Source organism: Euprymna scolopes, chromosome 13 (assembly GCF_053919585.1).
Source record: "Euprymna scolopes isolate OS-2025 chromosome 13, ASM5391958v1, whole genome shotgun sequence".
NCBI lineage: Eukaryota > Metazoa > Mollusca > Cephalopoda > Sepiida > Sepiolidae > Euprymna > Euprymna scolopes.
The window spans coordinates 115,100,099-115,172,187 of NC_136494.1; the positions used below are offsets into that span (position 1 = coordinate 115,100,099).

Sequence of the window (72,089 nt, forward strand, 5' to 3'; positions counted from 1 at the left end):
AGACACACGACAGTCCTTATCCATAAAATTTTTTATTTGGCCAATCAATTCTTGTGTTCTGACTTCCTTACTTCTCCCACACATCTCGTCATCCCTCACAGACTTCCTGTCTTCCTTGAATCTTTTATTCCACTCCAAATCAGATGCTCGATTCATGCAAGATGGTCCAAAAATAGTCTAAAGAATCTCATATGTTTCTGTGGCATTTTTTCTAAGTTTAAAACAGAACTTTATTGCATATCATTCTTCTAAATTGTCCTTGCATCCAGATTGCATTTTTAACATTCACCAGTTGTGACAATCAGGCTTTAGTAGGATGTATTTCAATTCCTGCTGTAGCTGTTCATTTAAACCTGAAATCATAAAAATTAGTCAATCATCTCATAAGATGTATAGCAATAACTTACTGAATTTTCAAGAGTCTACAACAATTTTAAATGCCTGCACAAAAACATCTAGAAACTTATTTAAGGCACTCCATACTTTAGATGCAAGAAAAAAACATGACCGTCAGTGCTTAAAATATCATATTAAAGTTCGATTTTCAACATTTTTAAAGTAAAAATTAGAATTCAGACAACATGATGCGATTTATAAAAATGGTTACACGATAAAAATGTTTTTTGTTATTTTTTAATATTGTTATTATTAACCGATGAACGTTTTTGGGTTGAACTCAATGTATTATTGCATAGTAATCAGGGAGAATAATAAGTTTTAATACTTTTTCGTTAAAAACAATTTATTTACAAATTTTTTTCACAGTGTATGTTATCTCAAAAAGGTAAAATAAAATAAAGTATGTATAAAAATATTTCTTTCAATTTTTTGGAATAACGAAAATACTTGTTTCATTTAACTCCACTGCATTTTTAAATAGAGCAATACTCCCGACCTGTAAAACTCGATTTTTTAAACGCTCAATTCTTGTAGTAAATTTACAGATTCCAAACATGGTTTTTTTTTTTTTTTGGATTACTTGCATTATAATAGATTTTTACTAAAAATGGTTCCTAATTTAATAACAAAAAAAATGTTACCTAATTTTTTTCAATGCATTATGTTGTCTGGCGTCGGTCTATATATATATATATATATATATATATATATATATATATAAGTGAATTTAGTATACAAACAAATGGATGTCCTTGGCCTGACGAAACGATTCCCTTACTGGGTTTTCGCTGAAACATGTGTGCTTATGTGTAGCCATTTGTTTGTATACTAAATTCACTTATTTTGGCTCTGTCTAAACATTGATCACTCTTTTGGTAGACACACTTAATAATTACTACCAATGCAATATATATATATATATATATATATATATACATGTTTGCCATTTTATTGTAGAGTAAAAATATACATTTGAAGATCAAGTTTTGAACAAAAATCGGTTCTTATGTAGAATTGCACCTAATTTTTTAAAAATACAGGAAAATCTTTATAATGTTCATGAAATAAACTTATCATATTCCAAAAATTGTGCAAAGTGGTCAAGTAGTTTTATTTTTAAAATTTTATAAGTATCTGAGAAGTAACTGTCTTGCCCGCAATTATGAAAAAAAAGTCAAGAACCAAAGAGAGATAACTCAACAATAATTCATAGTTACAAAGTTTATGTTATAAAAAAAACTACTTGATCAATTTTGAAATATGACATTTCCATTCCATGATCAGGTTCGTACATCGTAAGGATTTTACTGTACTTTTAATTAGATTGAATTCCAAATAAGAATCAAAGGCTTTAGTTAAGTATCGCACCTTTATTTACAAATGGCGGAAGTGACGTCAGACAAAGCTTTAGGGACAGATAACCAAAACTGTACATCATGTATTTTTTTTTAATGCAACTATAAAAATAGAAGTTTTATTCAAGCAGTCTTTATTTGAACTTTTATAACAAAATTATAATCTTTATAATAAATATATGTTTATGAACTGTTTTTTTTTCTAATGAGATTTTGTTTAAAAAATATTCATCAACTTTTTATATATATATATATATATATATATATATTATATATATATGTATATAAACTGTTTTTTTCCAATAGTAAAATGAAATAAGATATTTTTTCATATATCTATACTTCTTTAAATTTTTTTTTATTGTGTGTGTGTGTATTGATATTCATATTAAACCCCCTTTTTCTTATTTCTTTAAAAAGAAAATACAACTTTGTTATATATGGGTTGTGGAATTGTATGCATTTGCAAAAGATCTAGCTAATTTGCATATTCTTTTAAACATTCATTTTAATTAATTCCCTATTAGGTTTTGTCGGTTTTCTGATGGGATGATCATCTTTAGTTAACTATTACATGCAATTATATTCATGCAGATATTATACATGATCTATACTTGCGTAATATTTGCATAAAAAGGTTATAATACACACAAACCTCTTTCTATATGCATATTTATGTATGTATATATATATATATTTGTTTAAAAAAATTTGCCTACCAAACTCCTCTGTCAGTTTTTGATTTACAGACATGAAATTTATTATATAGGGTATTCGAACTCATGCAAAACTTTATATTTGGGTTTTAGCCAGAGGAAATCAGTGCAAAAGTGTGAAAATTAAACAAATGGAATTTGCCAGATAATGGTCGAACGACGGCATTACAAATATGCATGTGTAACGTAATAGCTATTGGTTCATGATTTCATTTTTAGTATTGCAGCAAACATGTTTTCATAGCTCAGGCATTAATGTCAAAGGAAAAAGTAAATTGTAAGCTAAACGTTTTGGTTTCAATTCTCAGTGGTGGCGCACTGGCGCACAAGTCATTTTTTTTTTTTTTAACTTTTTAAACCATTACTATATATTGGGTCCAATACAATGTAATAATAAATATGAAATCTGCATTAATCAAAATATCATATTTAAGCGTATTTTACGACTGGGCAATGCCAGGCGGCCTACTAGAATATATATAACTTTTAATGCGAGTTCCAACTAAAGACAATTATTTTGAAAATATTCTTTATTGGATACATTTGTTTTACGGTATCTGATTTAAAAACAAATTTCACAAATATACTTTCATTATAAAAGTTCTATTTTTATATTTTATTTATAAAAATTACCATCACTTAATGTTTGAAAAACAGTTCATAATATATATTTTATTATACAAGTTCTATTTTTATGTTTGATTTTTAAAAAAAAAAAAAACTCAGTTAAAAAACATATTATTGGAAAAAAAAACAGTTCATAAATATTTTGTTCATAGCAGTTCTATTTTTATGTTTGATGTAAAAAAAAAAAAAAAATACCAACACTTCTGATGTTTGAAAAAACAGTCCATAATATATTTTTATTAAAAAAGTAAAAAACAGTTTATAAATATTAAAAAAAAAAACACTGCATAAAGATATTTTGGTAATCGTGAAGAAAGAGGGAGCCTGTTTCCTCCGTTTGACTATAGGTGGCGTTACTGTCTGTCCACCCAGTTACGGAAGCACAAAATGTATATAATGGCACCCTTTCTTTTTCAATAAAAATAAATGTTTTTGTTATATTTTAATTTTAAACATGTTTTTTTTTGGTTTTTTGCAAACATATTTAAGTTTTATTTTTTTTTCAAACATATTTACGTTTTTTTTTTTGTTTTTGCAAATATATTTTAGTTTTATTTTTCCAAACATTTACGTTTTTTTTTGTTTTTTTTTGGGGGGGGGAGGGGTTGCAAGCATAAACTAAATGATTTTGCTATATTTTTCTTTTAAACATATTTATGGGTACAACCGTTACGCTCTTATAATAAAAAAAATCAACGTTTTTACTTTTATCTTTTTTTTATGGACCCCCCCCCTTTTTTTTCTTAATTTTTTTGCACTTATTTTACCTTTTCCGCGAGTATTTATATATATATTTGTTGTGTAGATGTATGACGAAATGAGACTGAAGATTTATATAGCTTTTATAAAGCTTTATTCAGCTAAAAAGACAAGGGGAAAGAAAGATGGCCGATCGCTGCTACTACTGTCTCCCAGAAGGAGAGAGAAACAGGGGAGGTAATTCGGGGTAGGGAAGAAAAAGAAGAGTTCTTTTATTTTCAGGTCATTCTCCGCCGCCTAAGAAAGTCCAGTATCACAAGGTTCTTCCAGGACATATTTTCAGACAGCTTCTGCTCAAACTGAAAATAGAGAAAAGGAACAAATTCAAAGCTGGTAATTTTCAGCTAAATATGGAGGTTTGCGACGAACTCAGCATCTTCAAGGGAAGTTCTTTACAAATCATCCAAATGTGAGCAGCGAGGAGATGTAGGAGTGCCAGTTTCAGGGGCATAATTTTCAATGTCTGCCAGAGTATTAATAGCAGAGTCTTTAGTGATGCTTGGTGGAGGAGGATGATCAAGGCTAGACTTGATAGGGTCCTCCGTAGCAGCAAGTTCAGGCAGTGAATAGTTGTTTTCATCACCAAGTGGTGCAATATGGCGTAGTGACATTGTCGTTTCTCACCCATTATTAAGACGCACATACGCATAGTTCGGATTGACATCCAGAATTTCCACTGTCTCAACTAAGGGTTCATATTTACTTCCGCGTACATGGCGTCTCAGGAGTGCAGATTTTGATTTGGCTAACCAAGTTGGTATAGAATTGCCAAACGCAGATTTCCTTTGGAAATTAAACAGACGTTCATGAGGGGTACAGTTGGAGGCGGTAGTGAGCAATGAGCGTATGCAGTGTAGTGCTACATCTAGCACCTTTTCCCAGCTAGTTATGGGGAGATTGTTCGATCGTAGAGCGAGGCTAACTGTTTGCCAGATGATTCCGTTATATCTCTCCACTTGGCCGTTGCCTTGTGGATTAAATGCAGTTGTTCGACTGGTAGCAATGCGCCGAGAGAGAAGGAATTCCTTGAGTTCGTCGGACATGAAAGCAGTGCCTCAATCTGAATGTATGTATGAAGGATTTCTGAAAATAGAAAATAGACTGGTAAGGTGTTTCTTGACAGTTGCTGCCGAGACATCTGCACAAGGGTAAGCAAAAAGGAAATGGGAGTATTCGTCTACTACAGTTAGCAAAAATCGATTTCGAGAATTTGTTGGCAAAGCTCCCTTAAAGTCTATACTTAACCTCTCAAAGGGTTGACTTGCCTTAATGAGCGTTTGAGGGGGAGTTTTAACAAATCTAGGCTTTATCTCAGAACAGATCTGCCATGATCTGGTTACCGCTCTTACATCATCTACGGAGTATGGCATATTCTTGCTTCTAACAAAGTGCACCATTCGGGTTACTCCAGGGTGACACAAATCCCTGTGCAGAGCGTATAGTTTCTCGATAGAAATTGTGGCTGAGCAAATTCGAGATAGAGCGTCCGCAACTGCAGTTTGTTTTCCTGGACGATAAGTTATGTCGTAGCTGAAGCAGGCGAGTTCTAGCTTCCATCTTGTGATCTTCTCATTTTTTATTTTGCTCTTGCTTTTGGGGTTGAACATAAAAGAAACAGATTTTTGATCCGTGACAAGTTTAAAATGCTTTTCAAGTAGTAGGTGTCGCCATTTTCGAATGGCTTCTACGATAGCGTAGGCCTCTTTTTCAACTGAAGAGTGTTTTTGTTCAGCAGACGTTAAAGTCCTAGAAAAGAAAGCCACAGGACGACCATTTTGGGTGAGTGAGGTGGCGATGGCATGTTCTGAAGCATCTGTTTCGACCTCAAATGGTAGAGTTGAGTCTATGGCTACCAGGGAGGCTTTTGCAATTTCTTTCTTCAGATGCTTGAAGGCATCCATTTGTTCCTCGTTGAGGGGAAAGTGGGTGACACTAGTTAAAGGATGTAGTTTTTCTGAAATCCACTTGAGATCCACTTGGAGTAGTGGGAAATCCACTGAGATCCACTTGGAGTAGTGGGAAAACATCCCCATAGCTCGCTGAAGAGAAGTATGGTCTAGAGGTAGAGGGAGGTCCACCAATCCCTTGAGTCTGTCGGGGTCGGGTCTTACTGAACCACTGCTTATTGTATATCCGAGCAGATTCACAGAGCTAAGCGAATAATGGCATTTGTTTTTAATCAGTGTCAAACCGTACTTATCCACGCTATTCATGAACTGCTTCAGATGGTTATTATGTTCTGCCTGGTTTTGGCCACAGATAGTGACATTGTCAATGTAGGCATAAGTTTCTTTGAGGTCTTCTTGCTTGATTATGTCATCCATAACTCGCTGGAAGCTAGCTACCCCATTGGTCACTCCAAAAGGTATCCGACAAAATTGATAGAGGCTCCCTGCAGCTTCGAATGCAGTATATTTTCTTTCTTCTGGTCTGATGGCAACCTGGTGAGACGCACTGGTTAAATCCAGATTGCTAAATACTTTATAACCAGCAATCTCGTTTACCATGTCCTCTATCCGAGGTAGGGGATAAGCGTCTAGAAGAGTAAATCTGTTTATTGTCTGGAAATAATCTACTACGAGTCTCTTCTTGTGATTATCAGGGGATATCACAAGCGTTTGCTCGCCATGGAGACTGAGAGGGTTCGATAATCCCTTCCTTCAGCATGCGCGATATTTCAGATTTGATGAATTTAGCATCTGGTAGGCTGTGCCTCCTTAATTTTACTGCTATTGGACGACAGTCGGGGGTTAGGTTCGTAAACAGAGGATAAGGGATATTATTAATTGGTGTCAATCCACAAATCATAAGAGGGGAGAGAACAGTCCTCCAAAAGGTATTTTCACAGAAGAGTGTTGACGTAGGAAATTATGTCCGAGGATGACGTCACAGCATAAGTCGGCCATAACAGCTAGTTTGACATCATCATATTTTCTTCCGCCCAGATTGAGGGATACTATGCAATGCCCAAGAGTAGAGGACGAATGTGAACTGCCAGCCATAAAAATTTTTCTCGAAATTGCCATGGTCGACAGTCCCAGATTTTTCACCTTATCAGGATGAAAGAAGTTTTCCGAGCTTCCCGTATCAATGAGTATATTAACAGACTTGCCCTTAATTTTACCACACAACGATGAGTGAGATAGACTCTCTGTAAAATTGTAAGATGGAATAGAAGCAAGAATCGACTCACCGTGATTTATAGCGGCTGCTGTAAGGGATCGGCAGACACGAGCAAAATGTCCTTTCTTGTTGCAATTCTTGCAAACGGAGCTTCAGGCAGGGCACCTAAATCTATCGTGTCTCGGGTTCCCACAGAAGAAGTATTTTTGTCCCAAGGCAGCAGCTATAATGCGTCCCTCATCACACTCAGACTGGTCATCTCTGTAACTTCGGTCCGGACAGTGGAGGCAGATGCATTCAGAGAGTTCTGTAAGGAGTAAGAGGCTAATTGCTTTTGTGCCATTTCGAGGGTTAAAGCCTGGTCATACGCCGTGTTTAAATCCAGCTTCTTGTTCTCCAGGAGTCTCTGTCGTATATGATTGGAAGAAATTCCATTGATGAAGGCGTCTCTGACGTAGTTATCCCTCGCCTGAGTAGCTGTGACGGCCTGGAACTCGCAGTCCTTGGCGAGTTTATTAAGGGCCTGTAAATATTGGTCTACACTTTCGTCCGTTTGTTGACGACGAGTAGCCAGTAAATGTCTGCAGAATATAGTATTTTTAGGCTGCATGAACACAGCTTCGAGAGTATCCATAGCAGTGTTGTAATCGTCCATGTCCGATATATATTTTAATATAGTTGTGGAGACAAGGTTAATTAGTAAACATAGTTTTTGTCTGTCTGTTAGAGGAGTCTGCTGCGTTTCGCCGACCGCGTCAAGAAAGATGTGAAAAGATTTTTTCCAGTGACGCCATGTGTCTGCCGCGTCCGATTTACTGGCGTCCACAGCTAGTTGGTCTAGTTTCAGATATTTTTCCATCTTTTACTTTTTAGCTGAATATTTGAAAAAGGATATTGTAAAACCTAAATCTTACTTGAAACTACTATTAAAAAATCCCCCGATACAATAAGTGCATAAGCAAACTTTTCAAACAGAAAAATATTTCAAAAATATTTAGTTTATGCTTGCAAAAAAAAACAAAAAAAAACGTAAAAACAAAAAAAAAGGTAAATGTTTGAAAATAAACAAGCAACAAAACGTAAATGTTTGGAAAAATAAAACTTAAATATGTTTGAAAAAAAAAAAAACATGTTTAAAATTAAAATATAACAAAAACATTTATTTTTATTTCAAGGGTGCCATTATATACATTTTCTGCTTCCGTAACTGGGTGGACAGACAGTAACGCATCCTATAGTCAAACAGAGGAAACGGGCTCTCTCTTTCTTCGCGATTACCCTTATTATAAAGGTTATAATTTTGTCATAAAAGTTCAAATAAGACTGTTTGAATAAAACTATTTTTTAGTTGCCTTTCAAAAGAAAATACATTATATACAGTTTTTGTCATCCTACCTAAAAATTCGTCTGGCGTCACTTCCGCTAAATGACTTTGTAGATAAAGGGGGTGCGATACTAAACTAAAGCTATACCAGAAAATTAATCGAAAATGCTCTAAAATAAAAAATAAAAAAACAAGATCAAAGTGTAGTATCTGTTCTTCGGACGCTACACTTCAATTTCTTGTTCTGTCAGTGGAGGAGATATCCTTTACGACTGAGACAATTTTTATTTTTCTTCCTTTTCTCTACGTTAAAATACAACCCTGGTGTCTACTGTCTAACTATCCCGTAGGGAGGCATTGTAAATAGGAACTTTAGCAAAGAGAAGTAATTTTGTAAATATTTAGAGTAATCTCCCTTTCTGTGATTTTTTTTTTTTTTTTTTTCTTACAAAAATTCTGTGTGAGACGATTTACAATGCTTCAGCAAAAATACCAATTGATTCGAAATAGAAAGTTGGTTTCTTTGTATCGCAGACACCAGAAAGAGTATTAAGATCGGTCGCCCCGGACAGAACCAATCCAGAATCGATTCCAACATTCTGGGCAAAAGTAATGTCCGATTTTAAACTGTCTCCTATCATAATAGTCCGCGCTTTCTCGATGTTAGGGAATCTGCTGCGTATACAGTCGTATAAAAAAGGGCTCGGTTTACCGATTATCCCCGGCTCTTGACCACACGCCGCAGTGACACAGCTTACAATGACGCCTGTGGTCGGACGATAGAGACCGCCTCCGATCCATGTACCCATTTCAACGTTGCTCGTGGCCAGATAATGGCACCGGTTAACACCGCTACCCCGAGGTGGTTGTCTTTTTATGTAGCTGGCTGCCTTATATAACTTGTTGTAGTTTAAGTGTTCGTCGAAACCAACCAAGACGGCTTCGACGTCGTCTGCGAAGCTAGCCTTGCGCATTTCAGCAATGTCGCGAGTTACAAGGTCGGGGTCTGCTCCTACACCGAAACAATCGACCCCAGCTGAGCGGAGTTCCGTTTCCATCGCACGGGTGCCGATTATATAAACGCGACCTGTTATTTTAAGCACTTCTTTTAAGTAAAGAGCGGATGCCGTACTGACGCAAAACAGTTCGTCTTCGCGCACATCTTTGTAGCCGAAGGAAATGAATTTGTCCAAGAATGTTTCCGGGGAATAAAGACTGTTGTTGGTTACAAACAAAAGTTTTTTGCCATAAAGGTCCCTCAGCTTCGTCAGGGCTTTGCTGACGTTTCCGATTCTCGTGGTGTAGTCCGTACCCCAAATTACCCCATCGCAGTCTAAAAGTATTGTGTCGTAGTTATCCAGGTATTCCTTCGCATTTGAAGTTGTTAGATGCGTGCATCTGCACCGATTTGTTGCTGTGGAATACGCACAAGTTGGGACAGAAATCCGGAATTTATTATTTGAAGAACAAACTGTTTTCTCATGCGTAACAAAAGAAAAAAGGTTCTGTTGTCCAAATGTTATTCTAGAAGTGTTGAAAAACTCGCCATCTAATTTTCTGCTTAAGATTTTTAGACTGATCGAGAGCTTAAAAAGTTTAGAGTACCTGTTTATCGAATACATACTGGAACTGAATTGTTTTGTGATTTCGAATTCGCGTGGAGTTTTTCCCCTTTTCTTGTCAGTTGAATTTACGACTGTTTCGCTCTGCTGCGCGTGTTTGTTTTTCAAATCTTTAGGGTAACATACTATACTTGCTAAATTTAGAAAATGTTCTGATAAAAACGAAATTCTAATTTTAAGCGGTTAGTGGCGTGACCCACTAACTTAGTGGGTCACGCATATTGTCTTTCTGCTAATGGCCTTGTCTTGTGTCGATAATATTTTCGGTACTTCTACAGTTTATCGCCGAAAATGGAGACGCTATTTTTTTTTCGCACACCTGTCGTTAAAATCGGAGGGAGAAATCAGTATTTTGAAACTATGACCGAAGCAGGAAATAAATAACAAAAATTAAACTAGATAATGATTTTTCGGTTTCATTTAAATTAATTTGTTGTTGACCCTTCAAAGTTGCTTTAATTCAAAAAAATGTTTCATTAAAATTATTTGTTCGAAAAAAAAAAAAAAAAAACTTTTATAAAGATCCACTGTTGCTGCTTTCATTACAAAATTGTTTTATGGAAATTATATTTCTTACAGACTTTTCAATAAATGTTTTTTACAATTATATTTTGATACATTTTTATACAATAAATGTTTCGGTTTTCAAATGGCGCTCGCCCAGTTTAGACAATTATGAATGTCATTTTCATTTTCTGTTTTGTTTTGCTTTTTGTCTAACTTCGGCCATATTTTAAAATACTGATTTCTCCCTCCGATTTTAACGACAGGTGCGCAAAAAAAAAAATGGCGCCTGCATTTTCGGCGATAAACTCTAGAAGTACTATATTTTTATACAAAAACAGAAAAAATAGTTTTAGGCATAATATTTTGGAGCTCCTTGACATCCTCGCTGTAAAATGCAAACAATATTGTGATGTTTTGGGGAGTTAAGTGCAAATCCATAATTCTACCTAATTTCAAAAAAAAAAAAAAAATCTATGGTAATGTCACTAAATAGGGTTTGCGGGTGATATCAGAAAAATAAAGCATTAAAAATGTTTCTTATCTGAAACATTATCATATGAGTCATTTCGTGTAAAAAAAAAATTAAATTATTTTACCCATTTAAACTCGAGAAATGCACAGTTGAAGTACGTAAATATTCAATGAATAAAACGAATCAATATGGCTGTCCAGTTGCCATTTTGTTGACTAAAAAGCAGCCTTGACCTTGCGATCAAAAACTAAGACTGAGTCAAACGGAACGAATCAACTGGACTTCAGTGAATCTGTTTAGTACACATCTTTAAGAATTTATGTGGAGAGGCCGAGTAGCACAAATAAATTTAGCGGAATCCTTTGTATCATATTCTACATAAATTATTTTTCATTTTAAATTAAAACTAAATTTTACTTTAAAAATAAAAGTTGTTGAAAAGTTGCTTGAATTATTTGTCATTCTAAAGTATAGAAGAAAAAAATTTAATTTAAAATAAAAATTGTTTTAAAGTTATTTAACTTTATTTTTCATTGATTTATTTTACACTAAAAAAAAAGTTGTCTTAATTGTCATGAAGCATAGATAGCAATATTATTTTTTTTATTCATTGAATGTGTACGTACTTCAACCGTGCATTTATCGAGTTTCAATGGGTAAAAATAAATTAATTTTTTTACACGAAATGACTCTTCATGTGATAATGTTTCAGATAAGAAATGCCTTATTTTTCTCATGAAAGCATTTTTATATTATAATTTTTTTTTCACATGTAAAAATATTTTTTCTTTTTAGAGATTAATTTTAGGTTTTAATCGTTCAAATACAATCAAAAAATAATTGGAAACCTACAAACATTTTTTGATAAGCCGACTTTCAAAACCATGCCTACCTATCAGTTTCTGCCATTAAATTGCATATACTTTTCCTTATGTTATCAATGAATGCCATTTTGTACGCACAAGCATGCATGCATGTAAACGAAACCGCAGAAAAAAAAATAGAATGACAGAGCAACCAAATTTTCCAACTGAACAAGTACTTTGGAGTATGTTTTACAATCCATAGCGATTCAAAAAAGTGGTAAAAAAAATCAAATAAATGTTACCATAGTCAATAAAAGTTACTTTGCAACCTACCTGAATTATTTTTTGGTGTTTTTTTTTTTTAAGTAGTTTAAAATGCTTTTTATTTAATCTCAAATATTAACTCCCTTTATGGCTATTAAATTTCCAACCAAAATGTAGTTCCGTCCGTGGAGAGGGGGGGGGTATTAAAAAAAAAATCTGGCTTTTTAAAGAGTTGAAGTGGCTCCTAGAAAGACCATTTCGAATAAATTCAGAAAATGGTTGGTCCAAAATATATTTATTTCAGGCCTGTGTGAATTCAATTGCGCAAAAACAAGTTTACACATTTTAATTCGGAGTGCTGAAGTGTGAACATCGGCCGCTACAGAGACCATCCCCTAAATGTGTAATAAAATTGAAACATATTTTAAATAATTTTATTATACATAATTTTTTTGTCGTGTTTGTTTTTTATTATTATTATTCTTAACAAAAACGTCATAATGATTTAAAGCAATAATAAAGTAAATTTGTAGATGAGCACAACATTAAAAAGCGAGATTCTATTTTTTTAGGCAATTACGTGCAAGCACTAAAAACATGACGGAAAGAAAAACTGAAAATAGAAAATGAGACATTTACAAAAGAACATTAAAAAAACTTAACCCTAGATCTGTATGATAGGCAGCTCCTATAAAAAAAAATCTTGATTACCACTAATCCTAAGTTCGAGTGACAAAATCTGTCCTCCTCAAAAACACTCACTTAACCTTCCCAGTAATCCTAAACCCGAACGGAACCCTCCCCCCTTAAAAAAACTTCCTTAACCCTACCACTAGCCTTCTCTCCAAAGACCATCATGAAACCATAAAAACCTAAAAAAAGGTAACAACCCATTAAAATAAAATGCATAGAATTTATCTTATACGGCAAAAGAACATTTTTCGTTAACTGCCCTAAATTGAATATAGGCTTAATTTATGAAGCAAAAAAATTATAATTAAAAAAAATAACCTTTACATAATAAATTGAGTTACACATGCAATATTGATGAAAGTAAAACACTGAACCATTGAGCCTGTGATAACGCACAATCTCACAACAATTACCAACAATTAGCGAACTTAACTGAATTTAATAAAACAATCCAAAAACTCATCTCAATAAATTAAATAAAACGATTGCCAAACACAGGTAATCATAATAGACATAATTGTTGATAAGTTCCCCACTTCACGAAAACAGACAACGTATCTCTACTTATATATAAAAGGCACTTTATCTGTGTATGAGAGGGAGAGAGTTTACTATGGACTCCAAAACAGCTGGGCTGATATTTTTTAAGATTTCACACAGATCTACTTGACTTGTCTGGGAGTGTTCTTAGATAGGTTTTGTATCGAAATACCTTTAATAAGTATCAAAAATCGATAATCAACTTCCAATAAGTTTTGAAAATCGATAATCAGAAGTATTCCATTAAAGAAGGCACAGTCCAATTTTGACCAAATCTAGCAACCTTATAAAGTCTAACATAAGTGCATTTGAGAAATTTATCACCGCACAAACAGAAGGGCTCACCATATAAAATCGATAAGTTATTTGATAAGACGGAGCGCATTCAAAATGAATGCTTCTGTTTAGGACACAACTGATACATAACTTTTGAATTTTAAACTTTAATTCAAGAAGCCATTATATAAAAATATGCAATTTAAACAACAATGTCTTGTTGACTAAGACACTGCGGAGAGACATATAAAGCATCCTCCAGGTGCATTGTAGTGTTTCCCCAATTAAATCAGGCAATTAATCAATTTGATTGAAAAATGGGCAATTTCACTGATTTCGATGACAATAAAAGCATGGTGTGAAACGTTTGTTGATCATCATTCAATCCCAGGCAACGTCAAGTCTCTTTGCTAGTATATATATATCACATTGACACACCGATTTTATATATATATATATATATATTGGTTGTATTGATTGGTTTCCGAGACGTAAATCCACTGAAACTCACGTGATTATTAAAGAGTGCTCAATGCAAGACAGTTGTTATATTGTCTGTTTATTATACAAACATCATCGGTTACATATGTGCAAACATGTTTCAGAATCCCAATTCAAGAATAACACCTCATTAGACCAAAAAAGAATGGATATCCATTCTTTTTTAATCTGATGAGGTGTTATTCTTGAATTGGGATTCCACTGAAACATGTATGCACATATGTAACCAATAATGTTTGTATAATAAACACAGACTATATATATATATATATATATATATATATATATATATATATATATATATATATATATATATATACTAGTAGCCAAATTGAATATTGAAATGCTCATATCTTTGGTTATATGGGACAAAACTACATGCAAATTTGCAGTTTTTTTTAGATTCTAATACTATTTATTCTATGGACAAAATTTTATGACAATTGGTAAAAAAGAACCTATATTTTCAAACCGATAAACTATGCTCAAATTTACCTACATTTGTATATATAGTGTCCTGCAGACCAGCTTCAGTTTTGCTGCTTGGTTGTCTCCCCTGTGGCCTTGTCAGGCCACAAATATATATGTATATGTGTGTTTATTTACAAGTAGTTGAGCAATCTGTTTTTTTTAACCGTACATTATACATATGCACAGCATATGTCATTTATATGTTTAATTTATATGTTATTAACATACCTTGGAATTTTGTGCCATTTATTTCATAAAAACTATATCGTGGAAAACCACAACACAATACTATCATTAGCAAATAAATTTGGGAATATTTATACCAAAATGTCCTGTGTAACTTGGTTGCAAACTCAGAGATTCAATATTTTATAAAAGATAATTCAATGAAGCATTCAACCACATTTTAATCTGGAGAAAGGCAAATCAATGGAAAAATCAAGTTCAAGATTTTATTTATTTACATAATTATAAACACTAAATCAAAACAATAAAAGGTTAACATGATTTTGTTTGTTTTTCTTAACAATTGAAATAATGCTGTTTTGAGAGAGAGTGGGAGGGGATAATCAATAAGAAAATAAGGTTTTTTGTTATCGGCTGAGATTTTCTCAGAAAAAAAAAAACTTTAATCGACTGTTCAGCTTTAGAAACAGTAAAATCAAAGATGAAGTGTAAAGTCATATATTCAATATCCTTGGAAGCATTTAAGGACAAGTTGAAAAATTCATGGCCATAGGCGGTTGGAGGTTATGGAAGGTTGATGTGTAGAGTCAGACAAGAGGTTAATGGCAAATATATGTCTGCAGGGTGAGAAAATGACAAGCGTGGGAAGATGCATTTTTGACTGGGGTTCACTGCTACTGATACAAGTGATGCTAGAAGATCCACAGATCGCAACATTGTGGCCAGAGACAGACGTATGACAAAAGCCCTCCACTAGGGCGAATCAAAATGCAAGGCAGCCAACTTTCAGTACCCCGTTTCATATTGCGTCTAGAGAATCCTTCTCAGTCAACTTATAACAAAGACTATGAATTGAGAAGGAACTTCATTTCAGAACATGTCTGACAGTGATTAAATAAACATATCTCTGTTATAAAGCTGTATTAAATGTGTCCTTTCTTGATGACTAGTCGTTTCTTTAACGGTAAGAATTGGGTACAGGTTTTTCAATACACTTTTCATAACACATTACAATAAGCAAACAAGTTTATAAATTTTTGCCTGCAATTTTTTAGATGAGGAGTTTTCATTCTTTGCAATTACAGTCATGAAAAATGTGGATTATTTTATTGGATAATCTAAATGTGGTATGTGTCTACACCAGTCACACATTTTAAAATATTGGTACAATTTTTAAAATAGTTTTATTTTAAATTAAATTGTACTCAGCACATGAAAGTATTGCATGTTTCATGCCATGTTCCTTATGTCCATATTAGGCTGCAGTAGCATAAAAAAATAACCATCATTTTGATGTGTTGAGCACCTCATGAATCTATTTTACAAGATTGCTCTAATTTGGGAAATGATAAAATGTTCATCAAAACAAAGAACAGTTAAAATAAGTTATCTGTATTTCAATAAATAATGGAATTTTGGAAATAAAATCTGAAAAATAAGTTTCACAAAGAAGCTTCACATCAATAGATCGTAGGAAGTTATTGGTTGAAATTGTAATCAAGCAACAATTCATCGCACAACTAAAAGAGTTGTTTCGTTTCGAGTTGTTTTTTGTTGTTTGTTTCTTTTTTTTCTGTTTTCTGAAGAGAAATTCAAAGTAATTGTGTAGTGAATATGTCATTTGATATTAAAGAGCATCTTAGTATGCAATGAAGAACCGAGATAGAAACTTTTTTTCAAAAGCTATCAGTGACACATTTTAGTTTTTGTTCCGTTCATTCTTTTTTATCAAACTTCTTTTTGCCCTTTCACAAACAGAAATGCAGGATGTAAAAGATTAAAACCCATCATTAGTTATTTTATTTAATGAGTAAAAAGGTCAAAGAAAAGAATATTAAATTGATTTTAAGTAAAAAGATGTTAACACTACCAGATGAAAACAAGACCAAGTTTGTCAAATTAGATCAAGGGAATTTTGTAAAAAAAAACAAAAAGTTTTTTCTTTTAATTCATGATACTGATGATTTTGTAGAAAAGAAATTGTAATAAACAAAATAATATATCAAATCTGAAGTAAATGAAATCTTATACTACTTAAATAGATAGATAAACTTTTTCTATGTATTTAAAAGGCAGGTCATGTGCTCTTTAGAGATGGTGTCTCAATAAAAATACTGGTTCCCCCATCACCTCACCGGGTTGGCGTCAGGAAGGACATCCCGACTATAAAAATCTTGCCTCACTTATCATTCACCACTTGGTGTCCTAGCCATTGCGGCATCGTCGGTAATGAACTGGCTGATATCCAAGCCAAAGAGGGGTTAGCTACAGACCAGATTGAGATTGACTATCAGCGAACGTGGCCATAAGAAGAACGAGTAGAGACAACCCAATGTCTCATGATAGAAACAAGTACATCTACAGTGACTGAGGAGAGAAACCTAACCATTTTAAACTTATAATTATTCATCAACAAAAATAAAAAAAAGATAATTTGGTTCTTATTCAGAATTCAACTTAATTAAAAAACAAAAATACCGAAAGATTTTTGATGTACACACCTATCACAAAATGAAAATTTCATATTCCAAAAATCATATAAATTGATCAAGTAGTTTTTTATATATAAAATAATTTTTTTAGCGATTAATAGTATATCGTAGCCATTACAAGACTGATTTTAAAATCTCAGTAGTTCAAATTCAGTTGTCTCCCTTTATTGAATTTGGCATCAAAACACATCATACTTTATCATATAATTTGATCTTTTTAGTTAGAAAAAAAAAAAAGAAAAACTACTCAATCCTTTTATGTCATCTTTGGAATATGACACTTTTATTTATGACAGGTACATACACCGTAAAGATTTTTCTGTAGTTGTGGTTTTTAATTTGATTGAATTCTGGATTTGAACCGAAAATGTTTACATTCATCCAAATCTCAACTTATTTTCCAACCTTTATTGCTCCCTCCCAACAACTTCATTTTTCATTTGATGTCAGTTTTAAATATATAAGTTTTGTAATAATTTATTTCTGTCTCAGCTTCTATTTTAGCCGCAAAATGTAGAAATTGTAAGAAATAAGCAAAGCTTTTCACAAAGTTTCATTTTTAGAAAATTCTTCATTTTGTATTGTTCATGTAATCTGCTGAGAAATTTGATTTGGTAGAAAATATTTTTTTGTTTTGTTTTTTTTAGAAAATAGATGCACACATCTTGGACGACAGCAGTTTTGCTCTAAGTCAGCAAAGAAAGCATTAAAAGTGTATCAGATAGGAAGTATTATTGTTTGACACGTGGAAGGATCTTATTTTTACTTCTCCTAGGAATTTTCATTTTCTGTGGAAATTTTCAGTTTACTAAAACACAAAAAATAAATTTTTAAATTTGCTGAGATAAATCTCCCTACATATTTGGGTTATTATTTATTTTTATAAGGTCACCTTTCACCCAAGGGAACATGTAGTTTTTGGGGGCTGTTCAAAATTCCTCCTATATTAAAAAATAAAAATACAGAAAATCTTTATGACGTATGTAGCCCTGACGGAATGAAAAGTTCATATTCCAAAAATCACATAAATTAATCAAGCATTTTTTTTCATATATAAAGAAAATAATTTTTTAATGATTTCAAACAATGTGAAATGGTAGGCATTACAAGGCTGATATCACAAGTTTGAATTATTGCGAAGTTATCTGTCCTTGTTTTTTCAAGATGGCAATGCATGAGAGTCTCTTTTTACTTATTCACAAAATGTCTATGAATCCCCATTAATCACTTAAAAATGGTTTTCTTTAGAAAAATAAAACTACTTGATCAATTTATGTGATTTTTGGAATATGACATTTTTATTCTCTCATGGGTACATACATCATACCAAATTTTTAGTTTTGTTTTTAATATGGGGTAATTCTGGACTAAAACCAAATTTTCCTTTAAAGTATATTTTTTACTTCTCATTTTAATGAGATTTAAACCAAAAGTAAACAACACAAAATAAAATTTCTTAAAAGTTTGAGCAAATTTTGATTGACAAAATTAAAACTTTCCTAACTCATAACTTCAGGTGTGTAATGTGTATTTTCAGTTTTTATATATGTATAAATAATAGCTTTTTTTTTGCATTTACATATCTGAAGAAGGTATACATTTTATTCATATGTTATATGGATCAAATAAATCCTATTTTGCATAAAAAAATTTTCCAGATACTATTTATATGAAATGGTCAGATGTTTATCCAATTTTTTTGCGCATATATATACCTATATCACAGTTTACAAGTATAGAAAAATTGGTTCTTGTCCAGAATTCCCTCTATATTAAAAATAAATATAAAATCTGTATGATGTACGTACCAGTAAAAAACAAAAATATCATTTTCCAAAAATCATGTAATTTTATCAAGTAAGTTTATTTTCAAATAAGAAAATCAAACTTTATGAATAACCAAAAAGTGATTGTCTCAACAACCATTTTGAAAACAATTACAAGAAACCAAGGAAGATAACTCGATAATAATTTATACTTGAAAGATTTATGCTGTAATGCCTATGAATTCCCATCAATCACTTAAAAATGATTTTCTTTAAAAAATAAAACTACTTGATCATTTTATGTGATTTTTGGAATATGATATATTCGTTTTGTCACATCATGCAGATTTTTCATTATTTTTGTTTTTATAATATAGGAGGAATTTTGGACATAGATCAGAAAATTAAAAAAAAATTCTTCCTAACAAAACTAGCCAACTTGTACTGTAAAATTTTTACATTATATCATTATCAGCTTTCATTATTCGGATAATACAAGCTGAAAATTGTAACAAACCAACATTATATTGATTTGCATAAGAATTAAGACAATCACAGAAATATGTGTCCAACCAAAGTTTAAGCTGCTGATTTCAGATACAATATCAGTTTTCATTTATCATACTTAATTTATTTGAAAGATGCATGTAGATATAAATCTAAAACATTTCAATGTTTCAGCATTCATTTTTTTTTTAACTCACTTTCAACATCCTGCTGTATTATCATGTTTATATATTGCATTATACAAATTATAGTACTATTCAGTTCTGTTCTGTTTTTCCTATAATCTGTCCTTTTCATTATTATCTGGAATAAACACATAGTATTATAAATATATGGAGTGTACTAAAGAACGGAATGTGTGAATGAAATTCAGCTGAATGTAATAGAGAAATTTAGAGTTTAGAAATTGGGATTCATTTAAAATTAGGGTTCTTGTCCAAACTTCCCCCTATATTAAAAAACAGAAATAAAGAAAAATCTGTATGATGCGCATACCCATGACAAAACAAAAAATATCATATTCCAAAAATTATGTAAATTAATCAATAGTTTTATTTTTATAAAGAAAATCTAATTTTTGGAATATCCAAGAAGTGACTTTCTCGTAGGTCATTTAAAATAAAATGTCAAGAAACAAAGGGAGATAACTCAAAAATAATTCATGCTTACTAGATTCATGTTGCTATGCATATGAATACCCATTAATCACTTAAAAATGATTTTCTTTATAAAAATAAAATTATTTGATCAATTTATGTTACTTTTGGAATATGATATTCTAGCTTTGTCATGGGTACGTATATAATACATACCTTATTTTTGTTTTTCAATATGAGAGAATTCTGGACAAGAACTAAAATTAATTAAACAAAAAAAACTACTCATATATTTAACGCAGACAAAAAGTTGAGTTTTTTGTTGTTGTTAAACAGTGCAATTCAAGTGTCACTCCTAATAAAAAAAGAAAAAATGTCTAGAAGATTAAAATTCCTGAGGAAAGTTTAAAAAAAAATAAAAAATTTACCAAGAGTCAAACAGTAATAGTAGTAGCAATAAACTTAGGACGTTTGCAGGGTCAGAAGTGGTGGTGGTGGTGGTGGTTGTAAAATATGTCAACAACTGTACATAACAGAAACTTTATATTGTATAAGATTGGTGGGAATAAAGAGAAAATAATCCTTTCTGTTTTTGTTGCTTTTCTTCATCTCGTTTGCATCCATTTTGTAATTTTCATGTCATTTTTAGTGTTAACCTTCATATCATCATCATCATCATCATCATCATCATCATCATCAGAGTGGTGTTACAATTTTAATTGATTACATCTCATGTCCAGTGGTCAGCAATGTCAGTGCCTTTTGGAGGTTTTCAATGGCTGTCTTGGAGTCTTCATATTGCAGAGAACTACTTGCAAACTTGCAAAATTTCATTGCCTTCTGGTAATCCTGAGTCGTAAGATGAACGCCAGCTAGAAAAATGAAAAGGAAAAGAAAGATAATTAAGTTGAATAGTTGTTCATATTTTTTAACATATAAGCCTAGGTATCCATTCATCATTTCTTACTACGGATCAATTAGGCTTTAAGGACCCCACAAAATAAGCAAAACAGAAGAGACACTTTTGGATCAACATCATGTAAATTTCGACAAACATGGCATCTGTAAGCAAATCTATATATCTATAAAAGTGAAATTGTCTGTCTGTGTCTATGTGTGTGTACATTTCCCTACAAAACTATTCTGTCAATTTTCAGTCTACAGACTCAAAATTTGATATAAGGGGATATTGAGATTTGGGAAAATCTTTTTAATCGGTTTTCAGACAGAAATTTGGCTGTCAATGATTTGACCTTTGCACACTCTACCAAACTCCTTTGCCAATTTTCGGTCTAAACACTTGAAATTTTAGATGTAGGTTACTTGGATATGGATCAAAGTTTTTAATTTGATTTGAGTCCAAAACAATAAATGTTAAGGGGTCAAAATTGGGGTCAAACCTAAAAAAGAAATTGACCACTGCGATCTCTACCAAATTACTCAGGCAATTTTTGGTCTAAACATTTGAAATTTTACATAAAGTGTATTCAGACATAGGGCAAGCTTTTTAATTGGTTTTTGGCCGAAAATTTGACTGCCAAGGGGTCAAAGTTCAAAAGATTTTACCTTTGATGTCTCTAGCAAAGTATTCAATCAATTTTGGGTCCTAACATTTGAAATTTTACATAAAAGGTATTCAAACACGCAGCAAGCTATTTAATCAGTTTTTGGGGTGGCTGCCAAGAGGTCAAAATTGAAAGAGTTGACCTTTGTAGACTCTACCAAACTCCTCCGCCAATTTTGGGTCTAAACACTTGAAATTTTAGATGTAGATTACTTGGACATGAGTAAAACTTTTTAATATATATATATATACACACATGCATATAAAGTTATAAACAGTACATAGGGCCCGAGCAAAACCGGGCTGAACTGCTAGTAGGTAGTAAAACCAAGTTGTTTGGTTTTTCATCACATTTTGTCAATTTTTAATATAGTGAAAGACTTGGTTATAGTCAGCTAATATACTTCCTAACTTTTAGTAATGCTACCAGAAGTGTTGACATGGCAAATCAGTATTTTCACTTTTATTGTCCTTCAGAATTTCTATTGTAAGCAATTTATTGAAATAAAATATATGAAAAAGACATTGTTAAAAAGTATACAATAAAAGTTAATAAAATTATAAAGATAAAAAATAACACGTCTTTGTTTGCACTTTTAATAACAAAATTTTAAAAAAATGAATGTTTTTATTTGAAATTTTCTAAGAAATATGTTTATGAAATTATAAAAACAAAAGTTTTTTTTAAATTTTAAAAATAAGTTTTTTATTTGAATTTATATAGAATATATGTTTATGAAAGTATAAAAATAAAATTATTGAAATCAAAATAACAAAATTTCAATCATTATAAAAAAATGTATTCAATACATAATATTCCAAAAATAGTTTTTAAATATTTTTCTAAATATTTTCAATAATTCTTAAAAAAAAAATAATTTCAATAATTCTTAACTAAAATAAGACTGAAAAAACTTTTCAATGATTTTTAAATAAAAAAAAAGATTGGAAAAGCGTAATAAAAAAGAGTACATCCACAAAGGAAATATAGACGTGGGGGAAAACAGTGAAAGAACTGATTTGCCTTCTCACCGTTTCCAGTAACGCTACGTTGGAAGTTAAGAAGTACATTGGCTGACTATAATCAAAGATTCATTTTAAAAATTGGGGAAAGATATATTAAATATTTATTTATTTAATGTAGAGTGCAGTTTTTTTTTAATTTACAATACTTTTCAATAAACAAACACAATGATTGTGTCCATATTATTCTAAATTCTTGTTTTAAAATGATTTGATTCTCTAGATTATTGAATATATAATTAAAATTATTAAAATTCTATTAAATATAATTTTTTTCTTTTAAAGGGAAATAATTATTTAAGACTATAATATTCATAACATATTTTGGTAGGCATTTTTATTTTTAAATAAGGAAAAACCTGTGTTGCTTGGTTTTTCATCATAAGGTTGATTCTTAATATTAGAAAAGTTTTATTTTAAGAAAAGGGTGTATATTAAATATTTACTTTTTATTACAGGATACAAAACTTTTTAATACATAAATGCAGAGATTGTGTTGTTCCAATTGAGTTTCTTAATGACAGAGAAATCCTTCCAGGCTGAAGTAATTTTAATTTCCGTCCCAATCAAGAGTGCTTCTTTGTTGGAAGTTGGATTTTCCTACATTAAAAACCAACTCTCTGTCTAATCTGTGCTACTGGAGAGACAAAAAATTTTTTCTTTTTGTCATATTTTATAAATTAAAACTGTATTATTTTATAGATTTCTGCAGTCATTGTTTTGATGTAAGTAAAATCCAATTCCTCCCAAAATGAGGGACTCCGGATTGGAACAAAAATTAATATGGACTCGGTCTGGAAGGACATCTCTAAGGGCACAAAATATACTGACAAAACAAGACAGAATAGTCTTAAATAAAAGAAAAAAAAGCTAAATGTTATTGTTTGGTTATATTTTTTGCTTATAGAAAAAAAGTTGTAAACTTATATTTTTAGTCCAATTTTGCCTCCTCCCCACATTTTTTTTAAATAAATCTAGACTCCAGAAATATTCAGTAAGGCTTACAATAAAAAAAAAAATAAAATAACCTTTGCAAAACTATAGGCAATTCTCTCCCCTTATCTTTTTTTATTCAGGGCATTGTTTTATATTTATATGACCCAATGATCATCTTTGTGATCGCGTTACAATAAAACACAAGTACTTGATGTAAATAAGTTAAGCTCTTTGTGTGTGCATGATACCATCATGTAGTGTAGAAAAAGGTTTCATTTGGTTTGGTTTTTAAGGCACATAAACCTTTTTTTTTTGTTATTTAATGCCAAGTTCTATAGTTAGGATTTTTTTTTTTTTTTTGTCATGGGTTAGATATTTTTAACTTATTCAGTAATAACTTAGTAAATCAAGTCAGCCTTTTTGGATCCTTAGGTGATGTGGATTTTTTTTTTCTTTTTGGTAAAATTGGATTGAGTTAAAATTATATATTTTTTGTATAAATTTAATTTTTTCAGAAATGTTAGTATTTTGTTAGAATTTATTTTTTAAATAGTTCTTTCATATTGTTGACATTGAAATAATTTTGCCGGATATGCGCGAGATCGCAACAATTCAAAAGAAAGTGTTTTACCGTATAGGGATCTTAGCATGCCAAACATTCTAGAGGGTCTTTTTATTTTAGCAGGATTGAGTGGGTTATGTGCGTGTCCTACAAAATGTGGGACAAAACCACTTCCTATCTGCATGATTTTCTGAAATCTGGTAATTGTTCATCTATTGTGGGTTTGATTTTAAAAAGTTTTGACAGTTATATCATTGTTCTTGCCATTTCTTCATGAGATTAATAATTAGTTGTTTGTAGTCAGAGTGTGGAATTTTTATATTAAGTTTTAGTGTGTTTTTGGCAGCTATGTCGGCCTTTTCATTTCCCTGAATTCCAAAATGACTGGGGATCCAGCAGAATTTGATATTTTTGTTTTGTGAAAGAATATGTATTCTTTATAATAGGTTCATGAGTAACGGGTTAAGTTTTGGTTGTTTAAGGATTCGAGTAATGATAGCGAGTCTGAAAAAATTATAAATTTGTTGTGGGTGAAGTCAGTAATGAGGTTTAGAACCAGGTCTATAGCTGTGGCTTCGGCACTAAAAATTGAAGCATAGTCTGGTAGTCGCTTCTGTAAGGTAATGTTATTGGATACTACTCTGCATCCAGTTCTGTTGCTGTCTTTGGGTATTTTTCTTGAATGTTAAGGAGTTTTTCTTGATAGGTTAGTGGATGAGTTTGATTTTTTGGAAGCTTCTTTAGTTCAAGGAAAATTTCAGGTTGTTTTAGTAGCCAGAGTAAAAGGCTTAGTTGGTTGACATCATGGATGTTGGTGATTGTGATACTTGCATCTTCCACTAATGGTTTCATACAGAGACCAAAAGGTTTTATAGCTTTTACTTTTTGGTCAAATAGGTTTTGGTATTTGGGATTGAAGATGCAGGTATGGGTTGGATTTGTTGGCTGTGATTTTTTTCTTATCATAGAGAGAGTAATCTAGTTGGTTTGCAATACAGTCGTAGGCAGGATTGTCTGGGCAAGAGAGAATTTTGGTCAAGTATTGTAAGGCTAGTTTGTTGCACTGAATTGATAATGGGAATTCGTTGGCTTCTGCATAGAGACTATCGATGGGGGGAGTTCAAAAGGCTCCTAGTACAAACCTGAGGCTCAGATGTTGAATGGTGTCTAATGTCTTTATGTATGACTTTCTGGTGGCACCGTAAATGAAGCTGACATAATCTAGTTTTGATTGCACTAGTGATCTATATAATGTCTGTCCACTCCCCAATCTGTGTGGACAATGACTTGCATTAGCTGGAAAGTTTTGTTACATTTATTTTTTAGGTGTTTGATGTCAAGGATGAATGTAAGTCTTTTGTCTAATATTAGCCTTAAGAATTTATGTTGATCCACAACAGGAATCTGGGTATCATCTAGTTTTAAAAGAGGATCTGGGTGCAGTTTTCTAAGCTGACAAAAGTGAATGCATTTTGTTTTGTTAGTGGAAAATTTTAATTCAATCTCAGTTGTCCATTTTTTTTATTTTTTTAATGCATCGTTGAAGTTGGTGCTCAATTATGTGGATATGCCTTGAGCTGTATGCAATTAGAAAATCATCGACACATAGCGAACAATCCATGTCTTGGTTTATGTATCCAATGATATTGTAATTTTTAGTTTAAATAATGTTACAGACAAAATACTTCCCTGCGGGACTCCTGTTTCCTGTTCCTTGATGTCCGAGAGGCATGTTCCTACATGGACATTAAATAATCTATTGTTGATGAAGTTGTTGATAAAGATAGGTAGTCTCCCTTTCAATCCAGATTCTTTTAGATCTTTCATGATACCATACCTCCATGTGGTATCATAAGACTTTTTCAAGATCAAAGAAAATAGTAGTCATAAAAGTTTCCAATCATATTAAGTGATCTGTAGTGTTCCAATGTTTTCAGAAGATGCATTGAAAGTTGGTTATTATTTTATTAGTTTCAAGAAACCAAATTAGTTTAATGTTTACCATTCTGTCCAGTCTTTCACACACAGCTTGTTAGTGCTATGGGGGCAATAATTGGAGGAGTCAGATGCATTCTTTCCTGGTTTTGGTATAGGAATGAAAGATTGCCACTGATCCAGATGTTATTAAGAATGGAAAGTAAGTACTTTAATGGTTCATCTGGCAGTTGTTTTAGGAATTCATATGTTATCTCATCTCATCCCTCAATGCATTGAAGAAAAGACTCCCAGCTATATTTCCTTCAAAATCACAGCAATTAACATGAAAGATTCCTAATAAACATTATTTACCAACTGATCAACCAATACATCAGAAAGATCAAATATAAAATAAACACTAGAACCTAAAGTCAGTTGGTGCGGTAGTCTATTCCAGGGAGCTGATATACGGCTGGAAAATGCACGTTTTCGTCTGTTTAGCCAAAATCTCTGATGAAACAGCTTCAGATTGCGTTCTCTCAGCCCATGTTCGGGTGCCAGGATGAAGAGAATAATTCATACTTGCTAGATTTATGCTGTAATGTCTATGGATTCCCATTAATCACTTAAAAATTATTTTCTTTATAAAAATAAAACTACTTGATCAATTTATATGATTTTTAGAATATGATATTTTCGTTTTGCCATGAGTATGTACATCATACAGATTTTTCTTTATGTTTTAATAAAGAGGGAATTCTGAACAAGAGCGGATTATTTAATAAAAATAAAATGATACAAAATCAAGTTTTCTGAAATGATAACAAATTCTGATGCAATTCCGCACATAATTATTTTTTATTAGTTTGAAATTGGAAAACATAAATTTCTGAAATAATCAAATGAAATGTTCAAAGTTACCTGGATTGTCTGGAGGTTTCCATGGCGAGTACATTGCTGTTGCTGGGACGGTGGTGGAATTGTTGCCATGGACACTGTCCTGTGGAGTAGTTGGAGGAGCCATGGAACCAGTGGGTGGTTTTTGTAATCGATCTGGTTGCTGGTTGGTTGGTCCGTTTGGATGGAAGTTCATAGAATTTGGATTGTAAGAGGTAGATGGTTGCAAACCAGAAAAGCCAGGCTGCATGGCTTCACCAAATCCACTTTGTGGTGGAATATTAATGGATGGCATGGAATCTTTGAAAAAAAAAAACAAAAGAAAGAAAGAAAAAGAAAACATGTAACATAAACCAAGGAACTAAACTGAACAAGAACAGTTATTCTTAATCGGAAAAGATGTATCTCAAAATAACAATAAACAATGAAAATATTAAATATTTAAAAAATTTTAAGGAAATTTTTTTCTAAAATAAATTCTTAATTTTGAAGGGATTAAGTAATTAGTTAATATATTTATTTTTCATTCTCATTTACTATTTAAATAATTAAACTGTCATATGAAAAATAATTTTATTCAAACTTACACAAGACATTTTTTTTTCTTATTTTTAGTTTGATTCATATTTTCTTATATATTTCCTTCAGTTTGAACAAAAAAAACTGTTTAATTTGAAAATTTAGAAAACCGAATAATATTATATGATTTTTATCAAATAATTCAAATCATTTCTTTTTTTTTTTTGGTTTCTGAAATGTTCGTTGTAAAAACAACATATTCATAGAAGAAAAGTTTGTGGGTTTTTTTCTCTTCACTTTAATGTTTGTATTAAAATTAAGGGTGTATAACTTCAGTGTCGCTGACAATTATTGTGAAATTTGATTGATGTGTGTTGCGTGGTTATCACAAATTTTGAATCAAGAAACTTTGTCACATCTTTGAAAATATTATTATGTAAGTTTAATTTGACTCTTCAGGTTAATACTGCCAATAAAATAAAGAGAAAAGAAAACAGTTTGTTTTTTTTCTAGGAAAAAGTTGTTTTTACAATGAAAGTCTTAGAAATAAAAAAAAAAAGGAGTTTAATCATTTAATAAAAAATTATATAACATTAATAGGTTTTCTAAATTTTCCAACTCATGTAATAATGTTTCCAATGATGTGACCAAGTTCCTTTATTAAACATTCATGCCACCCATTGATCAACCTTCATACTGTCAGTGACACTGTACGCACACATTTCTCTCATCATCATCAACAAAATACAGAGAAAAAAAAAGTTTTCTTCTATGAATAAGTTGTTTTTACTGTGAATGTTTCAAAAACCACAAAAAATGAGCTTAATCATTTAATAAAAATAAATTGTATAACATTCTTCAAATTTCTGCATTTTCAAATTAAATTTATGAAATAATATTTTCAAATTAAATCTATGAAATAATATTTTCAAAGATATAACTAAGTTTCTCTATTCAAACATTGTTTACATTTTACAAATATTTGTTATTATTGTTGTTGTTGTTATTGTGTTAAAAATAATGTTTCAGAAATATCTGAAACATTATTTTTAACACAATAACAAATCTGTATCTCATAAAATCTGAACCATATTTACAATAATAATCTAGGATTTTTATGTCAAAAAGCACACAATTCTTATCGGTCAACAGGCTGCATAATGTTTTTCTTATTCACTAGGCAAATTTTTTAATTCCTCTATAAATCACAAATTTATTTTGGCAATATACAGTTTTCCTGATAATAATCATGAAACTTTCAACGGTTAAATAATTTGTGAAGTTATTGCGTATGTGAGTTGCAAGATGATGAATAATGCAGTGGGGAGGGGGGGGGGGTTTAAGAGACAGTTTTATTTCTCTCTGAATAGAGAAATCAATTTGTAGTTACTAGGCCAACTAGAATGTATTGATTCAGTTGTGTAGGCTGGTTTCAACAAAGACGTGTGTGTAAACGTTACCGGTTTAATGGAAGCCAATTGTAATGGAGCTGCAGCATTTGGCTTGTGAGATGCGATTTTAAAACAAAAATGTCTGGATTACTTAATTTTCAAGCATTTATTCAGCATGCAGACTCGTTTCCTTTTCCAAAACAAAACTTTCTCTGAACAAACAAGGAGAGGTCGATAAGACACTTACCTAAAAATTTCTGACTATCAGACTTTTGCAGCTCTTTAAATTTACAGCGCAAGTATAGAACTATTGATGAAGCAACTGGTCAAAATTCATGTAATACTTTTGATGCGATTGAATTCAGACTGTTCAATACTGCGACACACCAAATGTGACACTAATTGATTTCCTTGGCCATGACAGTGTTACAAAGCACCTTATTGTTGACTTGACTAAACAAGTTGATCAAAAAAATCTAGATAAACATTATGAATGCAAATATACTTATTATAGACTAGGAGTGTTATCCTGCACTACCTGAGGGGCAGGGATAAAATAGAAAACTTTTAAAAATGTGAATTATAGTCAGCTAGTGTACTTCCTAATTTCCAGTATGGCTGTTACTTGAACCGACAACAAAGCTAATCAGTTCTTTTGCTTTTTTTCTCTCACGCCTATATCTTCCCTGTGCATGCACTCTTTTTAATCATGTTTTTCCAATTGTTCTGTTTTATTTAATAATCACTGAAAAGTTTTTTCGGTCTTATTTTAATCAAGAATTATTGAAATTAGATTCATTAAGAATTATTGAAAACACTTTTTTAAATCTTTTTAAACTATTTTGGAAATATTATGTATTGGATACATTTATTTTTATGATGTTTGAAATGTTATTTTGATTTCAATAATTTCATTTGTTATTTTGATTCCAATAATTTTATTTTTATACATTCATAAACATATATTTATTATAGAAATTTAAATAAAAAAACTTTCATTTTTAAAATTAAAATAAAAAAATTTTTCTTATAAAATTTCAATTAAAATAAAAACTTAGTTTGTAATTTTATTATTAAAAGTGCAAATAAAGAGTAATTGTGTTATTTTTATCTGTACAATTTTAATTTTTATTGTACATTCATATTATTTTTATATTTTCCAATATTGTAATTTTTTTATATCTTACTAGCAAAAGTACCCGTCGTTGACTGGGTTCAAAAACAGCCTACAGAAAATGGACTCTGATTTATAAAAGTATGATAGCTTATGAAAAGGAAGGGTTATAAAGAGATAGCTTCGAATTTTGGGCTATCAAAACCAAAGCAAAATATGATGAAAGTAAAAAGAAAATAGATAAACCCCATAATTTATTATACCATACCTGTTCACACTGAAACACTTATCACAATATTCTGTGGATCTATATTAAAAAACCTTGTTAAACTTTGTGACATATTTCCATTCTATGGAGGTCAGGTGCGAACGAACACCCCATAATTTTATTATACCATATTTCTTCAAACTGAAACATAATTATCAAAGTATACTTATGCAGATAGATATGAAAAGTCTTTATTAAAGTTTGTGCCTATTTCCATTCCATGGAGGCCAGGAGCGAACGCAGACCCCACAATTTTATTTAAGTTAAAACAAACTTATCAAAGAACTCTTATGTACACCTATATCAAAAACACTTGTAAACGTTTTTTTTTAATTTTTAAATTTTTTATTTCCATACTTTGTGGACCATGCACGAACGCAGACCCTCACAATTTTAATGAATCACCGTTCTGCCAGATCAAACATACCCATTCCTGTGTCTCGATACATCTTCTATCATTATATGTAATCAGTTTTTTAACATAGTCAACCATATAGGAGCCTATTCGTGACCAGACACACACACACACACATTCAGCTTTATATTATAGATTTCAAAACATCGCTTCACAATAGAAATTCTGAAGAACAATAAAAGTGAAGGAACTGATTTGCCTTGTCACTGCTTCCCGTAGCAGCCATGCCATAAATTAGGAAGTACGTTAGCTGACTACTATCAAATGTGTAACATCCTTTTTTTAAAGCCAATCTCTCTTTCTGACAACTGGTTCAATAAATAGAAAAAAAAGAAAAGAAAGAAAGAATGCAAGAAATAAAATAATAACTGACTGACTGACTGACTGACTGCTTAACCTAATTTCAGTGTTATTTTTTATACAACTATCAGTAAAAATGAAAAAAAAAATAATTCACTCTGCCATATACTAATTTGATTCAGGGTCATCCTAAAGGAATGAAAATTACAGTAATTTTTCTACCATAACTAGGTTGATATCAATACTGAATCTGATGATTAGGGTTTGTCGGTGTATCTTGTGTAGTGTCTAACTTTTAACCAGATACACATTAAGGCAGACAAAATTACACTTTTATATAATACAAGATAAAAATTACCATCTTCATTTTCTGGAAGAGGTCCAGCTATCGGAGTTTCACCATTTTTCAGACATTTATGAATGTAGGCTGCTTTCCACTTGGCATACTTTTTATTTTTCTCAATCTGGAAAAAGAAAAAGCAAAAAAACCTTAGAAACTAAATATCTTAACAATTCATGTCAATCGTCGAATAGAAAAAATATTTGTTCCATATGAACATTGTAACAAACAGTTGAGAGACATTCTCTAAATATAAATTGTATAAAAATGTTTTTTTCTTGCAAATATTAAATGCAAAAATATTTTCAAAATGAACAATGTTTTTTTTTTAAATATTTAATTGTATATCACGATTTTACTCAAACTCGAAGATATCATCAGGTTTAGCATTTATGAATAGCTGATCTATCTTGTAATTCTTGGTTCTGACTCGTTACATATTGCAACCACGTTGTGAAATCAAAAGGTCTAAAATTCCAAAATATTTGACTGACTTCAACTCGTTATTTTAAAATATTCCAATATTAAGACTGTTGATTCCATAGAGATTAAAAATTTGACTCCTAGTTTATTTTTACAAGTCAAACTCTGATTCCCAAATCTGAAACTTTGGTCACAACAGTTCATTATGCATTTCAACATGTATGGTTCTTGACATAGTATGCATATTTAAGGTTGTTCATTTGTAAGTGTATATGTAACATGTGTATGTCCAATAGAGAATTGGACTTTTTCTTTAAAAGGCTTGCACGTCATTCACGAATAATGCCTTATTGTTTTGATTGCTGCTTCACAGCTGTCATTCAAAGCTTAAATAAATAAGATAATTATGAACAAATAGGCACACATTTCTAAATTTTGGAGATGAGAATTGATTATTCATATTATTTGGATTCTTCAAACTACTGTTCTCATCTTGAGTGTTATATATATATATATTTATTTAAAATTCTACAGAAGGTCAGAAAAACATTGGTAATGTCAGTTTCAAGCCTAACATAAGGGGGACCAGGCTTGAAAACAACGATACCAATGTTTTTCTGACCTTTTGTACAATTTTAAATAAATAAATATTAAGCTCTTATATTGAAAAGGTTTTTCTTTGTAATCGAGCACTTTGTGGAATTCTTTCCCAAAAAACAGTAAACAAATATATATATATATATATATATATATATATATATATATATATATATATATATATATATATATATTTGTTTACTGTGTTTTATATATATATAGGTTTCAAGCTCCTAAAATTCATTCTAGAATTGTCCATAAAACCTGTGGCATAGCAGAGGAAGTACTTGGTAAAATTCAGTTGTAAAGTTACAGTTTTGGAGGTTGAAGGTTCAATCCTCAGTGTGGGTGACACTCAAAATATAATTGCAAATTTCTTTGGACATCTACCCAGTCATGGCTGATGGAACAAGAGTATGCTACTCCTATAGATTTAATAAAGAGTTCTATTCGATATTCTGCACAGATTCTTAAAAGTTCAACAGAAAGATTGCGAAGTTCGACAAAAAGACTCCAGAATTCAGCGGAAAGATTCCAGAGTTCAATTAGATATTGGATATTAGAAGGTCAGAGGTTAAATCAACTGAAACATTGTGAAAAGAACACTCAAGATGAGAACAGTAATCCGAAGAATCCAAATAATGCAAATTAGGCACACAAGGATCATTAATCTGGTTTGTCTGTTTCATGCCAACTCTTTTGGGATTTATTTAAACCCTAAAACACAAAACCTATTGTAAATGATACTTTATATATAAATTGCTATTTTATCCATAGCTGGAGAGTGGATGGTTTTAATATGATTCCCAAAAGTATTACAGTATAAATGAATGCAATAAACACAACTCGATTTCAAATCAGCTTAGCTGATCTCATAATCTGTTCCTTTATGGATCACTGGAATCATCAAAATCTCAGCTTTAGGTGTGTATCTATTTTGAGAAGTTGATGCAAAGATTCAAGATCATCATTTGCAAGAATTAAGAAAATCATAGACACTTACCTCTTCATCGGTTTCTCCAAAAACTGAGAGGACATCAAACAACAACCCAGCAGTAAAAAAAGACTTTACTACATTTCTGAAAAAGAGAAACAGAAATATTTAATCCCAAAAATATTCTACCATCCAACCATATCAACACTTTACCTATCAATGTAAGACATGTAATAATACAGAGTTGGCCATAAGTTGTGCCGAAAATAATCACTTTAATTTCATATGAAAATAAAACTAAAACAAACTGTTACCTAAATGCAAAAGTTGGTCCCATTTTTTGCACTAACAATAAAGTCAAAACACCTTATTTCAAGTTAATTCAGCAATGTTCCCTGAGTTTGCCCATCCTCTCCAAACTATAACAAATATCTTGCTGAATTTTGCTTTCCTGATAACTATAAAATTGTCTCTGTGGTACCAGTGTTCAAGAATTCTGGTGAAAGAACTGACCTTCACAATTACTACCCCATTAGTCTACTCCGAGCTGATTCTGGGCCCTCATCTCTATGGTCTACAATGCTGGAATTGTGAATGGCTTGCATTCATGGCTACAGCAGCATCAAACTGTCTGGCATGGTTAGCCTCAATTCAAGATGCAGTCAATTCAACGGGTGGAGCCGGCTTAACTGATCCATAGTAATAGCCAAATCAAGTACAAGCAAATATACCCATCTCAGACAGAATTTCATCAGGGGGGTTCATTTATGAATATCAGGAACAATAAATGTCCAAGGATCGACTCTTGGGTCAAAAAACATTAATGTCATTTGGATGTACAGCCATCAAAGACTGCTTGGATTTTTCTCTTGTCGAAGAAGGGCGTAATTATAATAAATATTCATCCAATAATACTGTAAGACTTAATTTTCTTAAGACTTTTATGTCAGACCTTATCAAATGCTTTGGATATAACCAGCAACACTGCACTAGCTCCCCCGCCCCTTATCCAGTGCATTGTATATGCATTCCAAGATGGTTGTTAGGATATCTGCACTAGAACAAGCTTGCGTAAATTTATATGGTCAGTTAAAAAGAAGCTTGGAGCATGCTACCCCCTGTGGATTAAATAACGGGTTGCATTCAAAATTCTGTGCATATTCCCACTCAAAAAAGAGATTCCATAATTTGACAAGATATACCTGAAGAAGGTTGTAGGTTACATAAGGCAAAATGTTGTAAAAAAAAAGAACACTCAAGATAAGAACAGAAATCTGAATAATCCTAATAATACAAAGAAGTTTAGCATTTACAAATTGATAGACTAGCGATTGGTTTATTAATGACGCACAGATTTTAGCGAAGAGAGAGAGTAGACTAATGGGGTAATAATTGAGGGAGTCGATTCTTTTACCAGAATTGTTGAATATTGATACCACAGAGGCAATATTACGGCTGTTAGGGAAGCAAGATTTGGTAAATTATTTGTTGTAGAGTTTGAAGAGAATATGTCCGTATACTGTCTGGATTTAATCTTCCTCTGAGATAATCAGACATAAATTTGCATTTAAGACTTACATTTAACATCCATCGTATCATTCTCATATCATTTCTCGCCATGCAACAAACTTCCATACATCATCACGCTGCATACACATGCTTGATAGACTCTTCACTTGGTCAACAGTGGATACATTATTTTAAACAAAATATTGAGTTCTCATATTATATACTCTTCTCAGTGAAGTATGGATGCTGTTAACTTCTCGGAGTAGAAGTAGGAGAGAAGTGTCAGTATTGATTCACATTCTTTTCTCTTTAACATTACTAGGACATTAATGCAGAAAGAAAACAATTCAATTTTAAAAGGTACTTCAACAACTTATCTATGGATCCACTTTCCTTAACGATGAGTAGCGTCTTTAGAAGTTATCTAAATGCATATATTTATCAGGTTGACAAGAAAGCTCTTATGGTTTTTATCTTTTAAATGCAGATGAACATATCTCGGCTCAAACAAAAATTTATTGATCGAACACCATCAGAATGAACACACTTTTGCCAATGCAAAACAAGTGTATTTATGCAAGTAACGTAAAATCTTGTGTTTTGGTGGCAATGAAGTTGTTAAAGGCATTTTTGTTATTGCTTAGGTTTTTGAAATATCTCTCATACAGAAAGTTTTCGAAATGCTTGAAAATGTGGTAGTCGGTAGGTGAGAGATATGGAGAGTATGGCAGATAAGGCAGAGTTTCGTAGCCCAATTTGTTCAATTTCTGCACGGTCAGTTTAGCAACATGCAGTCGGGTATTGTGTGGAGGAGAATTGGGCCTTTTCTGTTGACTAATGCTGAGTGTTATTGTCAGAAGTTTGTGATGCATTTCATTCATTTGTTGGTAATACTTCTCCACTGTAATGGTTTTGCTTGCATTCAAAAAATTGAGATGAGACTGGTTGTAGACCACCAAACAGTCAGCATGACCTTTTGGTGCAACTGTGGCTTTGGGAAGTGTCATGAAGCTTCGTCGGCATCTAACCACTGAGCTGAGCATCGCTGGTTGTCATAAAGAACCCACTATTCATCGCATGTCACAACTCGGTCAAGAAACGGGTCAGTCTTGTTGCCTAAAAGAGAAGATGACACTTCATAACAGCATTTCTTTTGATTGTCGTTCAATTTGGGAGGCACCCATTTATCAAGTAGTTGTATCTTTCCAATCTCTCTCAAGTGACTGGAAATCATTGTATACATCTAATTCAGAAGCAAATTCTTGAACAGTTGTGCGTGAATTGGCTTCAACTAAGGCTCTTAATTGATCATGTCAAAATTTGATAGCCAACCACTATACTTATCATCTTCAAGACTCTTGTCACCCCCACGAAATTTCTGAAATCACCATTGTGCTGTGTGTTCAGTAGTGGTGGTTCCTGAGCCAAACACTTAATTGATATCATGAGCTGTTTTGGCAACTTTTAGGCCTAGCTTGAATTGAAATAAAAAAAAATTGCGCAAATCTGCTTTTTTCTATCTTATATTCAATGTTCTGAAAAAGAAGACAATTGTTTTAAAACGATTGTAATTTAAACAATTAGATAGAATGAAAAACGCTCTTTAAAATGATATATAAAGTAAAGGTTTTATAACAAAAATTTATTTGAAAATACATCGTTTGAAATCAAAAATAAAAATTCTGCAAGAACTTTCTTCTCAACATAATATCTAGATCTAAACTTACATGCCTCAGCCACTGGCATTAAATTGCAACTGTCTCTATGTTCAAATACTTCTATGTCTAGTCAAATGATAAAATCCAAACAATCAGACATATTATTATTATATCATATATGAGCCCATTGCTGACCTTAAGATCAAACTCTGTTGATCATCTACACCTAGCTATAGAAAATATATTAACCTCAAGAAATATATGTAACACACTGGGATTTGTAGAAGGAATTAAAAACAATATCTGTCTATATTGGCCAAAACAAGTTAAATCCTTTTTCACTTAAAATAAAAACCTAATAGAGAACGATATCTAAAGAATTAAATAGTCAGAAAAAAAGAACTAACTTGTCGAATTCACCAGCTCTGTCTTTGTTATCAGCATAAAGGAACAATTTCAAGGCATAATTTTCCAAATGAGCCTGACCGACAGTTTCAGACTGAATGGCTTCATTGTCAGCTAAACTTGCTTTCATCTGGAAAGGAAAAACAAAAAGTAAATAAATATAAGCGTTATTTCATCATATGAAATGCAAAGGAAATTTTTTAATTTATAAAAAAATCAAAATCATTACAATCAGCAAATGTATGCATTCTCCAAGTCCAAATATCTAATAGTTTTAATGCAATATATTCCTCACAAAATTCATTTGACTGTTGCTTATATAGAATGGGGTAGAGAAACTTGCTTTTTTGTTTTAATTGATATTCCAAATAAACAAGTTGCTCTGCTGTATAATAACATGAAAATGAACTTCTCAAAATCAGCACCGAGCCGAAATAAGTAAAAGTTGCACACATAAACAGCTTAATATTATTTATTATTACTAGTAAATATATGCTCTCTTTTATCATATTTTTGCTAACCTCAGAGGATACATTTAACTCTCCCCATCCTGAAGGCTAATGCCCGGGAGGATGATTTCATGACAGCAAAACAAATACTACACTACCCTTACCTCTCCCAACAAAGGAGAAGGTGATGCCTGGAAGGATCGTATCATGACAAAAGATATTACACTATCCTCTCCTCTGAATTGAGCATTGAAAGATAAGACAATTATCATCATATTCAGTTTAACATCCATTTTACATCCTAGCATGCATTAGATGGCGCTAAAAAATTGACTTCCAAAATAACCTGTCTCTATAAGGTCTCTTTTTCATGTGAGTCAATTTTCTTCCCATATTTTCCTTAGTCTTCCTTTGTGAACACAACTTGCTACCTCAACTGTTCTACATTTACTAACCCTAAAAATCTCATTCTTTCAACATTATCATACCATTGAAGTCTACTCTTCTGTACATATCTCCTTATACTGTCTAGATTTAATCTTTCTGAGGCCATCCAACTTAAGTCTTTTACATTCATCATATTCAGATATCATTTCTCTCCATGCCATGCACGTCCTCAACCCTCACTGGGCAGGTTCCACTTCTATTCATCACCACATTGTGTACACACGCCTGATAAGACTCTTCCCTTGGTCGCCAGTGGTTGGTTGGTTGGTTGTTTTGTTTTACAGCATATCAACCCTTTTCGGGTTATTTAATGCCGAATCCAAAGATTTTGAAGAAAAAATTTTTTAATAGAATATATTTGTTGTTTTCAAGTCGGTTTCTATTTAACCCATAGTTGGGACCCTAACAGGTACTACCACTCTGGGTCAGAATGGACCTGGGAGCAATGGCAATCAAAAGGTGGCTTCACATTCCCCAAAGCCTGCAAGCTGGGGCCTCACCACTGGATATAGTTTATGGTCATATCCAGGACCTCGCCAGTGGTAATGCTCTGCTAGTTAGTAATGTCTGTTCTACTCATGTTTGATTCTCATATCATTTCTCTACATTCAATGCATGTTGTTCTCAACCATCACTGGCTAGGTTTCACTTCCATATACATGCTTGATAAACTCTTTGCTTCGTCGACAGTAGTAAAACAAAACATGTATATTAAAAATCCTTTTTTCTATTTATTAAAAAAAAAAATACAACTTTGTTATATGTGAGTCATGGAATTGCATTAATTTGTATAGTCTTTTAATGGCAGAAGTTTCCTGAACTTACTCTATATAAATCTAACTTTTGCAATCACACTAGCATCTGATCCATCCTGTGCTGAAATTCTATCACCAAGATAACAAAACTTCTGGACAAGCTTCGTCATTTAAATATAGTTTCTCCACATCAGAGTTCTCATCCACATCCATTGGCTTGCACACAAGTTAGTTATCCTCTCTTAACCTACCACATTTAAATATATATATATATATATATATATATATATATATATATATATATTTGAGTGAGTGGGGTCACCAACAATTGCTATGTTTTTTTTTCTTTATATACTTGTTTTATTATTTGATATTTTCATTTTTCAAATTATTGAAATAATTTTTAAAAATAATTTTAACACATTTCAGATGATCTTGTTGTATCTTTTTAAGCGTCCTCTTCAGAAAATTTGAAAAAAATAGATGTTTTCGCAAAGCCATTTTGAGGATAAATGCTTTTCCCAGGGAGTAAAAAGATATTGTGTGCCTCTAAACGTTCTCAAACTTGAGTGTTTCATCCCTCCCTTGATTTCACTGGGCCCAGTTCAGGGTCATTGAGTGGTTTTGGCCTTGTTCACTTTCCATTTTTTTTATTTATATTTATTTTTCTTCTTACTTGTGTAGAGGTGTGGGGTGCATGGCTACTTCATCTCATAAGTGTGTCTGTGTGTGTTTTCTTGTATGACTTGTGAAATATAAGTTACATTTCATGGTTTGAATAATTTAAGTTATTAAGTTGGAAATGTGCTAGAAAGAACAGTGACGAGAAGAAACCAATAGCTGAAGAAACAAAGAAAAAACTAACATGATTAAACAAACAAAAAAAACTAGCATGATTAAGAGCAAGTGAAAAAGACTAGGGAAAGATGTTGTTGGTTTTGTATTTTTACACTGAGGTAGTGTTAGGTTTTGGTTTGTCCGTTTTACAGTAAATCAAATCTTTTAGGGTTATTTAATGCTGGCACAATATACAAGGATATGAGTGGTGAATAAATAAAAAAAAAAACATATCGAAAATTAAGACAACTTTAACAAAGGGAAGGATTGGGGGGTCACAATTTCCCAACCTTTTCCAATTGTATTTAGTGTATAAATGACCACAATAGATGAGATAGGACTTCAACTTGACATAGCCAATTCCATAATTTGCAATGGTATCTATTAGAGGAATCATGCATCTCTCACCACTTCCTAGTGTTCAGAAGATTATAGGTTATTAGGATCTTCTATAAATAAAATGTCTGATTTTCATAAATAAATGCTTGTAAGTATAGATGCATTAAATATGCAAGCCATGTGTACCGAAAAGTCACTTGACAAAATAAAAAATGCACTTGGCAATGAGATGCAAGAAACAAAATAATATAATCGATTGTCAAAAGATAAAATAAATGTTGGATGAACCAAAAGTTCACTTGATAATAGATGCAACATTCAAGAAAAAAATAATAGTTCTTACCTGTTCTTGTACATCCATAAGAGACATCAAAAATGTCCGACAATCTGGAGATTTCCTATCAATCTCCATTGCTCTTTGCAGGGCATATAGACGACCTTTAAAGAACAGAAAAAAGAAAAATCAAGTTATAATATAAAAAAAATGTACTTTTTAAAAGATAGGTAGAAATTTTACCTAAAATTTACAATAACAGGGCCATAAAAAAGGGTTTTCTAGCTTTTTTTTTTTTACCAAAAATTTTGAGGGTTTGGTATTCCAGTAGTCATGAACTTACAATCTTTTTGCATTTTGATAAGATTTATTCATCTGTCTACATTGACAATTGCTTAAGAATTTTTAGAATTGTCCATTCCATCACAAGATCTTGTTCACTTCACATGTTGGCAGGTGTTGAACACTAACAAATTGACCTTCAAACTAACATATCTCTGGCCAGGTCTCTATTTATTCCTCTTTCTTTCAACTTCATCCTTATCACTTCATCCTATGTTTTCTTTGAACATTCTCGTCAACTAATCCTGCTACCTCAACTGTTCTACATCTGTTAACCCCAGAACTCTCATACATTCTTTCAATGCAATCAAATAAATAGTCTCCTGTTCTGCATATATCTTTCTATACTGTCCAGATTTAATCTTCCTCTGAGGTCATCAGATTTAAATCTGCTTTTAAGCACATCCATATTATTCTCATATCATTTCTTTTCATGCAATACATATTCTCAAACCTCACTTAGGTTTTATTTCTATACACCATCACACTGTAAAGATTTATCCGATAAACTCTTCATTTGATCAATAGTGGTAACACTCTGCTGGTTAGTAATGGTAAAAATTCCCTGAAATTACTGTATCCACACTTCTAACTATGGCGACACCAGCAGAAAACACTATTTTAAGATTTGATGCTTCAGTGAATCTATTTTTCACCTGCATATTTTGAGAATATCATTTTCGGGGCTGTCTAAGTTTGGCAATTACAAAGTTTTATAAATGTAAAAAATAAACCGATCATACTAACTTTTCAATAATATATTTAAAAATAAATGTGAAACATTAAAATGTGTTCTTTATATTTTAGGATTTTTTTTAGGATTTTTTTCAAATTTCTAAAATCAGAGAACATTTGAAAATTATGGGCAACAAAACAATTCCACAAAACATTAAAACATCGAAATAGTGTTTTGTGTTGCTATAGATTAACAATAAGATTCTAATAGTTTGTCTATATATATATATATATATATAATTCCAGGTTAATAATAGTTACTTGTAACTGGCTGACCAAAACATACTCATGAATGTGTAGCGACATATTAATGCTTATATAAAACAAATATATATATATATATATATATATATATGAGGTTTTTTTTTGTATTGATATGTATATTAAAAATCCTTTTTTCTATTTAAAAAAAAATACAACTTTGTTATATCTGAGTCATGGAATTGCATTCATTTGCAAAAGATCTTGCTAATTTGTATAGTCTTTTAAACCTTCATTTTAATTAATTCCCTATTAGTTTTTGTTGGTTTTCTGATGTTAACTATTATGTGTAATTATATTCATGCAGATATTCTACATGATTTATACTTGCATAATATTTGCATAAAAAGATTATGGTAAACACAAAGCTCTTTCTATGTATTTATGTATGTGTATATATTTTTGTTTAAAAAATTTTGCCCACCAAACTCCTCTGTCAGTTTGTGGTCTACAGACATGAAACTTAATATATAGGGTATTCGAACCATGCAAAACTGTATATTTGGGTTTTAGCCGGGGAAAATCGGTGCAAAGTGTGAAAATTAAAGAAATGGAATTTGCCAGGTGAAGGTCAAATGACGGCATTACGAATATGCATGCGTAACATAATAGCTATTGGTTCATGTTTTAATTTTTAGCTTTGCAGTATATGTCTTCATAGCTCAAGCTTTAATATCAAAGGAAAAAGTAAATTGTAAGCTAAACGTTTTGGTTTCGACTCTCGGTGGTAGTGCAGGAGTCATTTTTTTTTTTTTAACTTTTTAAATCATTACTATATATTGGGTCCAATAAAATATAATAATGAATATAAAATCTGCATTAATCAAAATATCATATTTAAGCGTATTTTATGACCAGGCAATGCCAAGCAGCCTGCTGCCTTGATGGAGGCGTGGCTAAAACTTGCTGCTATGGTTTTAAATGATCTTAAATAACAGCAAGGGGAGACTTCATTCCAAATATTTCTCATATGTTATATCTCCCATCTTTTTGAAATAAGGTACGATTATGAATATCTCTAGTAACAAATAATCATTATACACTATGAAATTTACTTTATTTAAAACCAAAATTTAACACCAAGTCACGAACGTTTAGAAACTTAGAGAACTACTTTATGCTGATGATGCTGATTTTGTGTCTTATTTAAAATGAGATATGCAAGATATAATGGTTTTTCAGCTGCATGTTACGCCTTTGGCTTAACTATCAGCATTAAGAAGATGAAAGTGATGTTCACCCTTGCACCTGGTGCTCCATACATTGAACCAAATATCTTTGTCATGGAAAGAAGGCTAAATGTTGTAGACACATTTGTGTACTTAGGCAACACAGTCTCTAGAGACAGCTCCCTGGATGCGGAGATACGTCTTCGCATTCAGAAGGCCAGCATGGCATTTGAAATTCTAGAAAAGTGGTTGTGAGATCTCTGTCAAAAACCAAGATGTGTCTACTTGATCTGTGTTCTGTCTTACTTTACTCATCAGAGTGCTGGATTATATAGCGTCGGCACTTAAAGCAACTTGAGAGATTCCATCAGAAATGCCTCAGGCAAATTCTGAATGTAAAATGGCAGTCACGGACAGCTGACATGGACATTGTCAAGAAAGCTGAGTGTTTGAGTGCTGAAGCGATAGTGATGAGGAATCGGTTGTACTGAGCAGGTCATGTTGTTCGGATGGAAGATACGAGGCTGCCTAAGCAGTTGTTTTATGGCGAGCTTAAAACTGAGAAACATCCTCAGCATGGTCCAAAAAGGCACTTTAAGGATTGCATAAAAGACAATCCTCAAGAATCCTGTTCAGAATTGGAAAACTCTAGCGAAATACCAGCCCAAATAGAGAAGGCTAGTTAAATGTGAATCTGAAGTTTTTAAATGGGAACGAATCGATCATACTGAGCTTAAGAGAAACCTGAGGAAAGGCAATGTTTTGCCCGATGCGTTAAACAGTTGGAAATGTGAGGCATGTGATCGGATACTCCTCTTAAAAGCTGCTTACATTAACCACAAAAAAAAATGCTGTGGATAAAAAGAGCAGAAAAGTGGAGGTAGAATTAAAACAAGTTTCAAGATTCAAACTTGTCTGCCACATATGTGACAGACTGTGCAAGTCAACTACTGGCCTGAAAAGTCATCTTCAGACTTATGAGCATGGTTTGAATGTCATTGACAATTCACCCAGCAACTGTGGTGAGGATGGTCATGAACAGTGAGATGGCTAGTCTCTCTCTCTCTCTCTCGCCATTAGCTATCTCACTGTTCATGACCATCCTCACCACAGTTGCTTAGTGAATTGTCAGTGGCACGCAAACCACGTTCATGAGTCTGAAGGTGACTTTTCAGGCCAGTAATTGACAATGGAGCAGGTTCAACCCATTTTGGGTGAATGCTGTTTCTAGCAATACACATGAAAAAATTTAAATGGCTTAAAATATTTCAATATTGGTATATATAGAAAGAGCTTGATAAGCTAATAAAGAATCTTTTTAAATTTTTTAAATCCAATTAAAATCAAGGAAGTTAAAATAATAAAATAATAAAAATAATGCCCTGCGTGTTTGGCTATTTTCCCCTCTTTAAGACCATATGCATTTTGTCACATTTTTTGCACTACTTTTTCAGTAAAAATGCTATATCTTTGTTAAAACACAAGACTAAGCAATGAAATTTGCCATATAAATGTATTTTTGTGCAAGGAATCTGAATATGCTATTGAAAATCTCCAGAAATGAATTGTTTCCAAATAATCTGCAGTAAATGCACATAAATATGCTGCGCTTGCTTAAAAATGTCATGTATTCATTAAAAGAAAAGAGAGAACTCAAAGTTTAGTTGTAATGCATTTTATGTGCCAAAAACTGAAATCGAAATCTAGGATTGGTTAAAAATGAATATATTGAATATTTCTTTGGTATTATTGTAGATTAATACCTTCTGTTACCCCTCCCCATCTGACCACCTCTCCAAAATATGTGATTCTATCTTTATAGACAATTGCATGTGAACAACTTGAAAAACTTTAATAAAAGATAAAAATTATTTTAGAATTTAATGTAAAATGATTTCTCATTTTGAATCATTTGAGCGTTTTAGGGCAGTTACCCTCCCCCCTTTTCCAATGATAGATAAATCCTGGGTGTTTTTTTTTTTGTTTGTTTTCTAAAAGGTGATTATGTGTAGTTTTAAGAGGGTCTTTGTGCAATTATGAGAAGGTAGGGAGGTTGCCACTCTGACTTTGGGTTAATGATAGGGCTAAGGAAAATTATGTGTGAACATCCTGAAGACTTGATAGAAACAAAACAAAAACAATTTTAGAATTTAGAGTGGGGGGGTTGGTTTCACATAAATGTAAAATAATTCACCATTTCAAGACGATCCTAGCGTTTTAGGAAAGTTGACCAATTTATTTTGTTTGGGGAGGGGGGGATTAATCATGTGCACTTTTCTTTAAACGTTTTTTATGCTTTTTTTTTACGTTTATATAAGCTCACAGAGGAAGTTTGTTTAGTGGGGAGCTCTGCCACTTGTACTTAGTGTTATTGTTAAGGCTAAAGGTTTTAGGAGAAGGCTTGCCACTCGTACCTAGGATTAGACATAGAATTAAGCGAGTTTTTTTTTTAAGGGGGTGTTTGATACCCATTGTGAAACTTTACAAGAATTATGACAAACAGACAAAAATAAATGTTATTTAAAAAAATGACGTCCCTCTAACAGAAAACATGATGCTTGGAAAAATATCAAGTATTTAAATTCTATTTGAATATAAAAAAAGAAACAAGTTTTTGCTAAAGCTGGCAAATTGTTAAAAATTTTGAATTAATGTTATTTTCATTTTTAATTAAATTTCATGTCTTTTCCTATCATTGTTATTTTTTTACTGAGCACCTCCTACAAAAGAAGAAAATTTTTTTCAAAACTTTCAATACTCATTTTGAAATCTTTTTTTTAACACAACAAAAAAACGAGTGGTCAAATGAATTTTGGACACTCGAAATTATTAAAAATGACATCTCTTTTGGCTAATTTCCAAATTTCATTAAAAAATTCTTAACAGAATCACGGTACGGATGTTTAGAAATCCAGGGGGGGGGGGTCGTTACAAAATCTTACCGAAAATGCCGTTTTATGATGTTCACATTTTTATCACTTTATTTGCTTAAAACTCTAAAAATATATAATGTATGTTATTATTTACTAATTCATTTGAAAGTATATTCATTTCCGAACAAAACAGTGGTATTTTGAAGACTTAAAGTGCTTTGGTTTTTAAAATATGACTATTTTAGCAGAAATCCCTTGAAATCCGTGATTATCCAAAACGTTTTAACAGCCATGTGTATTACTACTGTTTCAAAAACAAAAAACAGAAAATGAAACGTGACCATCAGTTTTATCCCAGTTCTTTTACAGGCGGAGGTTATTTTCCAAGGATTCAGCCATTGTGTAGGCATTCAATTTGCCCTCATGTCAGGAATAGTGTGTTGTCATCATTAATTGTCATGACTGAACATTTAAATTCCCCAGTCTGACATTAAAAGGCAACATAAAGTAAAATAAATACATGCTGCAAAGAAGGTTACCTCCCTCTATCATGCTACTATATCTCTATAAAGCTACCATTCATCCATGCATAAAATATTATTGCCATATTTGGACTAGTGTACCTATCACTATTCTCCCTCATGGAGAGGATTCAACAAAAAATGTCTAAATAGGTTCTACACCGACTGGTAAGCTCTAGCCTGAACATCATAGTTTTGCATCCCCGTGCTTGTTTTACGTGTACTTCTAAAAGAATGTACTCCGATAATCTTACTATACTTTACCCCCACCCCACCGATATTTTAATTCAAATAGCTTCTTTTTAACAAGAGCAAATGAAACAAAAATTGAGGTGAAAAAAAAATATACAACAAATGAATGTTACCAAAGGCAAGATAAGTACTTTTTCTACCTACTGGGATTAATTTTGTGTGTGTCTTAATGTACTTTAAAGCGATTTTTTAGTACAATACAAAACTTGTGCCAACTCTTAAGTTAAAATGAAAGGAAAAAATGTTTGCCATTAGACAATTATGTGGAGTCTCGACATTCACTCAAAAAATCTAACATTACACAAAAATATTTGTAAATTAATTGAACATTACATTTTTGCACGATTGGTGATAGTTATTAGCTATGATTCTGTACTGCAGTCTTAGTGTGTCATTTGTTGTCTTTTTGTTTACAATTCCTCGTCTGTTAACTATTCTGCTCTTTTACCACATGTAAATCTATTAATGTCTATTTTATTTAAGCTTTTTTTTATTTTGATTTTCAGAGTTAAAAATAAACTAAATAACTTTAGATAATGTCTGACAATGTAACAATGAATTGTAAGAATCAAATTGGTTTTAATTTTAGTAATTACTAACTTTAAGTTGGTCACACAAAAGGCATTTTATTCAACTTGCTCCACCTAAACAATTTATTTTTCTTTTGTTTTTTTTTTCTTTTGTTGTAAATATTCTTTTGTGAAATATCCAAGATTTGAAAAATTAAATTTAATTATTAGCATATCATTTGGTCATTCAATTATTGGCAATTATATAGAATATAGAAGTGCTGAAATAATAGCGTTATTATTTAGAAATCCATTCTTAACATGGGGAGGGATGGGCATTTTGTAACTATTCTATACTTTTACCTAACAATTTAATAAGCAAAAAATACCGTAAAAATTGAATTTAACTTGAAAATCCCCTCTCAAAGATAGCATAGTCCAGATTCTGCATAAGTACCGATTGTTGATTGAACTGAATAAAACCATAACTAATGTTTGCAGATCTTACAGTGCACAAGGATTTACTAATAATTGTAAAGCCAGTTCAAACGACTTTCTATTTGACAGTTTAAACACTTCCAAATTCTGGTACCGCTTCAGAATTTGAATCACACTTTTTTTTTATTTTGTTAGCCATAACTCTAACTTATATTTACTTCAGCAAAAGTTGGTTTGGTTGGTTGGTTGGTTGGTTGGTTGTTTTACGGTGTATCAACCCATTTTGGGTCATTTAAGGCCAACTCAAATTTTATAAAAGTTGAACAAAAAGTAAAGAGCAATTTCAACAATATTTAACAAATCAATCTATCTAACAAATTCATATATTTAACAAATTATACATTTTCAATAGATACACATTTTATAAACAATTTTAATTTAGCTGTTTAGGTTCTATGGTATATCAACCACTATGGGTTATCTAAAAATCAAATCCAGCTGACATACGTCTTATGCATATATATATATATATATATATATATATATATATTGCACATGCCTGACTTGTAAACACACATCCCGTTGAACTAAGTTTTAGAATGTAGAGAATGACTGGTTTGACACTTTTTCACACATACATATGTGTATGCATATATGTATGTGTTCAAATCAGTCATATTTTTAATACATTTTTTTTTTAGTTTTGCTTATTTGCGAGGTTTTATTTTCTATCTGCATTTCTTCAGGTTCCTCGACTTTTTTGGATGTTATCATCAAAGCAGGTTGTGCTATTCTTTTACTTGAGTTCTGTTTTTTAATTGTATTTTCTTTTGTTTTATTTTCAATTTTTCAATTATGTCTTTGTTAGAATCCACAGGTTAGATTGGTGATCTTTGGTGCCTTTCACATGTCAATTCAGCTGTCCTAGAACTCTCTTTAGACATTTCTACAGTTGTTGTCCACATTTAATTCTGTTCTCATAATAAGCTCGATTGGTTTTGTTTCTGTTGAAGACATTTTTTAAGATTTTCTTGAAATAATGGTCGGTCATTTGTGTTCAAATTTATTAACTTTTCTATAAGTTATCTTACATTTGAGTGGAATCCAGAGTTTTTTCATTGGCAAATATTTTTGTTCCCATATAGTTTTCAACAATTTTTCTAACTTCTGGGAATGGCATATTTTTGGTGTGTTATCTCCTTTTCTTTCTTGTAGACAATGCAGATCTTCATGGCAGTTTATATATTTTAGATTTTTGCACTCACTCTGTGTGTGATTTGGGTCATGTTCATCACACTTTGCACACACTTAGCATCCTCTGCAAATGTCTTGTGATGACCAAATTTCTGACATTTGAAACATCATAGGGGAGCTGGTATAAATTGCTTTATCCTTTCTATTGTATAGCCAATCCTGATATCCTCTGGTATTGATGCTGTGTATGATGAGGATATACAAGTGTGTCTGTATAGTTTTGTTGTTTCGTCCGATGGTAATTCTCTTATATTCTTGTTTTTTAAAAGCTGTTTCAATTTCTTCTGGTGTTTCTAATGAAAGCTCTCTGCTTCTTATAACATCTTTTGAAGTATTTAATCTAGGATGTGGATATGCTTTGCATTTGATGTTGTGGAATGTATTCATTTTAAGCAGATTTTCTGCATGTTTCTTCATTTCAATTTCCACTAGCTGATAAAATTGTGTCTCAGATGGGTATATTTGTTGATGACACTACACTCTGTAATAGACATGAGGGTAAAATGAATGTACACATATCAAAGGCAATGGCAAAAATCGTAGAAAACGATAGAAACAGTAATGTAATGGAAAGTGGATGGCAACATTAAATTGAAGACCAAGCATCTTTCCTTTAACAACTACAAAAAGCCTTTTCAAACACTGATTACCATGCAAAATAACATCCTGAGAACACATCTTTAAAACTCCTCAGCATAACATTCACAGGCAACATGAATTGGAACAAATGCATTCAGGATGTTATCAAGGCTGCTGCAAAAAAGTTGGGCTCCTTCTACCGAGCAAGAAAATTACTCACACCAGACAGTATCCTATATCTTTAAAAGGCTACGATTCACTCACATCTGGCCTGGAGCATAAGCCACTAGTCTTCTACTCTTAGACAGGGTTCAAAAAAGAGTCTCAAATCTAATAAGTTCCACACTGTCAGCAAAGCTCCAGCCCCTGTCCTGTTGCAATGTTGCTTCCTCATGTCTGTTTTAGAAGTACTTTAATGGGATGTACTCTTATGAACTCATAGCACTTGTACCGCAAAATCCCACCTTTTTACTGTTGTGATGCTGGAAAGCCTTCTACTCTAATAATTTCTTCTCTCAGATTGTTGGACCTTGGAATTCTCTCCCTGTTTACTGCTTCCCTGACAGTAATAACCTGCAGAGGTTTAAATGTGAACAGATATCTCACGGCTCAACTCCCCTGCTAGACACAATTCCAAATAGTAGCCCTTTACATGCAAGTGACAATATCCCTTGCTTGTAGGAAAAATGAGAAAAAATTCCTTTTAATTTTAAAGAAGTGAAAGTAATTATATATATATATATATATATATATATATATATATATATATATAACTATTGACAAAAGGGGTTTGTATTACAATCCACAGAGGTATAAAAAAGTTATGAAAATATATATATATATATATATATATATATATATATATATATATATAACGGTGCTAGTGCACTTTTTGATCTACACTATTTTTTAAATAGTATTTTCAAATTTAATTTAAAGTTTTATGATATCTGTTTTTATTAAATTGTAAGGTTAAAGTACAGAATAGGTACAAAACACCCTCCTCCTCTCCCATGTTAAGAATGGCTTTCTAAATAACATTATTTCAGCACGGATCAATAAGTGCACTCACTAGTACCTATATAACAAATAAATGTTATCAAAGGTTAGATAAGTTATATTTCTACATAACTAGATAAGTTTTTAATGTTTTTATTTAATGTAATAATGTAATGTTATTCGGTTCGAAAAACAAGTAATATTTAGCGCTACTGGAGAACAAGAAAAAATGGCCGCGGTGTCTCTTTACATCTTTGAAGTCTCGATAATCACTTCAAAATAAGAAATAAAACAAAATTGTGGTAGAAACCCATCCAATAAATGTCCCGTTAACATTTATTGGGTGGGTTTCTATTACCAATTTTTTTTTTTTTTTTTCTTTTTTTGAAGTCTTTGTCGAGACTTCAAAGGCATTGCGCCGTGCGCGTGCGGCTATTTTTTTCTTGTTTTTCAGTAGCGCTATTACTTGTTTTTCGAATCAATTAAACATTTTACATTGAATAAAAGCACTAAAAACTTATCCAGTTATGTAGAAAAGTAACTTATCTTGTTTTTGATAACATTTATTTGTTATATATTTGTTTTTTTGACAACTTTTTCCTACAAACTCAATAAAAAATAAAAAGGATTTTAAGAAATCTTATTGATATTTTACGCTATTGCATTTGGTATTTCAATAATCGAATAGTAACTAAAATAATGCGAAAATCGCGTAAATACAAGAAACACACAGAAAGCGATAATACAATTTAGTGATTTGTTTTCATTTCGTCACCTATATTATTAGGTGAAGAAAACACAACTTCAACTTTTGAATGTAACAAAGTTAAGGAAATAATCGTTCACCTATTTTTATAAAAGTTTTTTTTTAATAAATCTCAATAATAATTTTTAGCTTTTTATCAATCCAAATAAATTACGTTGTTTGTTTGTTTGTTTTTACATTTTATGTAAAGAATTTTAACACACAAGAATTTATTTAGACATCGAACAAAACTTACTAAATAAATTTAAAAATAAAATATAACAATTAAAAAATGACGAAAAGCATTCTTTTTCTTTACTAAATTATAAAATATTAAGCGAATTCGTTTTTTCTATCAATAGAAAATAAATATTTATAAACTTAACGAAAAAATTGTTTGTTTTGTTGATAGATAATTTAGCGAGAGAGAAAAAAAAACGATGTTGATGAATCACGGCTTCGCTCACACCCTGAAGAAGAAAAAAAAAACAAACAAAAATAAAATAAAAAAATCTCTAAGCATTGAGAAATAATTAAAATTTAATTTCTTACAGTAGTAAGATATCACTTTATCCCGTTTGTCGTGTTCATCGGCGGTTTTTATATAATGTTGAACTGCTTTTAAATTAGGAGGAACAACACCAACGCCACTAGACGCCATGTTTGTTATGTGGAGAGTTTTGAAAACAGGGCGATAACTCTCATAATCATCTCGATTCAATTAACGTTCCCACCTGAACGCAAAAGTTAGACACAAGATCAACTGTTAGTGTGGGAGATTTCCAGCTACTCTAAAACAGACACTCTAGATAGGATTAAAAAAGAGAGAGAGAGAGAGAGACTGTATACGCTGGGATATCCTTATGTATACTGCGACTGCTATTGCAGACTATGACCTAAACATAATTTTGCGTCGTTCGTTCACTGAAGTGAACTTAACATCAGGTTCAAATAGTCATAAATATTTATTTTGATATAAAAAAACGTTATATATATATAAAAAAGAAAAAAGGTCGTTTGTAAATGAAATTAATCCCAATATATATATATAATACCAAGGCCAAAGGGTAAAACTATACAAACACCGTGACAGCGAATTAACCCTAACCCTAACACTAACCCTAACCCCAACCCTAACCCTAACCCTAAACCTAACCCTAACCCTAAACCCTAACCCTAACCCTAATCCTAACCCTAACCCTAACGCTGTCACGGTGTTTGTATAATAATACCGGCCAAAAATCACATGAGGATAAAGATAAATGATATCGTCGGTTAGATGACGAACACTGCTGTGAGAGGATTGGATTCGAGTGGGAAGGGCAGAATTTGATTACCTAAAAGAATGGTTGGTAGAATTTTTTTTTTTTTAAATTGACGAATTCCAGCAAGTGTGACTGCAGAAGATACTTCAGCCTTTGAGAAATTTTGAAATGATGGAATTATAAAAAAAAAAAAGATGGGGGTTGATGGTTTATTTGCAAATGTGCGGAAGATATCTGAGCCTTTTAGAAATTTTAGAATGGTGGAAGTTTGAAAAAGATTTTCGGTAAATTATTAGAATTTATGTCTTTAGGGGGTCACATGAGTTAGCTTATAAAAACCCTTGGCGTGAATATGCCCTGCTTCTTTCTTGCCCTTTTTTTTTGATACAGCAGCAGGATGCGACTGAAGCTCAGTGACGCATGCCCAAGACAGCAGTCACAGAAACCCAATCCCTTTCTTACCATTACCTACTTGAACTGAAGACTATTTGCGACAAACCTGAGATGGCAGTTACAAGTTAGCCATCATTTATCATCGAATTCCTTCTTGGATTGCAATCAAGTCTGATGCAAACAGAGACAAAATTGAGGGATGCATACATGCAAGTTGTTACTCGAACTTTCCATCCCCAGATAAGTTCTTGTGAAACACGTTTTTCACAAATTTTCTTCTTTTCTGTACAATTAACTTTTTCTTGTATCATCCGTTTGTTCACCCAGTAAAATTGTTTTAAATATTGTGTACACTTGTCGGGTTTCCTTCTCGCAAACCAACTATCACCACATTCTGTTTCAGAGCTTATCCTCGATTTCTTGCTGCATTCTCGCGTAAGAATTGAACTTTTTTCTGGGGTAAAATTAATCCCAATAAAATATCTTTGCCAGGTATGTATAGAGCATTCTTGCCAGAGAAGCATGGAGGTTATGGGCCGTTACAAAAAAATGGAAGCAGCTAAGTTAAAAAGAGTTGCATTTCTATGCCAGTAAAATATGTGCGAATATGGAATGTAAGCTGTTTGTAGACAAAAAATGTTTACAGTGAAATAAAATTATTAAAAGCCCCCCTCCCCAAAAAAAAACTTTGCTAAAAACTGTGTTGTCTTGTGGGGGAGTATTGTAACAGCCACAATAGTCCAAATATGGGACCTATTTTATGACTAACCTGAGTGCCCAGCGTTGCCCGGGTGTTTGGAGGTGTGTGTTGAGCAAAAAAAAAAAGTGGTGGTAGGCAGGCAGGCTCCAACCCGTATGGCGAAGGAGGAAAAGAATGTGGAAAAAAAAAGTGACGTCTTTGCTATTGCACCCATCGCCAAACCAAAAGTGACAAAGTTTTAAATTTAGGCTAGTCAATCGAAAAGAGGGGATGATTTTCGAAAATAATGGAGAAAAAAGTGACCCCCCTCCCTGTAGAAAAGTGCCCAGTTGAGGGTGAAGGAATTAATGTTTTTAGCTAATTTTTTTATATTTGTCGTCCGAAGAGCCGAGTTTTAAAATGATGCCAATCTCATGAAAATCTGTCGCCTCTGTTGAAAGTTTTTGCGAGACATACAAGCATACATACACACATTTAAACAGACAGGTGAGATTTATATTATAGATGTAAAAATAAAAAAGGTCGTTTGTAAATGAAACGTTTCCAGCATAGTGACGCGCTAAATCGAGTTGCTCATCATGTAAACAGAAGAATCTATACAGCCAGAATCTATTCATTTCAGGAACAATTTGATTTTGTCACTGGTCACAAACGCAAACCTGTTAGTGCGTAAGAGACGCAACTGTAATGTGTCACTTTTACACACAGATCCATGGGACTATATTTTTATCTCTGCGTATGAAGACAGTAAACAGGTTAGAACGTTCTAGAAACTCGATATAAAAGCATTGGCATGCCAAAATTAAAACAGCACAGACAGCATTTTTGCAAATTACCATCGCCACCACCCGTGGTTATCACACACGCCGAACTCTGTCTAATAGACATAAAACAGCATCGCCAAGAATACCAAAGTCTGCAGCAACGATTCCATGATTTCCAGACAGCTATTCAAAGTCTGAATAGTCACTGCTCGAAATTATCATCACACAGACCTAATCTATGTAAAATTCTGCATGAGTAAAAGTGTCATGAAAAACCGTAAACAGACAAAATGCTCAATCCCTTACTAATGAAGCTTACACAAACAACAATGGATAACTATTTTATGCTCACAAACTCCCCCTCCCCTAGTATTCTTCCTCAGCCTCGGAGTATTTCTTCAGTTACTAAAAGCTTCCAGCAATACCTTTACAATATTCTTTTTCATCTTGAATGATGTTCCCAAACTCTTGCCTTATAAAAATACACATCTCACCGCATTATTAATGGTCTCCAATTCAAGAAGGACTGTAACTTGCACATATTGCATTCACAAAAATGAACCCTTTCTGGTTAAATAAAAATTATTATTTTAAATGTTTGTAATTGTTCCTGAGTCGTTGCTATTTACTGATGTTTTTTTTCTCTCTTGTTAGGGAAATGAGTTTCGATCCGGGCTTTTGGCTTCGTCGTGAAATAAGAGACCCGTCGATCCCCCTTCTCTCTACAATGATAAAATAAAGTTATTAAAAGGTCAATTTCATTATTCTTGTCAGTAATTTTCCCCACTCTTTATCTGTGCCTAAATCAAAACGTAGATTCCATGAACAAAGCTTCTTTCTTAGAAGTACACACCTGTGGAACTCTCTTCTGTTTGCCCGTTTCCCACCTGACTACAACTTGGATTTCTTCAAGTCCAACATAAACAAATTCCTGATGAATCGCTCCCTTAAGTAAGACACTTTATCAAATCTCCAATACTAACGATTACTATGATACTATCCCATTGATTACTGTACACACAATAACCCTTATCGGGCCTTGATAAGTAGGGACCTTCATGTAAAAAAAAAAAAAGATAACTGCAACAAGAGAAATATAATAAATTCTTTATGCACTAGGTCACTGCTCTATTAGTCATGGTCACCACCATCATTATTAACCCAAGTCCTTTTGTTAGATTGTCAGGTGTATATATAATAAGTGTATATACCTGCATTCATGCACATCTACTCTATATAAATATATGTATATACGTATGTATCTATATAAATATATGTATGTATGAAACTGATGCTCGTATTGTCTAGTCGTTATAAATGTTTGTGTGTGTTTACACATATTCAAATAGAGTTCACCAAGGTAACAGTCATTAGTTTGGGACAGGTTCAACAAACATGACAATAAGCACACAATGGAGATTTGATAACATACTACTAACCTTAGGTTGTGGCTCCCTTCATCTCTCGGACGGTGCAAGAAAACATTTGACTGTGAAGCAGTAACAACAGGACTTCTTGTTTTTCCTTTTTTTTTTTTTAGTTCTAAGAACATCTGTTAGCTCAGTTGAATGCTTCTACGACTGACAAGGTCAACCTCCTCTCGTGGATGGCGTCCTTGTTTTCCAACTCTCTTACTTGCATCTCTAGTCTATATATAAAAACCTGCTCTTTGTTACCAGATCAATTCCATTGTTTATAAAATTGAATTCCTAAATCTATTTTATTCATAATGTCTCTAATATTTTATTCCTAAACATTCCTAAACCTAAGTTAAAATTCCTCCTTACAAAATATTCTCTCTGCATATCTTTTTTCTACATAACAGTTACCAAATCAATAATAATCGTTCAAACCTTTGGTATTGCGTGCCACGACCTAACATAGATACTAATCATAGCCAAAAGGCCCAACATAACACTTTTTCGTTCGTTGACACAAAACCTCAGTGACAATTGTTTAGTTCATAAATGGTTTATTTTATTTAAAGACAGAAAATATTAGAGAGAGAATTCCTTTTTTAGTGAGAAAAAGAGATGATTGACAGACTGTATCACTACATCTGCCATCTTATTTGCGCCGTCTCATGAGAGAGACAGACAGACAGAGACAGAGTTTTTCATCCAGAATTCTGCTGGTGTCACTCTCTGATCCTTGACCTCTAAACTTTTTTATTCCAACATAGATACTAGTATGTAACACACCTTCCTTCCCAGTATTTTCTTTGGCTGTCTCTCATTTCAACATCCACATTCTTATATTTTTGCTTCCATTCATCATTGGCTTAATTCTATATCCATAAACTGGGCAAAAACAGAAACCCTCAATTAGCATTTCCTACATTGTCATTTTGGTCAGTCATCTCATTTTCGGTAAGATATGTTTACCATATTGTTACATCTTTCAAGATGAACTCAGAAAACAATTTTTTCTATCTCCCAACTCACTGATTCAATTAGTCATATCCGGGGCTGGTCTTACAGGCCATTCACTATTCTTCTTTCAATAAATTCCAATTACCTTAAGACTTACCCTTCTTACATAGCCTAACTATGGTAGGAATGGAAAGTTTTATAAATCCTTCAGCAATTTCTTTGCGAATTGAAACAAAAAATTTTTTTTTTTTTTTTTTTTTTTTTTTTTTTTACACCATGGTCACCACTTATCAAGGCTCGGAAGCCACTCAGGGATAAGGGTTCATTCCAAGTACAGTACGTTAGTGTGGAGATTTGATGAAGTGTTTACTTAAGGGGGCAGTTCATTAGGAATTTGTTAACGTTGGACTTGAAGACATCCAAGTTGTAGTCAGGTGGGAATGACTATCCTCATAATAAATCACCTCTTGCCTAACTGTGGCGTTATACTTTATTTTGTGATGTCAGTAAGTTATGTGACTTTAATAGAAGGGCCTTCTATTTACATAGGCCATGCTTGAGTAGGTTAATATACCTGATTGCCACAAATGACTGATTACTGATAGCAATTTGAGGATCAACTTTTCGCCACATATGGATGCTAAGTTTCATACATTTAATCTATGTGTTTTCCAATTTTATATGTGATATGTCACTCATCACTTCCTCATTCATCTAATATCTATAATCTAATTTAAATTGAAATTATAAAAAATTCACCCCATCTTCATCAACTAAAAACCACCATAGAGTTAGACTGCATCAAGGACACAACCTTCTCTCTGTGACTTAGCCTAACCGGGACCTTGGTGATTGATCTCCTATTCATATCCTGATCTATAATGTGATAAAGATTTCTTTTCAAAACTAAAATGAGCTCAGAGCAAAAGTTAAACATAAGAAACATGAATAGAAAAAAAAAAATAATAATTAATTACATTATCTTGTTATATTTGAGGATACCATTTTTTTTTTTTTTGAAAGATTGCCTCATTGTTATTGTCACCTCCCTTGACTGATTCAAGGACTGTTCATCTAACAATTGTTATACTCTGCAGATTCGATTCCTGTCATTTAGTGAACATGTGTATGTACTTCTGACATATTATATTTTGCAGGGTCGATCCCAGTCAAATGTAAACTTTTTAAATTTTTCTTCCTTTGAAGATTGTAACACTGGGTATGGGGCATCCAAACCTGCCAATATTGATCTGCTTTTTATTGAAACCAACCGAGAGCTCTTTTTAGTATCCTCGTTGTTCCCTTAAGTGCAATTGTCTGGATCTCTTTTGCACTTGGTTCACCAGGAATATTAGTTAGGTAAGACTTCAGGTTCTTCTTAAGCCCTGTGGCACCTGTAATAACTGGTATGATTGATATCTCCCTAAGATTCCAGTTTCTTTTCATATCATGCATGAGACCTTGATATTTGGTTTGTTTCTCCCTTTCAGCTCTGTTCAGACCTCCATCATTAGGAACACTCACTTCAACCAAGGTTGCAACTCTCTCTCTCTGACTTATTCCATATAATTATGTCAGGTTTCACAGCAGCATTTTCAAGGTAGGTGGCTGTAGTGATTACATGGTCGTATTGTATAGAATATAAGCCACTTCCAACTGTTCTTTCCGGTTGATGTTCCCAAGATTTGCTGCTACATTGGATGTTTAATTTTTTACAGATGGTCCAGTGGATATAGTTACATACTCCCTGTCTCGTTGTGTAGCAGCCATCCTCTAAAAGAACATTACAACTTGATACTAGATGACTCACATTGTGTGTGTGTTCACAAGTCATCATCCATTTGTTATCTTTGTTCAAAGGCAGTTTTTGATTTCAACACTGGCCAGAGTGTCAATCATCGATCACTATTGTAGAAAAAAAGATTTTCTCAACAAAAAAATCTCAACTAGTTAAAAACAAGTAACACTTATTTTGAGAGGTTTAGAATGATACTTAGTTTCTCTATTAAATGACAGACTTGCAATTTAAACTCTAAACCCAACTAAATCAAAGCATCTCCCAACAAGTAAAGTCCACAACCTGCTTGCCAGCTGACCCAAACCATTTTTTTCAAATATATATGTACTAGCAGGTTGCCGATGAAATATGCATAATATTACATTTTAATTTATACAATATAGTCAACCATTTATCGATTTAACCATGTGGGTCACTTTTATAACAGTACAATTCAGAATGCGGTCTATTTACCCTCATTCTCGGCTAAACGGTTACATATTTGTCAAATTTCTTGTTTCTTCATCTGTTTTGATATAAAAGGTGTGATCTCGCAAGTTTACGACCTTTTTCCATTTGTTTTGAGCCAACCATTAAACCTTTTCTTTTATATTTGACTAGCGGGGGTACCCAGCATTGCCCGGGTGTTTGGAGGTGTGTGTGCTCTTAAATAATAAAGAACCCGGGGGTGGGGGGGTCGAGCCCGAAGCCCTGAGGCGAAGTTTGAAAATAAAATGTGAAAAAAAACATGAACCGTTCGGCCAGCCAGAATGAGTTACTGAAAGATGTTTGAATTTATTTAAGTAAGAACCAAATTGACAGGTGCCCGCACGGAAGTCGTAGAGCATTACGACAATGACGACATAAGCAATAGCTATTCAGCAAATGAGGTCAATGACCAGGTTTGTTTGTTATGAATGAAGTAACAAAAGAAAACATAAAAACGAACGTTAAAACTTAAGCCGGGGGGGGGGGGGTAATCGAAACATCAAAAAAAAAAACTAACGTAAGGCAAACGAACGATGTTAAATGTAAAAATCGAAAAAACAAAAAAGAAAACAGAAAAACGAACGTTAAAACCAAAAAAAAAAAAAACGTGAAAAATGGCTTAAATAAGCCTGTTTCGATATTAAAATTTAAAAAAAAATCGGTGGGTACGAAGTAAAAAAAAAAAAAAAACAGAAAAACGAACGTTATGTGAAAAATGGCTTAAATAACACTGGTTCAATATTTAAATTTAAAAAATCAAAAAAAAAAAAAAAAGAAAGACATCTCACACCACGATTCGAACCCAAAACGTTTAGATAACGAAGCAACGCACTAACCAACTGAGCTAACGTGATGTACATGAAATTTAGTCAGTTCTTCAACTATTTAAAGTAAATCAGGTCATGACGTCATCTGACGCATGCGTAGAACCGTCGTCAAAAAAAAAAAAAAAAAGTGGTAGTAGGCAGGCAGGCTCAAACCCCCGATGCAAAAACGGATAAGAAACTGAAAGAAAACCCGACATCTTACTGCTACTCCATGACGCGACCAGAAGTGTAAAGCGTTCAAATTAAACGTAGTCAATCAAAAAGATGACTTGCAAAAATGGCGTTGCTTTTAAACCTCCCACAAATGTCGTTTTAATGGGGGGGGGGGACAGCTCCCCACAAAGGGGGCACTTTGGCAGTATTCAAATAACTAGTAATTGAATCAATATGAAGGGTTTCCCCTACATTGACCAAGGACCAATCACAGAACAGATACTACCCGGCCGCAAGGCTAGGAGGTACCGTTTGCGTTCGATTAGTTTTGCCTTATTTATATGAAAGACAAACAAACATTCGAAACAAGGGAATTTTTTAAAACTCGAACAAAAAAGAAGTTAGAGACGATATGTGTAAATCTGAGATATTACAATCTAAGACATAAAAAAAAACTTCTCCCGGAATCTAACCGACACGAGAACCCCAACGCAAAAATTTTGCCTTTTATATATTAGATTTAATCACAGAAACAACATTCGTTTGTTCAGTGCTTTTATTCATTTTTATCATTTTTGTCCAAACAATGTTTCACATCTCAACACATTAGCAAATTAAACACGTTTTGAATATACATTTGAAAGTCTGTATACTATTTGTTTTCATGTACATTACTCTTCTTTCTAGACATTCGATTCCCTTTAAAAACTGACCCTGTCTAATCTAGCATTGTAGAAAGCAGGTAAACAAACCCTAATTTTGTGTGTTCTCAAATAAAGGAGGCCAAAACCTTTTATGAGGGGCTGGAATAGGTAGGGGCAAATAAAATTGTTATAAATATTTAATAGATTATGGTCTTCTGTAAGTAAAACATGGCTGATTTTAATAAATTGAGTTACTTTCAGATAAGCAGCAGAGAATAGCATTTTTTCAATCTTTAATTTATTCCTGAATGCTTTGATTTCAATTCTAGCTGATGATATCCAAGTCATTTTTATATTTTTTACTTTTGAAATCACTATGTATTGGGTACAATATAATAATCAAGAGGATTGGCTCTATAATAATAAATTATGAATCTGCATAAATTAAAATATCATATTTAAACATATTTTACAAGCGAGCAACACCACAACTGATAGCTTGTTAATATAGAATGTGTCTGAAAAGACAGTGATAAAAAGAAAAACAAAGACAAATCTCAATAACAAAATCCTAAATTTTTATTTTTAGACATTTTTCCTGACTCCATGGATTCTAACAAGCTTCAATGTATCACCAGTTTTCAATTTATTTTCAATTATTGACACATTTGAAGAGGAAGTGCTTCGGAGATTAATTTCGTAATGACACTGAGACACATCTTGAAGCCATTCTTCCAGTTAGAAACATCGATTTCCTCACAAGATACAATCACTCCCCAATTTTGGGTTCCATTTGGATGTGGCATAAAAATCGAAGAAACTTGAAGGGTACTTTCACCCAAGTTCTCTGCGAAAGAAAAAAGAATTATAAAAAATTACTATATATAAGGAGGTATATTTCATTTAAAAAACAAAACAAAAAAAAAAAAAGGGAAAAAGTGCTCAATACGTTAGTAGAGCTAAATATGTTTATTATTTCAATCTCAGGGATTTTTACTTAAATCATTACAAGTTGTTTCAATAAATAGGACAATAAAATTATCTTGTCGATATGATCAGACGAACTAAGCCAAGATAAAATAGAAGGAAAAAGATTCTTTTAAATTACATATGGGTATCAAAATACCAAGAGTTGAAATGAGGGGAGAGGGGGGGGGTGTAGAGAAAAAGAAAAAAGGAATGAGAGGAGAAATATAGATCATATAATTAGAATTGAAATTAAAAATCAATAGAAGGAAAGGAATTAAAATAAAGAGAGGAGATTGTTAAAAAGGTTAAAAAAATTAATAGCATATAATATAAAATATAATATAAAATATAATATAAAGTATAAGATAAAATAAAGTAAAAACGTAAAAAAAAGAAAGGGAAAATATAATGGAGTTAGAAAGAGATCGAATGGAAAAATATCTGCGCGAGCCTTTTCTAGTCTCACACAAAAACGCGTTCACATTTCAAGCCATATTACTTGTCATATACATACGCGCACACAAACATACGCGCCCACGTCCACACACGTACATATATTCACGTATATACACACATATATTCACGTGTATACACACACATGCTAACGGACACACATGTACGCGCACACATACGCACACAAGGACAACGTCACTTCCCTTTCAAAGGAAATCCACACATGCGCAAAAAACCACCGGAAACAAGCATAAAAGCAAGAGACAAGCTGTTTCCAACCCTTTTTCGACTTAGCTCTCGAGCTGAGCGGTCGTCGAACCATTCGCCCCCCCCCCCTGTCGGGGCGCCCACGTGCGTCACGTCCCCTGCTACTATGTAGGGGGCACGAGCTAACAGACAGTATGTACACTTTATACGCTTTCTCTCTCCATGAACTGGATTGACATTCTCACTCTTTCTCTTTCTATCTACTACTTGTGCCAGAGAACACCACCGCGTAGATGATGGCTAACATGGTGCAGTTTAACTGATGTCAACCCTCTATCCTTTTTCTTTGTCTACACGCTGGACTATCATTCACATTTTCCACTATATCACTCACTTCTCTTCCCACGCGTGAACAAACGATAATAACCCGAACGTGAGATGAACACACATTTCCTTTTTCCTTCTATACTACCAATCCCGTAACAAACGATGGTTACACCCGCGCGGACATGAACACGTGTTATATCTAAAACATTCATTCTTTCAACAGTAAATAAACGACACGTTTATCTATTCCTGCAATTGAGTCTTTGTTTCCTTCATTCCATCCGTTTCATTATTTTTCTTTTGTAACGGGATTAGGATTTATATATCCTAGTCCTCTACATATCGAAGAAAAGTATATCTAACACGTATCAACAGTCATAATTCGGTTAGAGTTACTGTGGTCTACAGCTACTGTAGTGGTAGTAGGGGAAGATAGAGCAAAGATGTGCCCAGTTCAAAAGGTAAATACATGCATCCAATAAAATTGGAGTTTTTTTTATATAAGTGAAAGGGATGATAATTATAGATTATAAAAATAAACGTTGTCAAATAAAAGGGAAGCTGTAATATTTATTGGGTAGTGTTGTGGGGAATCACCCTCCAAATGGATTAATCCATCATTCATATAAACTTTATGCATGACGGTCCCAGGGGGGATCTAATTCCAAAGTGACTCTCGCATGCTCCGGTGAATTACCTACACTGTTCCTTTGTAACCTTTCCGTTTTTCATGTAATACATGTTTAAACTGTTCTCCATTGTTTTGTTCTTCTTTGTGACTACTTGCGAGCCATAACAGGTAGTTATGAAATTTTAGTTAAGTTTAGGGAAGGGAGATGTGAAGATTCAGAGATTTTTTTTTTAATTTATTTTCAGAATGATCAGGGTTTTAATTAACATAGGTTGGGTGATTTTATTTAAGAAAACCTGAATAAGGTAAATAACTATAAGAGATATAACTATTAATGATGGAATAAAAGATTGTTATTATTAATAATGGAATAAAAGATAAATAACTATGATTATTATTATTACTAATGGATAAATAACTTTAATTTTATAATTATTACTAATCTAGCACTTCAAGTCTTGTTGTTTTTTTATATCCATACTTAATTTAAAAGAATCTTTTTCCTTCCAATTTATTTTGGCTTAGATCGTTTGACAAATAATTTATTGTCCTGTCTATTGAAATAACAAGTAAAAATCCCCGAGGTTGAAATAAAAACAAAAATTTATTTATATATATATATATATATATATATATATATATATATATATTACCATGGATACCCAAGGTCGACATGAAGTTTGGTTTGGTCACACCTGCTATACTAAGAATATTGAGCAGTTTTTCATTATTATATGTCAACTCCACTGTTACCCCAACAAAAATTTCAAAAATAAAAGAATGAATGAAAAAACTAAAATGTAATCCCCACCCCCCTGAAAAAAGTATGTGACAAACTCTCCACCAGATATGTTGGCAGAAGGGATATGAAGAGAAGCTATTCTCCGGATATTGAGCACCTTTTTATGACTATATGCCAGTTTAAGCGAATTTCTTTTATGCTACCTCAGTCTAGAAAGATTTGCTAACAGTCTGTTGCAACGAAAATAAACTGCAAATAATTCAGTTTCAAAAATAAAGTAGAATTTGTGTTAACCGAAATACGTTTTTATCTTATAAAAATGAGGAGTTAGGCCTTATTGTGCTATTAAAAGAAAAAAAATAGCAGTTACAATCTCAAAAAAATGTGAAGAAAAAAAACATAAAAATGTAAATAAAAGTTTTGTTTTAAATATAGAATCATAGTTAATGGATTAACTGTTTATTTTAAAATAAAAATCCACTGGACCACAATGTTACTTGCGAAATCATGGAAATTATTTTATTTAAACTAATTCCAAAAATAATGCTTGAAAGTTTTTAGTTTTAATATCCGCCGAAAAAGAAAACAAAAAAGAACAAAGTTGGCGCCCAGTGGAAATAACTCAAACCAGTTTAAAAAAAAAATCAATGTCGGTAAAAATAAATTAAATATGTTATCAATGTAAATCAAATTTAAATAATAAACTTAAATAGAACACTTAAAATAATTCTCTCATTATAAACAATAACTAACACACCGCCATTTAATAAAATCGATTTTCCTAATGTAATATGCAAATGAGGTCACCTCTTAATCTTGCAAGAATCATACTATACATAGGAATGAATTAAATAATCAATTGATGAACCTTCTTTATATATTAATCAAATTGTGAACAAACAGGATTTTTTAATTTTTTAATTTATCAGTCTTGTATTTATAAGATTAGGATGAATCCATTTAACTACTTATCACCCCCACTATGATTAGTATTTTGTATATTTACATTCTTATTTAAAATTAGATATATAAAGGTTAAAAATATTTTTACATATATACATTTTTTTTTTTTTTTAATAAGAAATTTATTATATGTAATTATAAATACATTTTATACATTGCTAATATAGTTTTGGATTTCCTTTATTAATATAGCCTGGTTTATCTTAAACGATTCAAAAGCATCAGGATAACGAGCAAATGCTTTATTTAACTGTTTTAATATTTTATTTTTATCCCCACCTTGTTTTATCATCCTTATTACTAAACTAGAAACTGGTGGTATAAAGTCTGTTAGTTTTAAAGTAACGCGAGCTATTCTCAAAAACTCTGACATAATGGTTCCATAAAACATAAAAACAGGGCAGGTGCTATCTTTATGGGGCATACGTACTATTTTAAAGGGGAAAGCGTTTCTTTTATCAAATATTTTATAAAGAAAAATCCCATCCTCAATTTTTATATCTAAATCCAGAAATGTAGCCTGTTGTCCTCTATGTATATATATATGAAGCTTTCATTCATTCTCAAAAGACAATGGAAACCTCCTATAAGGGTAGCTGTACATGTAATTATGAAGCAAGGGTTGCGCAATCACAACCACACCTCTCCTGAATTGGCACTACTTAAGTCCAGTGGCAAAGAGAGGTTCAGGAGGACTGGAAACAATGCCAAGATAAGCAGAAAGCACATACAGCACCTGGAATTCCCAAATGGTCACCCATTTTAGTAATGACCAGGCTTAACATAGCTTAACTTTGGTGATCTAATAGGAACTTGTGTGCCAATGTGATTATGCCGTAACCCATTTATAAATATGAGAGAGTGAGGTCTATACATTTGTATGTACAGCATTCATTCTTAAAGTAATGCTTTATCAACTACACCACAGATTATGAATAATTCTAATATGAATCTTAGGAGCTTTAAACCTATTTTTGTTTCTAGATATTCTGCAACTTTACTAATATATACAGGGTGACCCAAAAAAAGACAAAAGCTAAATGGAGGCCATCTAGAACATATGCTGTAGAATGGGGAAAAAAAGCCGAAGACCCTAGTGTTTTGATGTGATGTTTTGAATATAATAAGCTAGTTATGACCAAAGTTTCATTTCATTCGGGCAAAATACTAAAAAACGGGGCCGAATTGGAGTTGGGGCCCGTTTTTTGTGATCACCCTGTGTGTGTGCATGTGTGTGTGTGTGTGTGTATATATATATATATAGATAGATAGATAGATAGAGAGAGAGCTTTTTTAATTCGGTTGGGATTAAATTTTCTCTATATAAATACTGTTATTTATATTAGTTTGAAGTTTACCATTTCGTATATCAGATAAATACTACATCCCTTTGTTTTCATTAATATATATATATATATATATATATGTGCTGTCCTTCGTGTCCGAAGACAACTTCCTGTGAACCATCATTCTCCACTTGTCACGGTCGCAACTGAGGGTCTGCCAGCTTCCAGTAGGGATCAATCTGTCCTTTAGATTTCGTTTGACAGTGTCACAAAACCTGAGCTTAGGTCTGCCTATGCCTCGTACCCCATCCTCCAATTGTGAAAACAGTATCTCTTTTGGTAGTTCTCCATTCTGTTTACGTGCCCAGCCCATCTCAGGTTTTGAGCAGGTCATACATGCTTGGGAGGTTGGCTTGTGATAGGATCTCCCTGTTGCTGACAAAGTCATACCACTTGACATTTAAAATCTGCGGGAGGTGTCTCATCATATAGGTGTTGAGCTTGCGGATAACCACTTTGTACACTGGCCAAGTTTCTGCACCGTATAAGAGTGACGAGAGGATGATGGCGAGGTACACCAAGCATTTAGTTCTGAAAGTCAGGTCTTTATTTTGCCAGACCTTCTGTTTGAGTTTTCCATAGGATTTTTTTTTTTTTTTGTTTTTACATAAGCGTCACCACTTATCAAGGCCGATAGGCCACTCAAGGATAAGGGTTAAAGAGTGTATAGTAGTCAAAAGGACAATATAGTAATTGATAGTAATGGAAGTTCGGTAAATTTGTTAACTTAAGTGGAACAGCTCATCAGAAACTTGTTCATGTTACTTGAAGACAACCATAATATGGAGGTGTTAGCCATTCTTGTAGAAATCTCCTCGTCCGTTTTGTTGTTGTTCATGACCGTGATCCCTAGGTATTTGAATTTGCTGACATTGTAAGCTCCTCATCTTGAATCTTAATTGGCTGGCTTGTTGCTGGTGATCCAGGGGATTTTTGGTACATCATTTCGGTTTTATTGATGTTAATCTTCAATCTGAAGGGCTTGGCTGATCCTGTAAAGCAATATAAATATATATATATATATATATATATATATATATATCACTATTTATTTATTTATTTTCACATATTATTACTACATTGAAGTAAAGAGAGCCAATTATCTCCATGGATTAAATACCCTACCAAATTCCATGCAGATTCCCAAGTTCAACAGAAAGATTCTCGAATTTGACAAGATACACCTGAAGAAAGTCAGAGGTTACATCAACTGAAATATGAAGATAAAAACGGTAGTTCAGAGAATCCAAATACACACTTTAATTTTCAGGGTAAGTAATTTAAACTAGAAAGAAAGAGGCATAAGAAAGAGAATTTTGAAGTTACTTAGTTTAAATTTTGACATGGGGCACAAATCTGTATTTTATTTTACTTACGTGCTATTTTCATGAATGTTTCAGAGTTTCCATTGAATTGAAACAGAGTCAAGAAACCCTTCAATGTTGGTGGTGAAATTAGCACAGATTTTCCAATATGAGTCAACACCGGATATTGACCTTGACATGTGCCACATAATTTCCAAACTGCTTCATTTTTGAAATGCATGACCACTTCAAGCTCAGGAGAAGAACTTTCTTCATAATCTATATCCACCTTCAAAAAGATTTAATAAGAAATGCTAAAATAAGGAACAGAAAAATCAAAATCAAAAGATAAATTATTAGCACTATAATTTCTGAAAGATAGGAACAATTTTATTAAAAAAAGCGGGGGGGGGGCTGTTTTTTATAGCAAGTCCCCTAATGCATTAAAAATGTTAATTTTTTAAAAAATAAATCACGCAAGCTAAGCATTGTTACAATTGACATTTTTCATATCACAATAAATTTGTTTACATTATGTATTATGTGTTATTTATTATTTTCTTCATTTACAACACTAGTCGTTAACACCTATTTAACACCAATATGTTCTATTTCTGACCGCTACATCAAGCGGCTATCAATCCGCATTACCAGACACAGCTGGCTGTCAATACGCATTACCAGACACAGCTGGCTGTCAATACGCATTACCAGACACAGCTGGCTGTCAATACGCATTACCAGACACAGCTGGCTGTCAATACGCATTACCAGACACAGCTGGCTGTCAATATGCATTACCAGACACAGCTGGCTGTCAATACGCATTACCAGACACAGCTGGCTGTCAATACGCATTACCAGACACAGCTGGCTGTCAATCCGCATTACCAGACACAGCTGGCTGTCAATACGCATTACCAGACACAGCTGGCTGTCAATACGCATTACCAGACACAGCTGGCTGTCAATATGCATTACCAGACACAGCTGGCTGTCAATACGCATTACCAGACACAGCTGGCTGTCAATACGCATTACCAGACACAGCTGGCTGTCAATCCGCATTACCAGACACAGCTGGCTGTCAATACGCATTACCAGACACAGCTGGCTGTCAATACGCATTACCAGACACAGCTGGCTGTCAATCCGCATTACCAGACACAGCTGGCTGTCAATACGCATTACCAGACACAGCTGGCTGTCAATACGCATTACCAGACACAGCTGGCTGTCAATACGCATTACCAGACACAGCTGGCTGTCAATACGCATTACCAGACACAGCTGGCTGTCAATACGCATTACCAGACACAGCTGGCTGTCAATACGCATTACCAGACACAGCTGGCTGTCAATACGCATTACCAGACACAGCTGGCTGTCAATACGCATTACCAGACACAGCTGGCTGTCAATACGCATTACCAGACACAGCTGGCTGTCAATACGCATTACCAGACACAGCTGGCTGTCAATACGCATTACCAGACACAGCTGGCTGTCAATACGCATTACCAGACACAGCTGGCTGTCAATACGCATTACCAGACACAGCTGGCTGTCAATACGCATTACCAGACACAGCTGGCTGTCAATCCGCATTACCAGACACAGCTGGCTGTCAATACGCATTACCAGACACAGCTGGCTGTCAATACGCATTACCAGACACAGCTGGCTGTCAATACGCATTACCAGACACAGCTGGCTGTCAATACGCATTACCAGACACAGCTGGCTGTCAATACGCATTACCAGACACAGCTGGCTGTCAATACGCATTACCAGACACAGCTGGCTGTCAATACGCATTACCAGACACAGCTGGCTGTCAATACGCATTACCAGACACAGCTGGCTGTCAATACGCATTACCAGACACAGCTAGCTGTCAATACGCATTACCAGACACATCTGGCTGTCAATACGCATTACCAGACACATCTGGCTGTCAATATGTGGCAACAGACACAGTTGGATCTTAATCAAAGAGGTAAGAGAAAGAGCAGCAAGGTTCTTGCTTCGCATAACTTCCCCTACATCTTTTTTCTTCTTCCCATCCTTTTTTTTTTTATCTTTACACCTATATATACATTCTGCTCCATGACATCATGGCTTAAAATACTGACTCAGCATGCTATTTTGATGGCAGAACCAGACTAAGTTACACTAATAGTTTTGTGAAATTTACTTTTAGGTTTTATTGCAGAAAAAAATATGTATTGCCATGGATAGGGTTTGATTTTAGATATTTGTTTGCTACATCACTTTCCCTCCAGTCTTCTCATCCCATTCATCATTTTGTAATTGGCGTTCATTTTGTAATAAAAAAGGAATTGATTCTAAAGCTGCACATGATTATTTATAGATAACTAGCAAGACTCGTCAAAATTACATAATTGGATAGAACAGATACTACACTTTGAAATATTTATTTGCAGAAATAAATTTTATATTTGGAACAAATTAGGCACAAAGTCATTAAAAAGTGAGGAAAACGAGTGTTGGTTGTTATCCTTGATCACAATTAATAAAAATGCCTATCCTACTATTAACTAGAATCATCTCAGTCACCACAATACCACATTTACACCATAGAACAATGTTACTCAAGACATCCCCAAAAGGTTAAACATTTTCTTGTATATATACAAGAATTTCAACCAGAAGACCAAGAAAATGCATTTTAGTTAAAGTTTCACATTCAGTACAATGGAGACATCAGGTGAAATTAAAAATAATTTTCTGCATTGTATCTTTGGTGATCAGATGATCCCATCTTTTAAAATAGAATAAAGGGTGATGATGTACATATGAATATGATTGCCTTAGCAAATTATTACATAGATGACTAATATGCAACAATAATTATAGGTGACTGTATCCTTTCTACAGAATGGCCTATAAAAAAAAAGAAAAAGAAAATCAGTAGAATTAATTTACATTGTTGAAAAATAAAAAACAGTGTTAAAACAAGAAAAAACAAAAACATTACACGAGATGTTTAATGTGCTTTCTGTGATCAGTTGCACAATGAGTAGAGCTAACTTCTACCGCCATTTTGATAGCACCAAGCAAGATACTGATCCAAGCTTTAATCAGTTTTAGGATTTTATGTTGATGACTTTCCTCCTCTGTAATTGATGTAAAAGTAAATTCAAAACAGTAAAATCAATTATGCTGAAATTTGAACTTGAGGTTTATTCATTTGGTTCAATTTAAGTCAGGATTATTGGGCCTGAGTCAGGCAGCAATATTGTTGGATATATTACATGGGCCTTTGTTCCACCTTATTGCAATATCCATTCATCTCTTCGTTTATACTGTGAAACATTTGAGTATGCAAATACTTAATGTTGGCCTAAATCTAAATTTCCTTTTTTTTGGGGGGGGGGAGTTCAATCTTTACCAAAGACTAGAGTTATTTTATGTAAACACTAACTTATGATTATTTAAAATTAAAAAAAACAGCCTTATAACAATGTTAACTTCATGAAAATTTTAAATAATTGCCCAGTATTATTGATTTCTATTTATTTGGTAAATTTTAAGAAAAGGAATCAGGTTTGCCATAAATAACTATGAAACTTAGAGACACTCAACACAATTTCAAAATTAAGTCATCAAATCTGAGGACATAACAGCACGTCTAAACTCAATGAACATTGTTATATTGTGGGACGATTGGGAGATCAAGGCAATAAGTAAAAGATTTTATCTAAAAATGAATTTTAGGAAAAACATAATTCGAGAGAATAAAACAAAAGTTTGTCAACTGACAAAGCCTGGTAATAATGGTGCCATCATTGATGGGAAAGCTTTGATTTCTGCTTTTTTTTTTTTAATAACAAGGAAAAAAAGGAGTTTAAAAAAAATATTTTTCCGAAAAATGTAACTAAATTAATGCTGCTTAGCAAAACTAGGATCCAATGCATGTATGTGTGTGTGTGTACATGTGTTTTCCAAATTATGTGAGTATTTTCTGGTCCAAGGTGTGCAAAGAGGGGTGGCATCTAATCATATTCAAATTATCTCCCTTTTTTCATAATATGAGGTGCCTTCAATAAGTTTCCAAACGTTTTGTATAGGCATTTAAAACTGTCAGACTCTTAAAAATTTAGTATGTTATTGTTAGACATCTTATGAGATAACTGACCAATTGTTATGATTTCAGGTTCAACTGAACAGCTGCAGCAATTATTGGAATATACTCTATTAATTTAAATGATTGGATGATATTATTATCTCTCTTTTTTCATATTTTTGTCTTAGTCTTTAGGTCATACAATTAAGGAATTGACCCCAGGTATTTTCAGCCCCTTGCATGCCACAATTCTGGTGACAATACACAAGCCAAACAAGAAAAGAGTATTTGAGTCAAACAGGTTGAGAGTTGTCACTTTTTCGTGTAAAATTGTAAGACAGAAAATAAAATTGAATGAAATATGAAAAGCTTATTTTATGGTTTATGAAAATGATAAAGTGTAAATAAAAGCTTGCTGTATTAACACTAAGGTGTTCATGTAGGTGTGCTGGCCTGATTTATGACCAACTTGAATCTGTATGATGAATACTGGCAGAGATGCCCCTTTCTAAAATAGTAAAACAATGAACCTGTTTTATAAGTAACTCATTATGATTAACGTTTTTCTTTGCTTTTGATTACTTATGAATTATTGCAATTTTCTAACCCTGTCCCTTACTTCAAAATGTAACACTTCTGTGGGTTAAAATATAAAGGAGAATTAAATGTTACCCACCGTAAAATGAAAAGCAAGTGAAGGGTGACCAGCTTTGAAGCATGTGGACCGTTTCGCACATGGGGCACTCAATTTTTAGTGGAAAAAAGAACTTGCATTTGTGGTTAGATTTTTTATAGCTAGCATTTATTTGTATATAAGAACAATAAAATTGTCACCCTAGAAAAGATTACACAATTCCATTTCCATTTGATGAAAACTGGCTTCATTTTTTTTGCTGCAGACCAGCTACAAGTTGGCCAGTTGTATGTACAAATCCTAAGAGTGATAAGAGTTTTCTATCACATCTGAAAGTTACACAATGTTCAACAAGCAAGATTGGAGATGCGCCGATGTAGAAATCATGCTCTCTACCAATCCAAGTTATAATAAGCTGAATTGCCACAAATAATAGGGATGTGCCCAGGGTGATGAAAACAAAGTTTCTGGCCACAATTATCATCTT

General features: G+C 32.6%; 5 protein-coding genes across 5 annotated transcripts in view; all 5 read right to left on the reverse strand.

Annotated features, from left to right (window-relative positions):
* Window positions 1-4,476: 4,476 nt before the first annotated feature.
* On the reverse strand, window positions 4,477-4,899 carry LOC145292322 (uncharacterized). The gene has a single exon (XM_080138650.1). The coding sequence runs from the start codon at window positions 4,897-4,899 to the stop codon at window positions 4,477-4,479; it is 423 nt and encodes a 140-aa protein (XP_079994776.1).
* Window positions 4,900-7,202: 2,303 nt separating this feature from the next.
* Window positions 7,203-7,838, reverse strand: LOC145292323 (uncharacterized). Its single transcript, XM_080138651.1, has one exon. It carries the CDS (start codon window positions 7,836-7,838, stop codon window positions 7,203-7,205), a length of 636 nt encoding a protein of 211 aa, XP_079994777.1.
* An 881-nt stretch (window positions 7,839-8,719) lies between these two features.
* Window positions 8,720-11,123, reverse strand: LOC145292151 (glycerol-3-phosphate phosphatase-like). Its single transcript, XM_080138281.1, has one exon. The coding sequence runs from the start codon at window positions 9,923-9,925 to the stop codon at window positions 8,774-8,776; it is 1,152 nt and encodes a 383-aa protein (XP_079994407.1). The 5' UTR covers window positions 9,926-11,123; the 3' UTR covers window positions 8,720-8,773.
* Window positions 11,124-19,460: 8,337 nt separating this feature from the next.
* Window positions 19,461-51,262, reverse strand: LOC145292154 (vacuolar protein sorting-associated protein VTA1 homolog). The gene is made up of 7 exons (XM_080138294.1): window positions 51,105-51,262; window positions 39,945-40,039; window positions 36,777-36,904; window positions 33,272-33,347; window positions 31,267-31,372; window positions 26,926-27,201; window positions 19,461-20,874 (listed from the first exon to the last, which is right to left on the reverse strand). Exons 1-7 carry the CDS (start codon window positions 51,211-51,213, stop codon window positions 20,726-20,728), a joined length of 939 nt encoding a protein of 312 aa, XP_079994420.1. The 5' UTR covers window positions 51,214-51,262; the 3' UTR covers window positions 19,461-20,725.
* A 9,231-nt stretch (window positions 51,263-60,493) lies between these two features.
* Window positions 60,494-72,089, reverse strand: part of LOC145292155 (D-3-phosphoglycerate dehydrogenase-like) — a 99,310-nt gene continuing 87,714 nt past the window's right edge. The window contains exons 10-11 of the mRNA XM_080138295.1: window positions 66,951-67,167; window positions 60,494-60,783 (exon numbers count right to left, since the gene is read on the reverse strand). Coding sequence (XP_079994421.1) covers window positions 60,593-60,783; window positions 66,951-67,167 — 408 coding nt within the window. The 3' untranslated portion in view covers window positions 60,494-60,592. The remainder of the gene's footprint in view (window positions 60,784-66,950; window positions 67,168-72,089) is intronic.

What these genes read in the sequence shown, in the direction of transcription:
- LOC145292154 (XM_080138294.1), bottom strand. Translation starts at nt 51,213, where the DNA reads ATGGCGTCTAGTGGCGTTGGTGTTGTTCCTCCTAATTTAAAAGCAGTT. An exon ending in TTATGGATGTACAAGAACAG is followed by an intron (nt 36,905 to 39,944) that starts GTAAGAACTATT and finishes TTTCCTTTCCAG; the next exon opens with ATGAAAGCAAGTTTAGCTGA. An exon ending in TCTTCCAGAAAATGAAGATG is followed by an intron (nt 27,202 to 31,266) that starts GTAATTTTTATC and finishes TTTTTTTCAAAG; the next exon opens with ATTCCATGCCATCCATTAAT.
- LOC145292323 (XM_080138651.1), bottom strand. Translation starts at nt 7,838, where the DNA reads ATGGAAAAATATCTGAAACTAGACCAACTAGCTGTGGACGCCAGTAAA.
- LOC145292151 (XM_080138281.1), bottom strand. Translation starts at nt 9,925, where the DNA reads ATGTATTCGATAAACAGGTACTCTAAACTTTTTAAGCTCTCGATCAGT.
- LOC145292322 (XM_080138650.1), bottom strand. Translation starts at nt 4,899, where the DNA reads ATGTCCGACGAACTCAAGGAATTCCTTCTCTCTCGGCGCATTGCTACC.